Consider the following 60,948-nt stretch of genomic DNA (forward strand, 5'->3'; position numbering starts at 1 on the left):
TACTTTATTTACAGTTTTTACTTATTTTGCTTACTGGCTGTAAAGAATGTGATCTTGTAATTCTTTGTTTAAATCTAGTTAAAAATAATACGATAAAATGCAAATTAAAAAAGTAAGAACAAAAAATTAAAAAGATAAAACAAGAGCCCTAGCTGGGTTGCTCCTTGGTTGGAGTGTTGGCCTGTGGCCTGAGGGATATTGGGTTTGATTGTGGTCAAAGGAGCATACCTTAGTTGCAGGCTCCATTTCCTGCCCTAGTAGGGGCATGTGGAGGAGGCAACAGCTCGTGTGTCCCTCCCATATTGATGTTTCTGTCTCTTTCCCTTCCTTCCATTCTCTCTAAAAATCAATGGGAAAAAATATCCTTGGTTTTGAATTAACAGAAAAAAACAAATAGAAAAAAATATATTTAAAAACAATAATGTGAGTACATTAAGGGAAAGAGAACTAAGTTATTACCTTTCTCACCCCAATCCCCAAAGGGTCTAACATGATTCAAACATATTAGGATCTCAGAACCTGTTCACGAATTTAATACATGTATTCAAAATAATGTTAAAATCAGAATGACTATTTCTGAAGAACCTCCAAAATTTAATCTTCTCACAGAACCTTGGTAACTCCAGGAAATCCAATGACTCTCTCAAGGATCTGAAGATTACCTAGGAAGAATTGTCATCAGAGCCACAAAATAGGTAGTCATTGCCCTATGATGCTTCCTTGCCCAGAATTGTTCCTGACGAAATGCAAGCTTATCCACTCCTTGTGACTAAAGGTATTAAAAGCATTGAATATGGACAGAGTAAGCCATGATTAATGGCTTAGTGTGATGATACTAATTCAAAATGTACACGAATCCTAGTATTTAATGCTCATAATAAGTTAAAAAAAAACATCTCTGTTGTTTCAACATACCTTCAAACCATTGATTCAAATATATTCTTTTATATATTTTTTACCTTCATAAAAATGTCATGAGCTCTCAACTTATTAATAACAATTATTCTGAAAAATGAAACAATCTAAATTGACCAGGTATAAACTTTCCCAGGTTGTCATATTTATCTGGCATGACCAGTTTTGCTGAGCTAATTATATTACTATTTAGTTAGAACTTCTTATAATTTAAGTTATTTAAAATATTTCCTGGCTTCTCTTCAGCAAGCAGGAGAACATGTTTCCATATAGAAGTCAAAACATTCAAGAACATTGAACTGAGGAGTGTCAGTACCAAGCAAAGATGTAGCAATAATTTCTGACAAAACTGAAAGGTGATTCGATGATAGAACTGGTAGGATTTATACAGAATTGGTCATTTGGATCAGCAAAGTAAGACAGAAGACATTTCAGTCCACTGGTATCATTCAGGATAGGTCAGGATATATTGCAGTAATAAAGTGATCCTGAAATCTCACCCACTTAATATATCAGAGTTTATGTTGGTGGTAATTTGGTAGCTCTCTCTCTCTCTCTACAGCAATGCCCTTCACATGATATCACAGTTATTCAGGCTATTTCTACCTTCAAATTCTTGGTTTTCAGTGTGACTGTGCCTGGGAAGAAAAGATCTGGGATTGTCTGTACTTTTCACTATAGTGACTCAAAAGGGGCATGTGTACTAACTAAAGCACAAATCTTAGAACACATAAGATTATGTGGATAGACAACTGTCTGTCCAGTTAGAAAGAGTGATACATTTTACATATGACAGCTCATTCTCCTAAGAACAGATTTTTATCTTAATCCTAATCAGCTTTTGTTTTGTTTTGTTTTACTTTCCTTCAGGATCTATAAAAACCCAGCTAATATTTTAATTTATGGCCAACAGATATTTTCATAATAGATCTGAGTGGCTATTTCCTCACAGTAAAGAATAGAAAACTTTCATGCACTCAGCTATTTTATTAAAATAGGTCTTCCCAGTTGTCTATTTTTAAAATATATTTTTTATTGATTTCAGAGAGGAAGGGAGAGGGATAGAGAGATAGAAGCATCAATGATGAGAGAATCCTTGATTGGCTGCCTCCTGCACACCCCACACTGGAGATTAAGTCTTCAACCTGGGCATGTGCCCTGACCCAGAATTGAACTATGACCTGATCCATAAGTCAGCATTCAACCACTGAGCCACGCCAGCTGGGCCCAGTTGTCTATTCTGACATTTCAAAAATAAATCCAAGTATATTTTTAATTGAGCATGACATGGATTACAGAATTATTGACTCAAAATTTCACTCACTATGTAAAAGACACTGTTAGCATTTTTTTTCTTTTTGTTGAATTTATTTGTGCTACATTGATTAACAGAAGTCTACAGGTTACACTTTTTTTTTTTCCTGCAACACGTCTGTACACTGTATTGTGTGTTCACCACCCCAAGTCAAGTCTCTGTTCATCATCATTTATTTCCCCTTTATCCTCTTCCACCTTCCCCACTCCCCTTTCCCACTGGTAATCATCATACTCTTGTCCATGTCCCTAAGTTCTAATGTGTTGGCCTCAGATGAGCTTTCAAATATCCCAAGTATAAAGGGCTTGATACACTCTAAAATTTGGAAACAATCCATGTCAGACTTTCCTAGCAGAAGCAAGGCCATAAAACTATTTTATAACCCTTCAGATTTTAAATATAAATTATAGTTTGAAATTACTTAATGAGAGACAGACATCCTTGCTTCTGGGAGGGCCAAACCTTATGACTGGGAAATGTGCAGTCAGAGAAACCATGAAGTGTTTTTATAATGCTGCTTTGATTTTTAAATCTCTTGGTTTCAGTCAAGACCTATGAAGTCAGGTTTATGAGTAAGAAAGCCACTTTTTCCCTCTCATGCAATGAATCAGAGGCAATGGCAGTTAGCTAGCGCTAAGCATGGGATACCAGAGAGAATTAGGAAACTCTCAAGTACTCTTCTTTAAAGCTACTAACAGGAAACAAATGTCCAAGTGCTACTTTAAGGGTATAGAACTACTACAGACCAAGGGATTTTTAGCACCCAAAACAATATAAAAGAGAAATCTTAAAGCTCTCTCATAGAAAAATATGGAAAATCAGTCATCTTCAAAGTGAGTGATAATAATAAAATATTTCTCCCCTTATTTATATTTCCTTAATAATTGCTTTTAAACACACAAGTCTTTTAAACATGTTATCCTTTGTGATGACACAGATAAAAAAAGACATGAGTATTCAGAACCTCTTACATTTCTCACATACCAGGAAGATTTTTGTCCCCATAATTTGGGGCTTGGTTGAACAGCCTGAAATAATGAAGGAGAAAGGAAACACTAAGAACAGAAAGCTGAAACCCATCTGATTAACTTTCATTGCTCAGGTCCAGGAATTATAAGGAGAAACGTTTGAAAGGAGAGGAACAGGACAGGCAAGGGATTGGACTTGGTTAAAGGAAGAGATTTAAGAAAATGTTAGAAGCTGATGGAGAAAACTGGGTCTAAGATGCTATACTGTGATGTGAGAGTCTTTGGGGCAAGGGAAGGTGAAGAGAATTTTTGATCTTGGGTTATGTGCTCTGAATGGAAACCTTCTTTCAGAGAGGATTCAATAAAGATTAAAGAATCTCTCTGTGTGTCTTTCTCTCGTTTCCTTTCTCAATGTGAAATGATTTTCCTAAAAGTAATAAAATACTAAAATGGGCCAGCCAGTGACCAGCTTCATAGGTTGTTCTGACTTTTCACAAGATATTTTAATTTTCTAGAAAAAAATATAGTTAACCAGACATCATTTTGCTATACTAAACCAACAGGGGGAAAAAAAAGAAAAAGAAAAGATCAACATGGTCAATCACTTCATGAAAGTTCTCAGAAAAGCAGGCTGAGATTAGGATGTTTATTTAAGCAAGAAATGCTTCTACTTGGGAGTAACAGAAAATATGTCTAACAGGAGCTTATCAAGAGAGAGATGCTTTTCTTACCTAATGAGAAATCTGAAAATGGGTTTCTGTTGACATGTGGCCAGCAGATCAATGATACCTACCATGCCTTTCATCTCTCACTTTCTTTACCTGTCTCTCATGATTGGAAAGTGTCAGCCATTTGTTTCCAGTGACAAGGCCTTGAGATGAGAGAAAAATTAGTTGGGCCCTTATACCTCATGACAAAGAAAGTGGAGAGGCCAGGGGAAGGAGGCATAGGAAGATAGAGGAAAGGTTTGTCATCCAGTATTACCTATGTCACATTTGATTTCTAGGGGTTTCCCACAGAGAGCAATATTCTTGATTTTTTATGACCTTTCTGTGAAGATCCTTACTATTCAAATATTGTCAACCAGACTGGTTAATGTCAGGTTGAAAACAGAGTCATAAAATAAGCATGTATCTATGCCCGAGGCATGACTTATCCCTTGCATCCACTCTCTTCTCAAAATAAAAAAAAACCTTTTCACAGTTTTGATACAAGCAATTTGGCACATATTTGTACCACTGAAAAAAAATAAGGTTCTTTATTCTCAGAATGAACTGCCTCTTGAATAGGAACAGAGGAGATGGCAATATGAAGTATTTTATAATTCTAAAATGTCTAACAACATTTTTTAAAAGGAAGTTCTGTTGGCACTGATTGAGCTTAGTTTGGGTCCTGAGCCAGACCTTTATATTTCCATCTAGATGACAAAGATCTGAAGACTTGAGAGGTTTCTAGCAAATGGCATAAAGTCAACATAACCTATGCGCCATCTACTAACTAAATGTGCTTCAGGCCCTTTTGAAATGATGCAATAGGTTATTGCTTTCAACAGCCTTCTCTTTGTTCAGTGGCACTTTTCTCTATGTGCTGTTGTGGTAGAGTTGCTCTAGCCTGCTCCTGTCCAATGGCTATGAGACCTTTCCTATGGGACATTAAAATCCTGGGCCATACCGAGGAAGTGTTCATTAGAGGGGCATTTTCTCTTCCTTACTGTGTGGGGTTTATTGCCACATCTGTCATTTAGGGTTGGTTTGAGGTTAGACGTTGATCACTCCCAAATACACTCCCATGAATGTTCTTCACCTGTGTTTACTAGTTTCTTGGCTTTGAAGGGCTGGGAGTGCCTGGATGGGTAGACTTGGCATTAACAGAAGGCGGAGATTTTTTTCAGGTGGCTCATCGGATGGGAGAAATGTCTCCGCGTGAAAAAATGTATCTGATTACACAACATGCAAAAAGTTGTATTTACTTGTGTAGAACAAGTTTGATAAAACACACCCAAACCAAGATATATAACATACAATTACCCTATTCTTCTAATTCTATCTAGCACCCTAAAGAATGTGTTTTAGTTTCCTTATCATTACAGAAGGTATTGAAAAAACAGTTCTGGTATTCTATTGATAAAATCAAAATGTGGCAAGAATTTAAATAGTCTAAAGGTGGTAATAGGAATAAATCATATCCAAAGAGGTATTCTACTGATATAATAAGCCAATAAAATACAATCCTATATAGTAAAAGGGCAATATGCAAATAGACCGAAAGGCAGAACTGAAAAACCAATCAAAGCATAACATGCTAATGATATGCTAAGGCTGCTCAACTGCTCACTGTGACATACACTGACCACCAGGGGGCATATTCTCTGATCAGTAGGTTACCTTGCTACTGGAGTTTGGCAGATTGGGATTGAGGGAGATGGGCCAGACATACCCTGGATCCCTCCTGTGGTTCCTCTCTGGCCCCAATCATGCATCAGTGAGGTCCCTCAGCCTGGCATGTGCTCTCTTGCAATCTGGGACCTCTCAGGGGATGTTGGAGAGCCAGTTTCAGCGGATTCTGCAGGCCACTCCCTGTGGGAGGGCACCAGATGCAGGACTCATGGCTGGTGATTGCTGCTGCGGCAATGTGAGCCTCTCCTGATTGGGACTGATTTGGTGTGAGCCCACAGCAGGCACAGAGGAGCTGGCATGAGCAGGAGTGGCAGGTAGAAGCTGCAGATGCTGTTGGACTGAGGGTTTCGGCTCGGTCCCTGCAGGCCACCCAGAGAGGACCCCACCCATGCATGAATTCATGCGTGAATTTGTGCACTGGGCCTCTAGTATAATTTATTAAAAAATACATATATTCTTTTACCTGTTATTGATAATGATGATGGTAATAATAATTTCTACTTTTTATTAAATAGCTTAGTAAATATCAGGTAAATATACATTTTAGTTCTTCATTTAAAATATATATATATATATATATAAAAATATATATATATTATTGATTTTACACAGAGAGGAATTGAGAGGGACAGAGAGTTAGAAACGTAGATGAGAGAGAAACATCAACCAACTGCCTCCTGTACACCCCCCACCGGGGACGCGCCCGCAACCAAGGCACATGCCCTCGACCAGAATCAAACCCGGGACCTTTCATTCCACAGGCCAATGCTCCATCCACTGAGCCAAACCAGTCCCAGCTAGTTCTTCATTTTTTAAATCACTTTATTGCAGTATAATTAGCATACAAAAAACTGTGCATATTTAATGAGTACAATTTGATGAATTTGGGGATAAGTATATACTTGTGCAAGCATATGCTATGCCATAAACGTAACTATCACCATCAATAGCTTCTTATGTATTTTTTAATTTTACTTTAGCCCATTTCATCCCCACATTAGCCCTAGGCAGTAGGTGTTGCTTTCATCAATTTACAAAAGGAGAAAATGAGCCCAGAAAGGAGCAATCATTTGCCTAAACTCAAACTGATTGAATGTTGTAGACTAGGAATGGAACTCAGGTTTATAATACTTCAAAGCCTACTTACTTAACTAGTAGTATTTTCCTTCTCAACCTTTAGAATGTATCCAAAGAAAATAGTGAAGCCCTGGCTGGGTATCTCAGTTGGTTGGAGCATCATCCCATACTCCAAAAATGTGATTCTTGGTCAGGGCACATACGTAGGTTGCGGGTCAATCGTTGGTCAGGGCAAGTACAGGAGGCAACTGATTGATGTTTCATTCTCACATTGATGTTTTTCTGTTTCTATTTTCCCCTTCCTCTTTCTCTCTAAAATCAGTAAAAATAAATCCTTGGGTAAGGATTAAATACTAGGCTAAGAATATGTCATTAAGCATTTACTAGCACTGTACTTAACAAAAATGTATGAAGTGAGCATTGGGTTCATAGATGTAACCAATTTAAGCAACTAGACACATCAGTTACTAAGATTAAAAAGCCAAAATCCTGCCAAAACCGGTTTGGCTCAGTGGATAGAGCGTCAGCCTGCGGGCTGAAAGGTCCCAGGTTTGATTCCGGTCAAGGGTATGTACCTTGGTTGCGGGCACATCCCCAGTAGCGGGGTGTGCAAGAGGCGCTGATGGATGATTCTTTCTCATCGATGTTTCTCACTCTCTATCCCTCTCTCTTCCTCTCTGTAAAAAATAAATAAAAATATATATTAAAAAAAGCCAAAATCCTGAACTAGCAAAATTTGTTTAATGAATTGGAATACTGTAGAAGTGACTCGTATACTATTGTCATGAGTAAAAATTCAAGGCATAAATCTTGTCTGTTTTATTCCTGGATATAGCCTTCAAATCTAGTTTAGCACCTGGAATGTCACTGAGACTAAAAGCATAAATTTTAGTTACTATCTGAGCTGTTCAGAATTTTACAAAGTTGTAAATATTTGAGTCAAACTAGATCATAACAGCACATACAAGTAAAGCTCTTATTTTGTCAGGCCAAGTAATAGGTGCCTTATTTATGCTAACTGTTTTAACTTGTCAACCTTATGAAGTAGGTGTTTTTAGTCCCATTTTATTGGGGAAGAAAGAGAAGGTTTAAGCAACCTGACCAAGTTAACAGAGCTAATAAGTATTGGAGCTGGCATTTAAACTCAAGTCAACCATCTCTGAGCTCTGTGCTCTTTAACCGTGTTCTACACAGCCTCTGTGGAAACCTAGGAATTATCTAATCTCAATTCAAACCTCATCTGATATTTCAGAACATCAGTGACAGAATTTGTTAGATTAGATCCTCCTTCTTCCAATTCCCAGGCTCACATCCCTGCCCACTCTGTGTTATACCCGGTCAAAGGAGAGGCTAGCAATTCAATCCTGCAGGAATGTGGTGTGATGCTTGGCAGTTTTAAATAAAAATAAAATTAGTATAATACTATTTAACTATCCTTAAGGAATTGGTCATTCTCCCTGTTGGGCACGATGTAGGTCTGGTCAAGCAAGAATCGTTAACCAAAACAAAATGATGTTATTTTGGAGATTACATGTTAAAAGTAGGACAAGAATCCACCTACAATAAACAACATCAAAGTACAAGAGTTGCCAATATAGATAGTAGAATCTTTAAGATCAGTTTGTTATGAAATGGTGAGTCCTTGGCCAACAATAACATAAATATACAAAAACAAAACAAAACATAAAAAAACACCTTACAAACAATGAGTTCATTTAAACAACTTATGCTTCTGTTTCATGCTTCTTATTAAAATGTATTTTGTGTGTAACATCCAAGAATTAAATGAAGTTATTCAATAACAAAATGAAGTTATTCATTTTGATAAGAGTACTAATAAGTAAGACCAGACTTAGCTTTTAAATAACATATATTGCTGATAAACTTGATTAATGAAAGTTTTAGTTATAAAACATTTTTCTTCATACCCCCAAATGGGCACTTAGTGTTAAATATTATAGTAAATGCAGAATCAATAACATTAACAAAACCACAGTGGAGATACATGGGTAGATTTTGTTTATTGTTCCCTAGTCATCTTCTTGATGAATAAATTCTTAGCCTAGAACAGTTTCCCAGTTTTCCAGAAAGGCTACAAACCACTGGCAACCTCAGGTTCCTAGAACATTCTGCTATAGGCCAGGTCAGATCAGATCAGAGCAGAGCACAGGGTCTCCTTAGACATCTTAACATAAAAACAACAGATTCTTGAAAGATTTTTATCTCAAGTACAGGCCTTAAGAGAGGAAAAGAAGATGTATTTCTAAAGAGAGAGTGATCCCATATACCAGAGATTAGGTGAACAGCTGATCAGAGGAGTAACTTATGAGAAGAAATAATTACATTATAATTACAGTCAACAGATTAGGGTTCAATTGTCAATTTAATGACTTATTAGTAGTATAAGCCTTAAGAAGTGTCCAACCTTCTCTGAGTAATAATTCCCTTACCTGTAAAATTTTATTAGTAAGGCCAGTTGTGAAGATGATTATTGAGACTGAAATAAGATAATGTCAATAAATGTTTAATATAGAACCTTTACATAGTAGAAGATAAAAATGTTTAGATGAATGCTGAAAACATTGTTACATTTTTAAAAGTTAAAAGTTGGTTTGTATGTCATATGGGCTTTTCTTTTCCTACATTTTAATTTTTCTCTGAAATGTTTCAGATGGCAAAAGCATGCACCAAATGCAACACAAACAAACAAATAACCAAGTAAATGGAGTTTATGATAAAAGGAGAGAATGTGAAGAATGATAAACATTGTTTACCATAGCAATGCTATGCTACACAAGTGTTAATGATTTTCCACTGATCCAATTTATTATCTATCATTATAGCTTTCTTTTTAAAAATATAACATACACTATGATGTGTCTTGTGTTACTCCTTACTAGGTCTTAATTTTCCTGGCTTATTGACATATTTACCAATCAAAGTCTATAGTTTTTATTCCAGTACAACATGTCACTGAGGTACTACATACAATACAGGTCCTCACAGAAAATTATTCTGCACATGCCTGCAATGGCAGGCGACAGCTCCCCCTACTGACCAACAGTATAGAGGAAAGTACGTGTAGCTGATCCTACCCCTAAAAGCATTAAAAAATTTGCTTCCTTCATTTATGTCTAATATTTTTGCCAATGCCTCACTGAATTAATTGCTGTAACTATACTAAATCTTGAAATCAGAAACTTATTTAGTGGGTCTATAAGTGGGACAATATCTAGATAAATACATACACAACCATGCACGCACACATACAAACACACACAAATGCTATTTATCCACATTTTAACTCCTGACTCACACATATAAGCTTGGCAAATGCTGAGCATATGGATGGCAAGAAAGGCACACTTTGCCCAGTTGGCATGGTTGAGTGTTGACCTATAAACAAGGAGACTATAATTCGATTCATTGTCCTGCGCTTTTCCCTTTATCTTCTTCCAATGTATTTAGGCTCTGATAACAAAAATAATGAACTTATGGGGGGAAAGCAAAATCTCCTTCACCGAGAGAAAGAGAGGGAAGGAGGGAGGGAGGGAGGAAGAGAGAGAGAGAGAGAGAGAGAGAGAGAGAGAGAGAGAGAGAGAGAGAGAGAAAGAGAGAGAGAGAGAGAGAGAGAGAGAGAGAGAGAGAGAGAGAGAGAGAGAGAGAGAGAGAGAGAGAGAGAGAGAGAGAGAGAGAGAGAGAGAGAGAAAAGAAAATCTATACTTTTCATATTTTAGACCTGGTAGAGTTCCTGATAGGGCTTTTGTTACATCCTTGCTATGTCATGACTCAAAAGTTCCATTTGCAGTTTTTGTGAATAATAGCACTTATTTTTTTTCAGCCACAATTTATGAAACAAAGAGCTAGATTCTAGTATTAAGAAGAGGAAGGAGACAGGTGTTCCCTGAAATAAAGGAAGTGTGTTCAGAGAGATCTTTATGGTTTACTAGGGAAGCATGGCGAAAGGGTATCTAATATCCTGGAGAAGAAACATAAATATTGGGGAATAACTTCATAGTAGATTGATGCCTGAGCTGAGCACTAAAGCAGAAGAAAGCATGAGTCTGGCTGTGGGATAGAACTGGAGCAGATGTGCCAGCCACAAGGAAAACCATGAACCAAGGAACAGAGATGTGAGGGAGCCCTGGTGTACTAGTAACTTCAACCTTCCCATCTCAACATGGTCTATTTCTTTTTATTCTTCATCATTTCAAATACCATCTCCTCTGAGCAATTTTCCCTAACCAGCCTTATCCAATCAGGCCTGCTCACTAATTCATCACTATGGCACCCCTGTAGACTTCTTTACTGGCATTTACTATAAGCTTCAATCACGTTAGGTATGTGTTCAGTTATTTGCTTCTCTTCTCCCTCACAATCAGACACGTTATCATTACATGTTTTGGCTCTAACCTAAGCATTCTTCCTGTAGAAAATATTCTATAAATATCAAAGGAATGATCTAAACAATGAGTAAGCAAATGGATAAGATATATTTTTTATTAATGCTGTGTTTGTACTAAATTTTTTTATTAATGTTCATTGATTTTTAATTATAATTTCTTGTAATGTTCTTCCCTATTCTTTTGCTTATTCCAGTTGCCCATAAACTGCAAGAATTCACAGTGAATCTGGTCAAATCCAAATGATTAGTTAGAAACATGCATGTGGCCATCCAAAAGCCACAGTGTCCCCAGGGAGGATGATATTCTGGGATTTGGATGTGGAAGCATGACAAGAATATAAACAAGCTTGGAAATGTAATCCTTTCTCATGGCTTTGGAATAACTAAAGTAATTTTAACAGCATTAATATGGTCAAATATACTTCTCATATTTGAATTTGTAATATAAGACAGTGTATTAAAAGGCTGAAACCATCATTTTGCATGATATACATAGGGAATATATTTGAAGGTCTTTATCTTGTGGATATACAAATGTATATATATGTCATTTTCTTTCACAGGCTTTTTTTTTTCTCCTCACAAAGAGCTTTGAAAACTCATTTCACAATGTCATGTGGAGATACAGGTTCTGGCTGTTAGGTAGAGCACACTCTCTATATTTATTATTATACCACAGCTTGAGCATCTTCAAAACTATGTCTTTGAAAGCAGAGCTCTATTCTCTCTCTGAGTTTTGGAGGAAATAGCCAGACATGTATCTTCCAATTTTGAATTCTACCAAATCACTGGTTATAAGACAAAGGTTATCTTGGATGATGATTCAGATGTGATCTTAGGGTAAAACAGCAGAGGAATAGTACATTAAAATAAACAAGATCATAATTATTTTCATAAAGGCCTTGAGTTACAAATTAATGAATTAGTAGTAAGCTCGATTCAAAGCTCAAGTAACCCATAAATATGTTCTAAGTAACATCATTTAACTTTGACTTTGTAAACCTTGGGAGATAATTAATCTTATGACAAAAATTAAATTAAACAATTATAAATATGAACTTTTGTGCATTTACCTCCCCCAACCCATACTCTCATTCTACACTTCTTTAAAAACACGAATGAATTATAGCATCATAGCAAGTTAAATATAAGAACAGTTGGTTAAAACCATTTGAATTTAGCATAAGAAAAATATCAACTGTAAATGTAAATTGTAACTTAGGGTATATGTAAAAATATGATTACTACTAGTTATAATATTAATTGCTAAAAATCTTGCTGCTGTAGATTTTAAAGGTATATATTTTTAATCATAATAAAAAATTAAGTCTATACAGCTAAAATTTATAGTGATATAGTGATATTCTTGTAGCAATTAGACCATTAGTTAAAAATAATGTGTGTTTTTTCATGGAAGGATAATTATATATAAAGAAAAAATGGATAACTCAATGGTAGATGTGGTGTATTTTGTGCTTTTATGATACTTGTGGACAGACAAGATCCAGGGAAAGAATACAGTGGAAGAGTGTCTTAGAATTATGACTGATAGCAAAGTATTTAAAGCCATTTTTAAGATTTAACACACAACACGTGATTATGTATCCATTTATTGCACATTTACTTATTGAGTTAATGTTGGTTGTTTAGTTAATAAAATGTTCTTTTTATACTCACCCTATTTGCTTGTTGCCCACTTAGAGTATACATAGAAACTTTCTGTGAACATATTTCCAAATATCCTTTAAAAAGTCTGTCTATTATGTTTTATAAAGCAATCTTTAAAGCTGTTTTTCTCCTCTTAAATACACACTCAATTACTCAAAAAGACTACAACAGCAACAAATGCCTCAATTTAGTTTTAAGCCATTTCCAATAAAATTTCTAGAACATTAAACACACACACACACACACACACACACACACACAGACACTTTAAAATACACATCAGAGTTTAAAGTATTTGGTATTTCATACATGATTCTTTTTTCTGAGTACATTTTATTGCTGCTTCTTAGTAAATGATGACAGAATAATGTTGCCTCTACTTCAAAGATCAAAAAACATTGTTATCTAGACATTAAAACGAACCTAATTCCCCCCCCCCCCCCAGGTGATTAGCATAGTGAAGGAGGGGAGACTATACTGCTACATAGAACAGCACATAGCAAGGCCTTAGTCACATCAGAAAAAATGAAACCATCCTTCTCCCAAATGAGAAAGTGATTAAAGAGATTTTGCAAAGGGAAGGTGAACTGGTTATAGTATTCCAGCGCAGAAAGAATAGGAAAGTTACAGGATAAGAAAAGCTAAAACAAAGCCAAACAGCGTGGGCAGTGTGCAGCCAGCTTGTAACTAACAAACCATTATGTTCCGCAGCCAAGGACACTTGTGAGCAAATGGTTACAAGCCTCCCTAATGAGAGAATGGAGAAAGGGAAGGGGAGAGAGGAAAGGAAAAAAGGACAATTTCACTCCCTAGGCAGAGACGCCAGCAGTCTCAAGGCTTGGCAAGACGAAGTTGCCAGGAGTGTCTCATGAATTCTGGGAAGGCCAAGCAAAGTAAAAAAAAAAAAAAAAAAAAAAAAAAAAAAAAAAAAAAAATCTTGAGAATTAATCTGCACCAAAATGCTCAGCAAAGGAATTTTAAAACCTATAGGCAGGAAGGTATATAACACCTCAGACCCCCCCCCCCCAACTTGCTCTTCAGATTAGCTGAGAGCCCACCTGTGCTTCATAAGCTAGATGTATGGGTGTGCTTGCTTTGCTTTTTCAGCAAAGGTGCATGCTTTAGGTGCTGTAATAAATGGGCTTTTCACTGTGCAGTCAAGGTCTCTTGTATAAATTCATTGATATGAGAAGACAAAGGATTGAGGCTGGCAACAGCCCCCTTCTACTGACTCAGGGGGCTGTCCTGTCCAGTAACACCTCTCTGGTGTTGGTGAGAGGTGCCTACAATAAACCTCGGAGAGTGAATGGCCCTGGGGGAAAACAATCCATCTACTGTTAGAAATTTTAGTAAACAAGGTAAATATCAATTAAGTTCTCCAAACAAAACTTTGGTGGGTAAAATAGTAAAGGCCGGAATTTTTATCCACTCGTTGTTTTTATTGCCGGGTCTAGTGGGCTGGGGCAAATGGCTCACTAAATCAGAATAAAGCAGAACAAAGAACGTGTGAGCTAGAAAGTGCCAGGGTTACAGAGCTCAAGGCGTTGGCTCCCTGGGGTGCTCTCCTCAAGAAAGAGACACAACTGTCACAAGGCAGTTTTATCTACTTGCAGCAGTGATCCTGGAAGAGAGGTTTAACCAATGCTTATAGACAAGCTTGTCTATACCATTTGGTCAATTACAGGTTGATTTTTTTTCCTCTGCAGTTGGCTACACTTACCCCTCCCACTTCTAACTGAGTTCCTGTCAAGCTCATCCTGTTTACAGCTGCATCTGTAAAACACTATGCAGCGTTTTAACATTTAGCAAGAATAATGTTTAGTAATAACATTTAGAACTGCCCAGACCTTGAAACCCTTGTCCTTAGTAGCTAATATCAGTGCTAATTCTGACCAATCGTTTTTAAAACTTTTAGAAACCAGAGAGGTCCTTCTTCAAGGAAAATCTTATTCCTAAAATCCAAAATACAAAACATATTGAAACAAAAGTAATAACAAGAAACAGAGATGCTTTGTTGATGCTGGGATACAATAATTGAAAATCGAGGGACAAATACTTGAAAACCCCAGGGAAACCTAACACTTCCAGGGCCCCGTTTACAAAGCGCTCACGTGGTCCAATCCTCTCATTCCATGCTGGGAGTGCCAGTGAGTTTTTCTGACATTGTCCATAGCTGCACAGCTAGTGACTGGTGAGATAGCATTCCTGTACTTCCCACGGTTTTCCAGTGTTCCTCTTACTCCATACTATCCCTTCAAATAAACATTTTAACAGATGTGCAGACAGCCTTTAGTACAGTTATTTGCCTTTCCAAATCCAAATTCAAGAAAACAAATCAAGTAGACATGTCTTTCTTTCTTTCTTTCTTTCTTTCTTTCTTTCTTTCTTTCTTTCTTTCTTTCTTTCTTTCTTTCTTTTTTTTGTAGGAAGAAAACATAGCCCATGTAAGGTATTTATTGAGAGGATGCATAGTAACACAATGAAAGTAACATGGTGATATTTTAATATAGACTTTTTCTTGTGCCCTTTACCATCATTAACCTTAAGTTTATGTCTATAGTGCATTTGATTAAAACATTGGGATAATCACAGGTTTGCTTTCTGTGTGGCTTGAATAGTATAAGTCCCTCATTGGTCTCTAATTAAAGCAGCTAATTATCTTTCAAATGCTAAAGACAAGAAAGTGTTGGTAAATTGGTACCCCAAATCTTAAAAGCCTACTAAAAACAGATGCTGAAGTTAGGGTGGCCACTATCATCTATATATATATAAAAGCCTAAGCAACCATTCGACCATTCTACCCTTTGATCAGTAGCTATGATGCATACTGACCACCAGGGGGCAGACGCTCAACACACAGGCATGGAAACATGAAACAGACTGATGAATCTCAGAGGGAAGAGGGGTGGGGGGAGGGAGGGAAAAGAGTAACCAAAGATCATACTAGTGTATGCATACTAGAGGCCCGGTGCATGGATCAGAGTACTGGTGGAACGCCTCAGCCTGGCCTGCAGGGATCAGGCTGAATCTGTATACCGGACCGCTGACATCCCCTGAGGGGTCCCGGCCTCTAGTCTTTATATATAAAGTATTTATATAAATACTTTATCTAAGTATCTAATACTTTATTATTTTGCTAATATATTTTAATAAACATTTAATTTTAATGTCATGATTCTGTTTCAAACTTAATGCCTGTGTTTTGTTTTTGTATCTTCCTTCCTTCCTTCCTTCCTTCCTTCCTTCCTTCCTTCCTTCCTTCCTTCCTTCCTTCCTTCCTTCCTTCCTTTCCCTCTCTCTCTCAATAGTTAAAGTTGGGCATAGTTAATGCCAGATTAGTGGTCCTGCTTGTTCTCAGAATTACTACTTATAACTCTTAATTACCGAAATATAAGACTGCTCAGGTCTAGAACCTGAATAATTTAAATGGTTGAAGCTTAGGAAACATCCATGGGCAAATGTTATTTAATGAAAAATCTTAACAATAGGTCTATCTATCTATCTATCTATATCATCTATATCTATATATCTGTATATCTATATATCTATCTATATATCTATCTATATATCTATATCTATATCTATATCTATATCTATATCTATATCTATATCTATATCTATATCTCTGGAGTTCGACCAACCAGGAGTTTGATTGCTTCCTATGACATGCACTGACCACCAGGGGGCAGCGCAGAACAAATATGTCTGACTCAGGGAGAGTCCAGCCCCTCTTTTAAAGGGCTCACTTGATTAGGGCAGGCCTACCCATTCTCTCACAAAGGCTCTTTCTGCACTTTATAAATTTGGCCCAAGTTGAGGCAAAGAAAAAAAAACAAGTCTTTTTAAATTTATTTTTATACTTTCTGACTATGAAAACAAACTAAGATATCAGTGATAAAGTAAAACAAAACAAAGGAAGAATTCTATATAATAAAAGGGTAAAATGCAAGTTTGACCCTAACAGTGGAACAACCAGGAATAACCAGTTTCTATGACTGCACTGACCACCAGGGGGCAGACACTCAACACAAGAGCTACCCCCTGGTGGTCAGTGCACTCCCACAAGTACAGCTCCGCTCAGCCACAAGTTGGGTGCTGTGAGCATAGCGGGAGCCTCTCCTGCCTCCGAGGCAGCACCAAGGATGTCTGACTGTGGCTTAGACTCACTCCCCAACAGTCGGACATCACCCGAGGGCTCCTGGGCTGCCAGAGGGATGTCTGACTGCTGGCTTAGGCCCAATACCCCGGGGAGTGGGCCTAAGCCAGCAGGTGGACATCCCCTGGGGAGTCCCAGACTGTGAAAGGGTGGAAGCCCAGCTGAGGGAACCCCCCCACTCTCCACACCCCCCTGCCAGTGCATGAATTTTTGTGCATCGGGCCTCAAGTACAACAATAATACCTAAAAGCAGAGCAGAGTTATCCTAACTGAACAAGTCAGGCCTTAGAGGACTTTTCAAAAGAATGCCTATGGATGATTAAATTTGATTTCAATTGTCATATACTTAGAAATTAAGCCTTAAAAATAAAACACACACTGCATCTAAAATGTGCTTTTGAAAACCTGTTCACCCACTTACTAATGTGACTTTGAATGAGTTAATTAACACTTCTGTTGCAATCTTCTTATATTAAAATGAGTATAAAAGAACACCTACATCAGAGCTGCTTCAAGATGATCCATAAAGTGTCCTTAGGGTTGAAAGTGTATGTTATATTTTAGCTATAACCATTATTGTTTTAAATATAAGCTTGTAACCATAGTAAAAACTTTCTTAGAATTGTCAAAAGTTGGCTTTAATACATTTTCAGAGATTAGCAATACTGTGTTTCTGTGTTCATGACCTATTATTGCCTTTCTTAATAAACATATGTAATTAAAAATTTGTCAAAAATTCAGGCATTACTTTATACTTATATTTTTGCAAGGTGAAGACATACAATCTGTCATGGATCTCTTTTTTTCTTATCTTTAATCTGTCTTCATATCATAAAGAGCTTGTTTTAGATAAATGTTTATGAGAATTATATTGTGAAAATCAGAGTATTTTTTCTTTTCTTTTTTTCTTTTTTGCTGCAAAAAGCTTTATTGTTTCATTTGGTCCAATGCTTGGGAGAGGGCTCCAGGGTGGCTCAAAGAATGGCTGGTAGTTTCCGGGAGAGGCACAGGTAAAAGCCAGACACAGGGGGATGCAGAGGGGCCCTCAAAGGCCTCCGGGCTCCACTGGCTCCTGGTCCGCTTGAGGGGGAGCCTTTCGAAGAGATACCCGCCCAGCCCAGCCTGCGGGCCGCCACCTGCGGGGGTGAGCCAGGTGTGGCCCATCTTCTTGATGACTTTCCCCTCCCCATCCCGGAAGTGATTCTCCAGGAGCCACAGAGCTGAGGGTCAGGGCAGGTAGAACCAGGGCCTGCGGCTCCATGGTGTCCAGAGTTCTGCCCATTTTTCCTGGGGCGGGGGGAGAGCGGGGGGAGGAAGGACGACTTCAGCGCGTCCTGGAGAGAATGCAGGCACCGCGCTGGGTTTGCAACTTTAAGAGATGCTCAGGGCCAGTGTCCTCGCACTTCTCCACCACCTCGCCCCCCAGAGCGACGTCTTCCTGGCGGACACAGCAGCCCAGAGAGGTAGGTGCTGGGGCCGCAGATGCAGGTGGCCAGGCAGTTGACCGCAGCCTCCACCGGGTGGACCAATTCTGACGGATTTAGGAGCTCATGGCTGTTCAGGTAGAAAAACAAACAGAATCGGTGTGTTGGTCGGTTTCAGAGGTGGTTTAGAAGGTGGTCACTGGGTAAGATGTGAAGGCTGGAAGGAGGGGCGACCCCGGTTCTCCCCTTCTTTCAGGTTCTGTTCAGTCTAAACACTGTTGAAGCACGAGAAAGATCTGGGACCCCTGAGGGCACTCAACTCAGAGTATTTCTAATAGGTAAAAGGAAAGAAAGAAAAATGAATAGAGGAACAACAGGAAATAAAATAATGCAAGAAAGAGAAAAAGCAAAAAATAAATGAAAGTTCTGGGAAAAGAATCAGATTGGTGTTTTAATTTCTTGTAATTTGGGACACTATAACCCTATTTCCAGTAGATGGTGCTGGAGTATATGTATTTTTAATCCAAAAAAAAAAAAAGGCTGACTGGGTCCCTTTTCTCCACATACAAAAAAACAAAACCAAACAAAAATAACTCACAACCAATTGAATACTGTGAGTTGAGCATTAAATTAAATGATAATTCCAGCAATATCATATATATATATATATATATATATATATATATATATATATATATATATATATATATAAAAGAGCCTGTTCAGAATGCGGTGCTGTTGTGAGGAAATGCTGGAATGCCAACATGCATTACGATCCTCTCAGTACTTTCCCTCGGAGGAGGTTTACGACCCTATTTGTTAAGTCCCTATTTGTAAGCAATGCTTTCCGTGGCCACTCCATCTGTGCAAAGAGAGTCCCAGTTCCCCATAATGAACGCAGCATCCAAGGAGCTGTATGAGGCTCTCTTCCCCAACCTATTCCTCAGACTGACATGCAAAAATGGGAACAATCACATGTCGATGTAATATGTTTTTAGTGAAACATGCAGGCCCTGGCCCATGATGTTCAGTTGGTGGAGCATTAGCCTGTGCAGGGAGAGGTTTTAGGTTCCATTCCAGGTCAGGGCACATGCCTGGGTTACCGACTCGATCCCCAGTAGGGGGCGACATTTCTCTTCTCAATTACCTTTCTTTCCCACTCCCTCTAAAATCAAAAACATATTAAAAAACGAAAACAGGAACAGTTACAAAACAAACTGACTTTTACACGTCTCAACTAATTAGCACAATTATACTCCCCCAAGAAACTGAAGTCCTGCCAGAGTTAACAGCCATTCCATTTCTGCACAGTTTAGTCTCCAAAAAGCACTGATTCATTGAAGTGTCATCTCTGTGTAATCCATGATGCTACAAAATAGACTTTCTAGAATGTTGAGAAATAATTGTAATTGTCAGTACAATAACTTTAATTGTAAATGAATGTTTGACTGGCATTTATACAAAGTAAAGATAATTCTCCATTGGTTTCTTAACAAAAGCAGCATTCATCTCCCTATATTGTTCCTGGCAAGGTCTTTCCCTCTCAGTCTCATCTGCCTCTGGAAGTCAAGAGGTGATTTCATTTCTTGAATGTCCTGAAGGCTACAGCTAGGTAGAGGTTTTAAAAAGATTAGCAGGGAACATAAGCTCGCCATGTGTAACATAGCATACCTTTTAAATAAATGTGTGGGGACATTTGTAATTCGAACTTCCTTTCTTCTTCCGGTTTCAGATTTCAGAAATGAAACATTGTGATTGTACACTAATAAGATTATGAAGGTTAGGCCACTGATGGAGGATTAGGGCATGCCTCAGTCACCCACAAATTGGCTGGTATGTTAGTGCTGGGCCTTTTCCTTCTTCATCAGGTATTTCTGGTTATGAGGGAAGGGTACTCCTGTAACAGCTGTGAGGCAGCATAATGGACTGAGATATTAATTTGTCTTTTGTCTTCAATGCACTTTTCCCCACTTAAGTGTTTGTTACACTCTTACCTCCTAGGAGGCTTTTGCTATAGAATAGGAAAGATCATTGTTTTTGTTTTGTTTTGTTTTTTGTATTACTGGAAGGAATTATGCCTGGAAGGAGAAAAAGAGATAAGCACTTTGTGGAAAAGAGGAGGAGGGTGAGAAGGCAGTGGTCGGCAAACTGCAGCTCTTTGGCCCCTTGAGTGTGGCTCTTCCACAAAATACCACGTGTAGCCAAGCACGTACAGTGCAATTGAAACTTCGTGGCCCATGCGCAGAAATTGATTTTCGGCTCTCAAAAGAAATTTCAATCACTGTACTGTTGATATTTGGCTCTGTTGATTAATGAGTTTACCGACAACAGCTCTAGGAAATTGGGAATGGGAAGGAAGATCTGGAAATTTGCCAGCAGAAACTCAGATTTCATAACCCTTAGAAGCCAAGACAGGGCATCTCAGAGGTAACCAACCGAATGAGGGAAAGATCAACGGCCTTCCCAGAATGCCTCGTTTTTCATAAGACAGATGTGAGTGAGAGAGCACCCAAATAGATTCTGAATGAATTATCATGTGATGTTTATTTTTAAAGTAAATATTCTTTCCGAGATTATGGAGTAAGATTTATATTTTAGTTCAAGTTTGGGTTCCCATTTTGAGATTATTATTAATGTAACTCAAAAAAGGAAATATCCCTCTCAAAAAAGGAAAATAATGTTTCAAAGAAAATAAAAAAATGTGAGGAGAGGAAATAAAAACAGCTCTTTTTCTTTTTTTAATGTTCTTGCCTGAGGAAACATACTGACTAGAGCAGTGGTTCTCAATCTTTCTAATGTCATGCCCCACAGGTTGAGAACCGCTGCTGTAGAGCCTAAGACCATCAGAAAACACAGATATTTACATTATGATTCATAACAGTAGCAAAATTACAGTTATGAAGTGGCAATGAAAATAATTTTATGGTTGGGGGGTTCACCACAACATGAGGAACTATATTAAAGGGTCTCAGCATTAGAAAGGTTGAGAACCACTGGACTAGAGAATCAAACGAGAAAATAAAAATTCGAGTGAGTATCATTGTGTAACAACCCGATTCTTGTGAGGTAGGAATGGGAGAGGAGTAGAATCTGTGGGTTTTCTTCTTCTCGTTACCTGCAGGTGTGCACTGCAACAACAAGCCAGGTTTGGGCTCTTGTAATGTGAATTAAGAAACACCCTCACAGCTGATCCGATCCCATGACATAGAGAAGTTAACATTGACAATTTCCTGTGTCAGGGTCACAAGGAGGTGATGAATAAGAATGGAGATAAGAACCTATTCCTTTAGTTCATTAAATACTCCCCAAACCTGCCTTATTTCAGTTCCTTAGACAAAGGAGGTGGGTGTAGCTTGTGGTTGAAATTCTCCATGGTTAACTTTTTCTTCTTTCGTTCTGCCTCAACTCGAGCTAAGGCCAAACAGGCAAATACTTTCACCGTTTCCTTTCTGCAGGAAAGGCAGGTTTTCTCCCTTGAGGTTTGCCCTTTGAAGGACCCCAGCATTATTCTGCTGGGAGGTCTTCCCTCCTGCCCTGTTCTGGTCTCAGACTTTGTTTCATGCCCCCAGAGTGGCTGCAGTACTCATCTCTCCGGATTGCAGGCCTCTCCTCGCTTCTCATGCTTGAAAAAGATGATGGTCAAATTGTATTGACATTTTTTCATGTGCTTCACAAAAAAAAATATTTTTCTGAATGCCAAACCAGCTATCTTGATCCTGCTTTCCATTAAGCACACTTGAGTCAGCCTTTTGCCCACACCCCTACACCAAAACTACCATTAAAAGATAATTTTCAGGAAAAAAAGTAAAATCTTGACTCTTATATAATATGAAATGAATACATGATAAAGAATGCATTTTATTCATATGAGATGGTAGATAACAAACTTCAGCCGAGGTAATTTAAAGATCTAATTTACTGTCCTAAGGGACTCATGAATCAGGCAGCTCCAATCCAGCAGCCAGAGGGTGTTCCCCAGGTGTTAGTCCCAAGGGCCATCTTTAAGCTTCCTGCCACATGAGAACAAAAGACCAGAAAAACTTGCGAGACACCAGGAAAACCTCAGACCATATAAAGAATGAAAACTTTCCTGAAGATACCTGATCGCACACCTGCATTCCGTCCCCATCCATCCTCACTCCATCCTCACTCCATCCACATTCCGAGCCTATGGACTCAGCCCTCAGACCCGCTGGGGACAAGAGCTTCCCGTTAGTGACTGCAAATAAGGATGAAATCCCAGCTCCTGGGTGCTGCCATCATCCACCCAATGCCCCCTTGCCTGGATTCTGTGCAAAGGATATCCCACCCCCATCACTGTTCCTTAAATAAATGTAATGTTTAGTCTGAGATGGCTATCAGCCTGCTCATGTGCCACCATGTTAACCTTTCACAAGAGTTGTCCAAAATGTAAAGTTTTTATAGGAAGGAGCATGGGACAAGATAAAATACTATTATTTTCAGACCAAGACATATTTTGAGGCGAAGGGAATGTCAAGACCTTTTATTGTGCAGATTGCCTCTTCTTTCTATGGTGAGGTGCCAGAATGGTTGATTAAAATTATATTTTGGGGATAGAAATAGCAATTAGCCTCAGATATTAAATGGAGCTTTAGTATCATGGGCTTTAGCACCAGTGACTCCATTTGGGCCTGTGATTTTCTCTTAAACAGAGAGAACCAAGAATTTACTATATTAATATATTATAACCAGTTCAAAGAAAAGCCAAAACACACTTTTCTGTGGAATAGAGGAATGTTGCGAGAGAATTTAATATCATAATTTTGTGACCACACATATATGGCCTTCTTCAGTCTGGTCTCTGACCCTGCTCTAGAGATTAAACCATTTTTCAGTTTAAATGTTTAACCTGTCTACCAGAAGAACTACATTCTTTGCATTGTCCATTTCACTACAAAACCTGCTTTACTAGTTTATTTTGCAGACTTCCAGGGAAACTGAGGTATTGGCCCCTGCCTGCAATCCCCCTCCCCTCCTGACCATGTCTTATCCCTTCAACTGTTGGCTACATCCAGTAGATGCCAAAATGTCTGTTCGGGTCTGAGTTCCAACATCTCAAAATCAAAAAATGAATTTGCGGACAAATATGGTAGGCGGAAGTAAAGTTTAGTGAGAGAAGCCAGTCCTGGTAAAAGTGCAGCTGGGGTTCCAGGAGCAGGCCGGTGTCCAGAGCTCCCATTCCCTATTGCAGTTGGATGGAGTTCAGCAGCCATGCTAATTAAAGCTCATGAGTCCATGTGTGCAGTCCCACAGGCCATCAGCCACATGGGCGCAGGGGGCACATCCCCCACCACAGCAACCAGAAACCCAGTGCACCAGAGAGAGGAAGAGAGAAAACAGCGTGCTTTTTGGTCTGCAAACTCATTCATTAGTCAACAGAGCCAAATATCAACAGTACAACGATTGAAATTTCTTTTGAGAGCCAAATTTTTTAAACTTAAACTATATAGGTAGGTACATTGTTTTTCTGTTTTTGTTTTTGTTTTTTGTTTTTTAATATATTTTATTGATTTTTTACAGAGAGGAAGGGAGAGAGATAGAGAGCTAGAAACGTCGATGAGAGAGAAACATTGACCAGCTGCCTCTTGCACACCCCCTACCAGGGATGTGCCCGCAACCAACGTACATGCCCTTGACCGGAATCGAACCTGGGACCTTTCAGTCCGCAGACCGACACTCTACCACTGAGCCAAACCAATTTCGGCGGTAGGTACATTGTTATTCACTAAATTAGGGTACTCTTAAGCTGGCTTTTGCTAAAAACTCAAGAGGCCAAAGAGCCACATGTGGCTCAAGAGCCAGAGTTTACTGACCACTGGTCTAGGGGTAGATACATGCTTTGATAGCTCCTGATTGATCCCTTTCAAATAATTCTGCTTTAGTAACATTCTTGAGATTGGTTGTATATCTCACTGCCTTGTGATTAGTTCTCTGCAAGCTGCTTGTCTTAGAAACATTCATACATTTTATTATTATTTTTTTAATCTTTATTGTTGAAAGTATTACATATCCCCTCTTTTTACCCCCATTGACCCCACCACAGCCTATCTCTGCCCCAGGCTTTCATTTTAAAAATTCAGGCTCCAGCATGTGCCTTTCTTCCCCACCCCCTGCCCCCTCAGCTGGATCTAGTTCTAGGTCATTTTGTTAGTCTCTGTGTTTTTTCTCAGAACAGGGTGTGGTCAGCAAGTGGTGTTCTGCCTGCATCTGCAACGCTCCACTTCCCAGCCCCCATAATCCTATCCCTCTCTACCTAAACCTCTTCTATATTCTCACAGTGACTCTATCTGCTGACCAGGCGTCAAACAAAACTACCCATTGTTCTCATCTCACAACCCCAATTCCTGACCAGTGAGTCAGCAGAACCCTCAAAATCCAGTTACTCTCACCAATGAATAATGAATAATGCAAGTTTATGGTCTTGTTTTCCCAGCAACTCCACCTCACAACTCTTACCTTTAAACTCTTTCCATATCCTTCCTATCCAACAGTGAGTCTTCGGTTCAAAAAGGCTACTCATTCTCCAATTTGCAAATCATATTATAATAAATCTCTCTTTCATTTCTCAGAAAAGTCCTGTTGGACTTTCATTTTCAAAATGAATTGCAATGGAGTCAAAACTGTTTTTTTCCATAACCCATTAAGTCACTAACAAACTAGACATAAAACATCAATTAAATGCCACAAGGCAAGTCAGAATTTACTTATTAGTTACCTACATTTACGAAGAGTTGCAACATAGCTCAATGACAATGAACTAACTGTACGAACATCTGATAACCCAGAAGGTCAGAAAATGCAGTTGTTTATTGAAACACATTTTTTCTACACTAATCTCTTCAAGGTTATTTAATGATTTCTTCACTGAAAAATTTAGTATCATTTCTCAGTAATTATCTTGCTACAATTATTAAAAGGTTTGATGACTCCTTTTAAAAAACTTTTTTTGTTGTCTCCTTTGCTGATTCATTTTTGTTATTTTAATAAACTCTTCTCTATCTATACTCATTGCCTAGGTAATTTCACCTACTTCCAAGGGTTTAAATAGCAACTACCTACTTAAAATTCCTAATATTACAACTTCAGTTCATTTTCTCCTGTGTACCTTTGACATACATTTTAAAAATTCACATCTACTGTCAATTTGCTGTTTTATAACTGTGTTACCCAAAACTGAACTTTGATTACTTTCAATCTATCCCTTTTTACACACACACACACACACACACACACACACACACACACACATATCTTGCAGTTCTATTTACTCCACCCAAGTCTGTAGAGCAGTGATTTTCAACCTTTTCATCTCATGGCACACACAAACTAATTACTAAAATTCTGCAGGACACCAAAGAATACATCCTATATTTTTTGCTGATCTGACAAAAAATGGAGGTATAATTTGGTACATTCACACTGGATGGCTATTGTTATGTTGGCTGTTGTCACTTTTTAATTTGACAATCTACAGGAAAAGAGGTCAGTGCCCCTGACTAAATAGGCAGGCATTGTACGTTTCACAAATTCTTGATGCACACTGGTTAAAAATTGCTGCTATAGAGTCATCCTGCATCTCTCCCAGTGTCCTCTAAGCCCAGTCCTCACCCTTCTATACCATGATTCATGACAATGAATGCTAACCTGTAGTAAATAAGTCAAGGTTCTCTATGTCCTTTGTCTTACTATTGGTCCCAGTTAATAGGGAACCTTTGTTGAAGATTGGAGGGAGGAAGGAGAGGGAAGTCAAAGTATTGATCCCCTTGTCTATGTCCTTATGGGATAGCTTTGGGCTGAGTGTTTTCCTTCAGGCTGGTCTTAATTCCACTGAACACAAGTTTTTGTTTTTATATAACTGAATTTTCAACTTCCAAATTTGAATGCCTTTTCTCTTCATTCTTAGGGTCATGGTACTATTCCGCAAAGTTCCTTATACCTTGCCCATGTTTTTCTAAATAATTATTTTATTAAATAGACCTCAAATTATCTTAATTTAATGTGCCATATCTTTTCTGCTGGGACACTGACTGATACAAGCCATCTATTTGACACCCAGCAAATTCTTTTCTTCTATTTTCAAAATATATATGGAGTTTAAGCACTTCTCACTGGAAGTTCCCTGGTCCACCACCATTATCTCTCTTCTAGTTTTGTCCTAAGATTTGAAAAACCAGAAAAGTGTGCTAGAGGAAATGTGTAATTATCTGTTGAAATGCAATAGTTATTTTTTTCCTACACTAATTTTGTCAAAGACAGAAATGACCTCTGCACTGAAAAATTCAATGTTATTGTACAAGTGCGTAATAGCCCTCTACACTTGCCCTTCTACAGTCTGTTCTCATACACAAGCACAGTATCTTTTAAAGCAAACATCATACCCCTGTGATCAAGTTCCTTAACACATTTCTTCTTTCTATTCTGGATCCTCATTCTACTTCAGCCCTCCTGGCCTTCTTGCTGCTCCTTTAATACACTTAGCGTATTCTTGCCTTAAGGTCTCTTTACTTGTCTGGAATCTGCTTCCCTTAGATATCTGTTTAGTGCCTTCTTCACTACAACTCTCTGCATGATAGTCACCTTTTCAAGGAGTATTATATAATGTAATATTATACAAAAGAGTATCTTCAGCACTCTCCACTGTTAGTTGCCACCCTCCTTACTCTACTTACTGGATTTTACTCTAATTCTTACCACCACCACTTGACATATATCTAAGTTCCATGAGGGCAAGATTTTGGCTATTTTTTTTTCTGACATTGTGTCTGTTGTGTCTGGAAAGTGTCTGGATCATAGTCACAAGTAAACATGTATGAAGTAAAATGAAAGAACAAATAAAGGAATTATCAAATGATACAGAAATTATATTTTGAAACCCTGAGTGATAAAGTCCTAATCCCATTTGAGTCTCAACCATTTTCCAACAGAAAGCAAAGGCAACCCCTAAATATAATCTCAAATATAGTCATTTATTTGAAAGCTGTGGATCGGTATCAGTGCCATTTTAAAAGTGAAACACAAACAAAATATGAGTTGTGCAATGATTTACCAGGAAACCAATAATGAAAAAATAAGTCAGCTGAGTAAGCAAGATGTATAGAAGAGAACCCTGAGAACACCATAGTGGATTCAGGAAATGTTTTCTTTAAGTGAAAGAGCATAAATTATGGTATTGATATTATAATTAGTATTGGTTTTTAAGTAATAACATTTTCTTGAATAAAATTGTGATTATCAAGTGAATTTCTAAATTCTGTACTAGAAGGGAAATATTAATATATCATATCTATATTATACAGGCAATAAAAGATAGGTATGCTTCATCATCATTTCACAAAACTGGATTATTTTATATTTACAATTTTGCATTTAGAGTCCCCTATTTTTTATTGTATTAGTATCTCTTAAAACTCAACTTTTAAATGAAGCAATCTCAGCTTCAGCCTACATATCTTTGATAACATTTAAGCACACTTTTAGGTTCAATTTTACATTAATTATTTTTCTCATGATACCCTGTTTCCCTGAAAATAAGACAGTGTCTTATATTAATTTTTTCTCCCAAAGTTGTGGTAGGTCTTATTTTCAGGGGATGTCTTATCTTTCCATGCGCTAGGTCTTATTTTTGGAGGATATCTTATTTTCGGGGAAACATGGTAGTAGCAGAGTATAACCTGGAATTTTTCTGGAGATTCCCAGTGTCAGTATCAGCTGAGAGAGTCAAATTCAAATGTCCATATCCATCTTATTTAATTAAAAAAAAAATAAGATCTACCTATATCAAATGGAAATAGGAGAAATGGTGAGTATTCCTTCTCAGTAGCTCCTGAAAAATCCTTAGATTAACTCTGACTAAATACCTTCTGAAAATCAATAGCTTTTCCTCTACCCTAATAATAATACATTTGAAACTAAAGTGGAAATGACATATCTGTCTATAAAAAAGAGAAAACAATTCAATTCTGAGAACAGAATATAGCAAGAGTAGTATAAGATATAAAAGTTAAGTTATGAAACCCAAATTAAGTGTATAAAGTGACTCTGAATTTATATGAAATCTCTAAGAATAGTCAAAAGTTTATGAACATTGAGTAAGAACAATTAGGAAGGCTAAGTAGGAGACTTCTAAATAGTAAGATAATAATAAAGTCACTATAGTCAAAAGTGTATGATATTGGCACAGAACTAGATAACTAAGTAGTCACATATGGTTGAGCACCCAGAGAAAGATCATTATGTGGAGGAGGGTAATCTAACTTAGTGAAAAAAAGTGGTTGGTTTAATAAAGAATTGATCTGATTGATTATCCATCCAGAAGCAAATGGAATTGGATCTCTATCTTTTTTTTATTATAAGAAAAACTAGAGGCCCAGTGCATGATTTGTGCATAGGTGGGGTCCAGCTGGCCGGTCCTGATCAGGCTGAGTGGGCCAGGCCAGTTAGGGGGAGGGGCTGCAGATTGTTGGCCTGCCAGCCAACCTCCTGTGGCCCCTCCCCCTGGTCAAACTCCAAATCAAACCCTTAGTAGAAGGGACGATTTGCATATTAGCCTTTTATTATATAGGATATTGGAAGAAAATGTAAGAGGCTATTTATAGAAATCCAGGGTGGGACTTTCCTACGTATGACAGGAATCTCAAAAACCATAAAGGAAAAAAAAACTACAATAGATATATTTGGCAACTTAAAAATTACATATATTTGCATGGCAAAACATACTATAAACCAAATGAAGTTACAAATTCAAATGTGTTTATAAATTAAGTGCAGAAAATGTTCCTTTTTTTTTTTAGAGTCTAGTTATTAAAGGATCATTGTATATAAAATTCACTTTTGGAGTTCATAACAGCTGAAAGAGGAATTTCAAACTTTCTCAATCAAAAATTGGAAGAATTTTACTGTTAAAACTTAAGATTTTTTATTGTCAGGAATACATTGTGAATATAAATGACTAATATATTGTATTAGTTGAAAAATACATAGAGTGAAATAGAGCAAATGAAACACAAAAGCAATGGAAAATAATAAGATTTCAAAGTGTTTTCCCCAAGATTTTCTTTTCTCCTCAGAAAAACAAAAGTTTTGAAGGGTCAAGAGACTTACACTTTTGACCAAAAAGGAATTCTAGAAATGTGATAATAGAGAAAACATCCTGTTTTTTTAATCTCAGCTGTTGTAATGAAAAGCTGTTGAATTATGAAAAAATAAAAAATAAAAGACATACACCATAAGACAAACAAATATAAATAACCACTTCTGGATCACTCCTAAGTTAAGAACAAAAATATAGACATTGTAATAATGGGGATATATTTTGAAGGCAAAAATTGTTTTTATTAATGGGGGAAATTCTATAGTTTTATCTTCCCAAGGAAATTAGAAAAAGATTGTCTTGACAAAAACTGCTTTCTCAGGAGGCCATGGTAACTAACTGTGAGGTAAGATCATTTGTAGTATTTGAGGGGAAGGAGTAGAGAGTTGGGGGATCATCCACTTTTGAAGGAGTTTGGTGGACGAATGCACTCAGTCTGTCCTAGATTCATTTCATTAAGAGAGAATGAGCTAAGTAACATTGCCAAAACCAAGTTCACTTGAGGTAATAGGCCAGGATGTTTCTGACCATCTGTCTCTTTAATGAGGGCATGTTTGCCATCACAGAGGCTAAAACAAAAATACAGAAAATAACACAGAAAATACCAGCTGTTGAAAAGGATGTGAAAAACACAAGGGAACTCTTTTACCTTGCTTGTGAAACTTACCAATTGGTACAGCCATGCTGAAAAACCAGCTGGAAGTTCTAAAGTTAAACATGTTAATGTTTCATGACTCAGCATTCCCAGTCTGACACTTATATGGCTAACAGAAAGATGGACATACATTCACCAAAAGAAATGGGCAATGGAATGTTCATAGCAGTGCAATGAGAATGAATGAAATATAATAATGCACAATGTGGATCGATCTTGCAAATAGAATGTGGATAAATCTTACAAGTGCAATGTGTTACAAAAGAAGTCAATCACAAAAGAGTACATAGTGTTTTATTCCCTTATTTACAATTCAAAACAGACCAAACTATGGCATGAGAGGTCAGGAAAACAGTCATCCTTGGGACACAGAGATTGGAGACTGAAAGTGGTCATGAAAAGATGGGGGGTAGGTGGGTTACGGAATATTGATGGTGTTCAGTTGGTAAAAATTCATCGTTTTAAACATCTGTATATATGTATTTGTGCACTTTTCTGTATGTATATTTTAATAAAAAGTTGCACCACAAACTTTTGTCTGTAGGATAGAACAGAAAGCAGTGGGAAGGAGCAGAGAGCAAGTTAACTTTCTTTAAATGGAGGGAAGATTTATACAAATTTTTAACTAAAAAGCAAACAGCAGCTTTTCATATCTAAAATAATTGGGTTCATATCTATCTTGACCAATAGCCTGGGAAAAACACCATCTTTGATTCTTATTTCAAAACCAAAGGTCATTATTGCTCTTGTTCCAAAGAACAGTTTTCATATACTTGATTCTCTTTCCCAATTTGCTGCAAATAAGTAGAGTAAAAACATTGACTAAAAAGAGATCATCTTGTAAAACCACTTCACTGCCTAAAGCAACTAAAACTTTGGAAAAGCCATTATATACAATACTGTTCTGCTGCCCACAGAAGCCTGATGAAGTGGATTGCCAATAAATATTTTCAGTAGGAATGAGTCATCTGAGTACATGTTGAATGACTTGACATTCCAGACACTACAGAAGCTAAGCAAGCACTGCTGAGACCTTCCATCCTTTGCAGTGGTCGGCAAACTCATTAGTCAACAGAGCCAAATATCAACAGTACAATGATTGAAATTTCTTTTGAGAGCCGAAAACCGATTTCTGCGCATGGGCCACGAAGTTTCAATCGCACTGAAGGTTCACGCCCACACGTGGTATTTTGTGGAAGAGCCACACTCAAGGGGCCAAAGAGCAACATGTGGCTCACAAGCTGCAGTTTGCCTAACACTGCTCTAGGGCATTGTTTCCCAAACTTTTGACATATGTGTACCCCTTCTATAATTTTTGTAATGCTGAGTACCCCTTGTACTTATGAGAACATAGAATTAGGTGCAGCTAAGCACAGTGCAGTGCATATCCCCACCAAATGCTTCCCGTACCCCTGGGGGTACATGTACCACACTTTGGGAAACACTGAACTAGGATATCTCTCTTCCCAAGGCACTGAATTTCTGAACTGCTTGGCTCTTGCCTCCTCTGAGATGGCAAAACCCGTTGGGAATTCCAGACCACTGAAAGTCAAAGGTCAGGTAGAACAGTAAGTGACCTGGAACCCAGTGAAGACCACTGAGTACGGAATGCTAGAAAATAGTACAAAACAGGCCAAGCTGGCTCCGAAGAGTCAAAGGATACACACTCCTTAGAAGAGGGACCAGCTGTGCAAAGAAGTACACTGGCAGAACTACACAGATACATACTTGCTCCAAAAAAAGCATTCACCCTGTTAAAGACGTTTCAAAAACGGGAGAAAACTGCATTTTACACACACACACACACACACACACACACACACACATTATTTGCCTCGACCTTTAAAGAGCTTCTAAAGATAGAAGTCATATTTTAGTCATTTTTATGTTTGTCATCTAAAGTCCTGGCTTAGAGTAGGCACCTGAAAATATTCATTAAAAATGAAATAAAGTTTTATGAAAGTGTGTAGAGCTTCTTAATCAAGGAATAATCCCAGACTTTTAACATTTTATACATTTTTTTCTCTTTCCTTGTTCTCAGTTGTCAGCTTTGTTTTAAATAATGTAGAACTTCCATACCTCATGTTTTCACTCAGTTTGTCTAGTTGAAGAGTTTGAAGATTCACTCTCTCTCTAGACCAAACCCCTGAATTTTATGATTCTTGCCATCCTTAAACTTTTCTTCATCCTTCATATGAGTTCACAGAAGTAGAAGGAATTTATAAGCTCAAATGAATACAATACTATAGTTAGAGTATACACCTAAACTGAAATTTTTAAAAAATAATTTTTGGTCAGCATTCCATTTACATGTGATATATTATACTTTTCATTTATATAGAATACACACACACACATAAACAATAAACATTTATACATACATATATATATATATATATATATATATATTATTGTTTAAAGTATTACATATAGTATTACATATATCTCTTTTTGTCCTCTCTCTGGCCACCCCCACTCCCCAGCACATGCCCTCACCCCCTAGTGTCTGTGTCCACTGGTTATGCTTATATGCATGTGTACAAGTCCTTTGGTTGATCTCTTAGCCTCCCCTGCCCCCAGCCCCTGCCTTCCTTCTGACATTTGACAGTCTGTTCCATACTTCCTTATCTCTGGATCTGTTTTGTTCATCAGTTTATGTTGTTCATTATATTCCACAAATGATGAGATCATGTGATATTTATCTTTCTCTGACTGGCTTATTTCATTTAGCATAATGCTCTCCAGTTCCAGTCATGCTATTGCAAATGGTAAGAGTTCCTTCTTTTTACATCAGCATTCTATTACACTGAGTAGATGTACCACAGTTTTTTAATCTATTCATCTGCTGATGGGCATTTAGGCTGTTTCCAAATCTTAGCTATGGTGAATTGTGCTGCTATGAACATAGGGGTGCATATATCCTTTCTGATTGGTGTTTCTGAGTTTTTGGAATATATTGCTAGAAGTGAGATTACCAGGTTAAATGGGAGTTCCATTTTTAATTTTTTGAGGAAACTCCATACAGTTCTCCACAGTAGCTACACCAATCTGAAGTCCCACCAACAATTCACAAGGGTTCCTTTTTCTCCACATCCTCACCGGCCCTTGTTTGTTGATTTGTTGATGATAGCCATTCTGACTGGTGTGAGAAGGTACCTCATTGTCATTTTGATTTGCATTTCTCGGATGATTAGTGACTTTGCATATTTTCATAAGTCTCTTGACCTTCTGTATGTCTACTTTTGAAAAGTATCTATTTTAACAAAATAAAAGCATACTAATACATGCATGATTCACAGAATACCAAATTTTGTGTTTGTTATCTCTATGTATGTATTTATATATGCATGTATCCACAGTAGTACTTTTCATTTATTAAAATATTTATATAAATAATAACTTCAGCATGTGCACTCTTGCGAGGTACTCTTTTTTTTGCTGAACATGATTTGGAGTTTTACCAAAGTAAATTCATGTAACACTAGTATATTTGTTTACACTGGTGTAGCACATTCCATTATATGACTGCAACATAATTATATTTATCTAGTGTGCTATTTATGAACATTCAGTTGTCTCCAATTTTTTAGTATTTCAAAAATAACACCACAAAAGCTATAGTGGAAAATGTTTGCTTTCTTATGAATGTGCACCTCAAGTTTAATAAGAATTTCCAAATGATTTTATTTAAAATTTCAAAATTTTGCCGAAACCGGTTTGGCTCAGTGGATAGAGCGTCTGCCTGCGGACTGAAGGGTCCCAGGTTCGATTCTGGTCAAGGGCATGTACCTTGGTTGCGGGCATATCCCCATTGGGGAGTGTGCAAGAAGCAGCTGATCAATGACTCTCTCTCATCGATGTTTCTAGCTCTCTATCTCTCTCCCTTCCTCTCTGTACAAAATCAATAAAAATATTAAAATTTCAAAATTTTATATTGGCTGTACCACTTACACTGCAAACAAGAGTGAGTGCATATTCTCATTTCTCCAAATACTCACCAGCATCTGTATGGTCAGACTTTTAAAATGTTACCAGTCTCCTATGTGTGAATGGTATTTTAGTTTGATTTAATACTTACTTTATTACTAAGGTAGATAACATTTTATGTTTGTTGGCTCTTCGTGTTTCCGCCTCTTCATAAACTTTGCCTGTTTTGTAGAGGGGGGCTGCTGATTATTTTTTTAATGTTGATTTGAATAAATTCTTTTTAATTCTGATACTACTTTGTATTCTGTTACAGGTTTTGCCAGTATTCTTTCCTACTCCATGGCTTGTTTTTACTTTTGTTTATTGAGCCTTTTATTGAGCAGAAATTTTAAATTCCAATGCAGTAAAATGGGTTGACTTTTCTTGTGAATTGTTATGTTCTGTATTTTGCTTAAACGTCTTTTCTTACTGTTCTAAACATTTCCTTCTAAACATTTCAATGTTTAGTTTTTCTCAGTTAGGTATTTAATTTATCTGAAATTGATTTCCTGAATGGGACATATTTCAATTACTTCTTATAAAGGTCGCTGATTTCATAGATCCATCCTGCTGAAGGATATATATTGCCTTTAGATTTCTGGTGCTGGCGGAGCAGATAAAGAGGCAGACTTCTAAACTCTTCATCCTTACTTAAACTAAGAGAACAATTTTACATGTTCAGATGCCACACAAATTTTCTTTGAGTTAAGGGATATACTCTGAAGACACCACCATTGTGGAAACTATACAAGGTCTGCATTGAGTTTGATAGAGATTTTCACCCTAGATTAAATTCTTTTCAGCAGAGTGATCTTGGCTATATTATTTCTCTTTCTGAGCCTCCTTTTTCTGTAGAACGATATTCATCCCTTGTTCATGGTTTGTGTCAAAATTAATCATTTGAAAATGCCTACTACATTGCCTGACACACAGAAGATATTCAAAGACTTTATGGCTTTTGTCTTCGGCAGTGAAACAGCAGTACCTAAGAGAACTACAGCAAATCAAGATGAATGATTGTTTCTCTAATTTTCGCATAAGACAGGGAAGATAAAGAAGAATAAATAGCCCAGGTTTTGGAAAAACAATAATGAATATCTCTTATAAGATTAGGCTTTTCCCCAATTAGATCCTAAGATTCTCCTTGAATAAAGTACAAGTTCTCACTTTTGTCATCCTTGGTAAAGGTGAATGCTACTAGGAAGTGAAGATCTAGGAGTTATACCTGGGGAAAGGGTCAGAAGTTGAATCCAATCTCTCTAGGACTGCGAGAAGGTTAGTTTGTTTCTTTGTTTTACTAGCCTCAGAGTTTGCAAAAGCTGGAGTGAACAGTTCTAATAGTGACTGGAACAGTGCTGTGGGTACAGGTTGGAGGAACCACACCTTTTTACAGGGAGTGGATGAGGTCCCTGGAACTGGGCCAGGCAGGAAATGACAGGACATGATTTTGGGGTGTGTGTATGTGTGCGTGTGCGTGTGTGTGTGTGTGTGTGTGTGTGTAGTTTTTTTTTTTCCAATATGCCTAATCCTTCATGCAAGCCTTCTTCAAAATTACTACTCTCAGTTACACAATTGAAAAACAGGCAAATCCCTGAAACCCATCTTTGGGTGTAAACATTACAGGGTGAAAGCAGGGATCCCTCCTCTTTATCAGAGTGGCCAGAAGTGACAGCTGCCATTGGACAGCAAATGTTCCTGGTGAAGTCAGTGACAAGGTCAGCTGCTATGTGTGTTGGCAAGATGAAGAGGTCAAATTGGGAGAAGCAGTGACTTTTTGGGACACAATTGGGATGTTGCCCTTGGAAAGTTACTAAGTGCCTAGGGCACACTTGGGCAGTGGTCCTGGGGAGAGAGTTAGGGAGCTAATTTCCAGCTGGAATCTGGCGCCATAAAAATGTTATTTAAGGAAAACAAAAACACAAAAACAAAAAAGAATGAAGGGCTGATTTGAGACCTGGAAGTTACAATTTAAAGAAGTATGAGAAGATGGGATAGATTTTCAGCCTGAGAGGTAGATAAGGCAAAAGTCAAAATACAAGCAGAGATTCCACACATACTATCCATACTAGAAAATCTCAGACACTTGCTTTTGCAAAGATTTCCTGCCCTTCCACTAGATCCGTTCGTTTAATCATTAATCCATTTTCACATTACTGAGCAACCATTGATGGATTTTCTGCTATGAGCCTGAAACAGTACTGGACACTGGAGATACATAGAAAGCTGAACAAGGTGGCCCTGAATTTGTGGAGCTCACAGGGAGTAGGGACAGTCACATTCACCTTATGAGTGAAACCAGGCACTGGGGCAGGGAAGGAGGGTCAATAGTCCATCAATGAGTACAGCCCGGGTAGTAAATTTGGAAACAAACGCCACTATAAAGCCTGAGAAAGATAAAATTATGTTTAGTAAAGGCATTTGGAAACATCAGCCACTCAGAAATACTTTTATTAATATCCATTCCATTAGTATGAGCATGTTGGAACTCAATCGTCTCACTTAGTTGGGAAATTCATTCATGTAACGTGTTTCTGTCCATAAGGGTAGCAGATAAAGGTGACAGTGTTGTGTACATGTGTGGAGTTTACTGTTGGTGAGGCCTGATAGTCATACTTAGTTCAAGTCAATGGTAAACAGTTGTTTGTAAACAACGTGATGAAGGGTGAAAGATGACCTATCAGCTTCTATGATTTTTATTTATTTAGGTTTTCTCAGTGTTAAAAATGTCTCATAGAGAATCAGTTGCCTGTGTCCTACATTTCGTTCATCTATAAAGAGAAAGCCAATGGTGCATTCCTCACAGGGTATTGGATTCTATAACTTGTTAAGCCCTAAAACAGCTTTTTAACTATTTCTAATTCAAAGTATACACAGATTTTTTGTTTGTTTAAACTATGAATATTAGATTTTGTGGGGAAGTGCTGTATGAAAGTAAAAAATCATAATGTGTGCCCATCCCTCTGGAGGCTTGGAATATCTGTAGATTTTATAGTCTGATTAATAATTATGTAGATAGTAAAATCCCCAAAGACCTCTTCTGCCTCTCAAAAATGCTTATGATTTCTTATTCTCAATAGAGGCCCGTTGCACGAAAATTTGTGCAATAGGCCTTCCTTCCTTTGGCTGCCAGCTCCAGTTTTCTTCTGGCACCTGGGACCCAGGCCTTTGCTCTGGCTGCAGCAGAAGAGCCAAGCCTTGAGGCTAGGCTTCTCTGCTCTGGCCACAGCAAGGCTTGGCTTCTCCTCTTGGCGGCAGCAGAGAAGCCAAGCCTCTTCAGTGTTCAGTGTTCAGTCGTCTTCACTCTTCAGTCTTCTTCAGTCTTCACTCCATGCCTATATATGCAAATTAACCTGCCATCTTTACTGGGTTAATTTGCATATTCACTCCTGATTGGCTGGTGTGTGTCATGGAGATATGGTAAATTTGCATATTTTCCTTTTATTAGTGTAGATGTGGATTGATATCCCACTGGAATTGTAGGTTTAGCAGGAAAGAAGTTAGAACAATGAAATGTGGGAATATATAAATGCCTTTATAAATTTCGATGCAACTTTTCTTAAAAGAGCATCTCATTTGCATCATTCATACAGTAATGTCTCTAGGCTGGTCTTGTCTGTATGGTGTTACCAAGAGCCCCAGGAACTGTAGCTACAAGGAGGACACTGAGTTATAAGTAGCCATATACATTTATGTGTAACAAGCTAATTCCTATAACTCTGTTTAGTTTTTGTACTTCATATACAATGATATTAAGGACTTAATTCTTGTTGGTTTATCACTGTTGCAATATCCACATAGTATCAACAGCTCTATAGTCACAATGCATTTTTTCTGTCATTTTCAGCTGATAATTTAAAGTGTTTATATTAATATAAATTATTTTGATACACTATTTTGGTACACTGCGTTGCTCCTAATTATATGTCATAAAATAAATTACCACTTCAGGATAAGCAAATGCATAGAATTAAAAATAATGACAAAAAAGTCATTCATACTTTGATTTTACACTTTTCCTATTTTATTCTTGCCCATGTTTCTAAAAAGACATACAACACATACTTATGGATTGTACAAAAAGCCCATTAGTACACCATTTAATTTTGCCTCAGCAGCATAGTAAAAGTGAAAATTAACATTTTACTATACAGTGTGTTAAAATAAAAGTACTCGATTATATATGTTTGCTGTTCAAAAAAAAAGAGGTTAAAAAAAAATCCAATTCTTTAAAGAAAATAACCAGATAAACAGAGAATTCTTGTAGGGTTCTAGCCATCCCATTATTATTGAATAAACAGAAGATTTGACAGTTTCTTACTGAAAAAAAAGACAAAAAAATAATTTCTGTTTGACACATTCTCATGAGGATAATATAAACAAGTTCAAAAGCTTTCACATACACACACACACAAAAAAACACAATTTGTTTATTTCCAAAAATAATGTGTTTATTTATATTTGAAATAAAAGAAAGACTGAGTCCTGACTGTAATTCTCAACGTCTCTGAATTGTTTAACTTTGCTTCTATTGCAGCAATCGGGTCTGCATGGTCATTATCTAGAACGAATCCCTCTGTACAGGCCTCCCATTTAAATTAGACCCCAGACATGCTTTATTTCCACCAGCTGATTTCTAAGTCCTTTAGCATGCAAATCCTCTTACAGCTTTACTCTGGTTTTCACTGTTTCTGCTCCTTAGATGTCTTAGCTTGTTGACATTTTCAGTTAAAGAAGCACACACATAAGCTGGGACTACACTGAAAGATAAGTGTAAACAATTGCTATCTTTTCTTTCATCTTATTGTGGGCTGCACTGTGCCCCAGTCCGCGCCCAGAATTCATTTGTTGAAATACCAACCTTCAGTACCTGAAATTGTATTTGAATGTAAGGTCTCTAAAGTGATAAGTTCAAATGAGGCTATAGGAGGAGGCTCTAATATAATATGACTGGTGTCCTTATAAGATAAAGGACAGACACAAGGAGGGTTTGCACACAGAGAAAGGCCATGTGAGGACATGATGAGAAGGTGGCCATCTGCAAAAGAAGAAGGCCTTGAGAGAAACCAAGTCTGCTGACACCCCTAGGACTGTGAGAAAACAAGTTTCTGTTGTTGAAGCCATTCACACTGTGGTATTTTGTTATAGCAGCCCTAGCACACTAATGCACACATATATTTAGTATGTAGCAAAAAACAAACTGATAGCATTATAAAAACATCAGTTTGCTCTGATGTTAAATCCTTAATACAGAAAATATAAGAGCTGATATAAAAATGGAATTTGAAGAAATTGCTTCTTATGTCCTTTTCTCTACCTCTCTAAAACTAACTCAGCTCTCCCAGCCAGCATGGCTCAGTGGTTGAGTGTCAACCTATGAACCAGGAGGTCATGGTTCCTGGTCAGGGCACATGCCTGGGTTGTAGGCTGGATCCAAGTGTGGGGCTTGCAGGAGGCAGGTGATCAATGATTCTCTCTCATCATTGATCTCTCTCTCTCTCTCTCTCTCTCTCTCTCTCTCTCTCTCTCTCTTTTCTCTCTCTTTCTCCCTCCCCCTCCCTCCCTCCCTTTCAGAAATCAATAAAAATATACTTTTTAAAAAATAAAATAAGCTCAGCTCATCTATCTCCACCACAAAATGTTCTTTGCTCTTCTAGGCCACTCAGTTCCCTTTTCTGGAACTCTTGAGCACCTATTCCCTAGTCCCATGGTCGGCAAACTGTTGCTTGCGAGCCACATGCGGCTCTTTGGCCCATCGAGTGTGGTTCTTACACAAAATACCACGGCCTGGGGGAGTCTGTTTTGAAGAAATGGCATTTAGAATAAGTTTAAGTTAAAAAAAAAATTGGCTCTCAAAGGAAATTAAAAATCATTGTGCTGTTAATATTTGGCTCTGTTGACTGATGAGTTTGCCGAACTCTGCTCTAGACCACTGGGAAAATACATATTAAACATCAGGACCTTGTTCTTATTGTGGGCCTTATATTTGAAACTAGTAAGAACATACCCATCTGTTTGAAGCTGGTGTATAGGAAGGAAGACAGATCCTCCTAACCTCCTTGTCCAATCCACCACTCGTTTTTTCCTTCCTTCCTTGTTCACGGTGGCACCTGGGTCACCATCACAGGAAACATAGGTTTAAAATTCTTGAGTGGCATCACACTTTATTATTATTACCTTAAAATATCCTTAGGAGACTTGATCTCTTATCTGAGAACTGAGGCTACACCACACCCTGAAAAAAGACTTCCCATATTAGGATGATAGACAAAGAATTGAACTAATATTATAACGTAGGGTGCCACCTTTAAAGTGCTTATTAAATGAATTTGAATCACATAGTATTTCCGACTTACACCAGAAAGCCTCAGCCAGTCTGAGAATCTAGGAGGCACCGCAGGTGGAGCGGGGCTCCGCTTGGAGCTGGTAGGGTTTGGGCTTCATGGCCAAGCCGTACGTGGGCGTCAGGTCCAGCTCGGCCCGGGGGCACTTGTTCAGCGTCAGCTGCTGCAGAACCATGGTGAGGAAGAGGAATACCTCGTTCCGTGCAACGTCTTCCCCCAGGCACTTCCGGATTCCCATTCCAAATATCAGGACCTTGTCCACCAGATTTCTATTCAGTTCCCCGTTTTCGTTTAGAAATCTCTCAGGACTAAATAAACCAGGATTATCCCAGATAGTTCTGTATAAAATAGACAAAAGTTACATTTTATAAAGGAATCATTTTATCATTTTGCCATTCTCGCCAACTTCCCCACAATAATTTTGTTTTGATATTGAAATATCCTTTAAAGATTTTATTCAAAATGTATGTGTAAATATTTATACATATGTACATATAGGTACATACATACAATTATAGAGGTATATCATTATTATGAATTTATGTATATACACTTTTTAAACTTATCGACAAGTTTAGGTACCGTAAAGAATTAGTACGATTTTTTTTAGTTTTCATTAAAATGACTTCTACTTCATTAAATGGTGAATAAATGATTTATTTCAATTTTTTAAATGAAGAATTCTACAACATTCTCATATGAATATTCCAAAATTTAGGTATAAATAAGGACTAAACATTCAGTCTCCTTTGCTTTAGGCGGTACCTCTCACTCTGGTACCCATAAGTTTAGGAAAAGGCCTTCACTCATCATCACAGAGCACCCAGGTCACCTGACAGCAGCTCTGACTGAGGGTTGCCCACAGTCCCCAATTGCTGTGCATCTGATGCTCCTTCTCCCCCACCTCTTGTTTCAGGCACCATAACTGCCTTGCCTATGACAACTCCTCCTAGTATGCTTACTAGTACACCCTAAGCCATATATTAGGGACCCACTTGACTTGACCAAGAAATGTGCCTTTTTGTGCATTGATATCATTCTCTTTCTGGCAGAAAATTTGCTATCTTTCTGCACCAAAGGTCATAGACCTGAAGACCTATAAGTTGTACATACTCAGTCCTCCAATAAATTTTGTTTGCTCTCATAATCTTTCAAAAATAATTCATTGCTATGGACATTTAAGCATCAGAAGACTCCACATGAAAATTCCCATTTCCAAGTTCTGTCTTATTGAAGGAGCTGACAATGCTGGGGCAATGTCCTGCTTGTCTTCAGTTTACTGAGCTGAATGAGGTATAGCAGGGGACCTCTCCTCACTGCTCCAACAAGGGCAATTCTGTCTTTGTTGGTGTTTTCCACTGCTCAGTAGGTGCCTATGTTTGTGAGCTTTGTGTAAGCTAAATAGGAGTAAGTTTCCCATGCTATCAGTCTTAAATTGCACACTCATTTGTTTTCAATAAGTGCCTCTATACAAACAGTATTTCTTTATAAGCACCTGCGTCAACACAGCTTGTTTGAACATTACTCAATATCCAATATAATCACAGGTTCTTAGGATATGAGAACACTTCAGGCACTTGGGATAGGGCTAACTGAGAACAAGTACCACTAAATTTACATTGACTATATTTTTCTTATAGTGGGTTTTTTAATGCTTTCTTTTATTTAGCATGAACACTGGATGTGAAGAGTGAAGGTGTCACCTTTCTGACAAATTTTGCAGTGGGATGGCCACTGCAGTGAATGTGCTATTAGGTACACAGGCTAGTCACGTCTCTCCCAAATAGCCTGGATCATGAGCCATCAGTCAGAGGAAATCTTGGGTGAAAACAATGAAGTTGTACAGAGTGCTCTGTATACAGCCCACTGAATGCATAAGAATGCAGTCTCTACCAGTTTACTGGAGACATTAAGTCCCAAATCACATGGGGCATCCAATTCCCATTAATCAGGATATACACACTGCATGTGGGCCCTGCTTCTGCTACTTGCTGCACATGTGACTCAAGGCAGTTCATTTCACCTGATTGGGTTTCTTTAATTGTCAAAGTGGGATCATGGTAGCACCATGCAGAGGGTTATTGTTGAGGTTCAGAGGAGGTACTTAAAGATGTTGTGCCCAACACACAGTAGGGTCTATAGATATTAGCTGCCATCATCATCATTCCCATCACTGCTAACACCACTACCATCATCTTCTTTTAAAATTGTGTGAGGTATCTTCATCCCTGCTCTCCCCTTTAAAGGATATGAATAAGACTCTAGCTGTATTCAATTTGCAAATATTTATTGAGCAGATACTGTGCCAGGCATTGATCTAGGTGCTGAGGTAGAGAAAAACCAAACAAAAGAAAGGAAAATCCCTATTTGCTCTTTCTAGTTCTGTTGGGGGATTTTAGCATGCTACATTTCAAACATTAGCTGGCCATAACCTTGCAGAGGGTGAGCCCTTAAAGTCCTTGGCCCACACCTTCCCAGTAAGCCCACTTTTGAAATTGGATTTTCCCTGAATGAATTTGTATTAAGATATCATCCTTCCTGCCTGGCTGGTGTGGCTCAGTGGTTGAGTGTCAACCTATGAACCAGGAGGTTATGGTTCAATTTCTAGTCAGTGCACATGCATGGGATGCAGGCTCAATCCCCAATGGGTGGCGGGCAGGAGGCAGCTGATCAATGATTCTTTCTCATCATTTATCTATCTATCTATCTATCTCTCCTTCTCCCGTCCTCTCTGAAATCAATAAAAATCTATTTTAAAGAACACATATCACCCTTCCTATTATCAGTGAGAATAGAAAACTGAATTTCCTTTTAATTTATTTAAAGAGAAATAGAAGTAATGAACTTTGGCTGAGAATGTATATCTTTTCCTGATTAACAGCAAACAACCAGCCAACCAAATTTAACCCCCAAAATAATTTTGGTGACTTACTCATCATGGTTTACTTGATACATGTTAATAAAGGTGCACGTATTCCTGGGAATGAAATAGCCATTCAGAGTAGTGTCTGCTGTGGTACTGGGAAAGCAAATGCATCCTTATCATTACAGCACATCCTGTAATTCAAATTATCCCCCTCCCAAACTGCTACCCACAATTAACAGACTATATTTATTATCTTTTAAAAAACTATAATGATATGAAATCTTTATAAATCTTCATTCTTCATTAATTGATACATCTTCCACCTATTGTCAAATTAGTAATTTATTTTCTTGTATTTGTGAAACATATTGAGCATTTAACATATTTAAGGCATTGCTATGAGCTAAAATCTCAGTGGAAAATTATTTCAGTATTTCTCTGACAAAGTTGCTTGTATGTAGACACATCAAATTATATCAGGAACCCTGGTTAGTGTGGCTTAGTTGGTTGGGCTTTGTCCTGTGTACCAAAAGGTTGCTGGTGCGATTCTCAGTCAGGGCACATGCCTGTATTGTGGGCTCTATCCCCCAATAGGGGACCTTCTAGAGGCAGCTGGTCAATGATACACTCTTGCATGGATGTTTCTCTCTCTCTCTCCCTTCTTTTCTCTCTAAAAAATCAATTAAAATTATAGCAGGGAACTAAAAGGAAATTAAAAAGCACTTTCTGTGTATCCAATGTGATTTGGCTTTTGTCAGTAAATTAAAAAAACAAATCCAAGGAACAATGGGATTGGAATTAGGAAATCTGAACTCTAGACACTGCTTATAGGGAACTACTGGGAAAATACCATATCGACTCTATGATTTCATTTTCGAGCTGTGAAATGATATTATTTGTGTTGCATGATCTCTAAGTTGTCTTTAGACAAATAACCTATTTTCTAGTCCCATACTCAGTTATGCAAACTGTATACTTTTGTCCTTTATACCTCTGTAATTATGCATGGATCATGGTATGTTTCCATGTGGCATTAAATCATAGTATGTTTCCACATGGCACTCACTAACTACCTAGATGGCCCCAACACTCACTTCTGCCCCAGAGGAGCAACAGTGACATTTCAATTTGACGAGTTTGAGGGGAGATGCTAAACACATTTGGCTTAGCTACTTCAGGGGTCTCTCTTCTGATGAACCAATCTGTAGAGAACATACATTGCATTGTAACCACTAAGGGCCTGAGCTTGGAGAAGCAGACTTTGCATTTCCAGGGGAGACTGCCAGAGACTGAGGGACAAAGTATGTCTAATTCAGGTGAAAAGTATGAACAAGCCTATCTGGTCCAGCTCTAGGCACTACCTACTCCTGTGCCAAGAATCGTAACTACATCAGCTTCCTGGGGTGAGAGACATCCCCACTCCCTCACTATTTAAGGATGGGAAGAGAAAAAGCATTGAGAATTTCATTTTTCTTTTTAATTGTGTATAGAATGGAAATAGTTCAAACTACCAGAACTCTGGTTGTCCACATTACTATTTAATAAAGCTTACCTACTTAATCTATACTGGCATGCATTTGTGCACTAGAGAATGTGGTATGAGGTTCAGTGAACTTCCAAATATCAATAAACAGAAATTCTGTTTAATCTATCTGTGGCAACATGGGCTTCCTGAGTCAATTGGCCAGAAAAATTCTAAGCTACTAAAAATGAAGCTACATCAGCAGGTGGCTAAGATGGCTCAGAGAAGAAGTTAAGTGAGTTTGTATAACACTTCATGTCCAAACATATATTACGTTTGTATTATTCATTGTTTGGAACTTCCATAGCCTTCTTGCCCCTTAAATAATACATAGAAGATGAAAAATAGTGATATCATAGTGTAGTTATGAAAACATTCCCAACATATGCTGCTTTTCCTTGTAAAAATTTCATCAGAAAATTTAAAAATAAAAAGAATTAAGATTTAAAAGAATAGTAGAATAATACCAACATAATATGTATTTTAAAGGACCTAACATATTCTAATGCCTTAGATTCCTCATTCCCCTCAATCTATCATTGGTTGCTGTTTCCAAGGAGAAGCTTTTGCTTACCAGTGTGGAATAGTAAAAGGAATAAAGGAGGCATGTCTGAATACTTCATTTATGAAAGCTTCTGTGTAGGGTAGCATTTTCCTGTCCTCAAATCTGGGTGGCTTTAGACCAATGTTTCCATCTAAAAAGATATTTTTTTAAAAAAAACAAACTTAATAATAAAAGTTATAATTGTGAAAATTATATTTTTTATCTGAAAATATGTTACCAATTTCTTCTTGAATTTTGGCTTGAATTTCTGGATAGTGTATCAAATAAAGAAAGCTCCAGTACAGACATGTTGATACAGTTTCAAATCCTGAAAAAGGAATGAGACAAAATGCCATGAAGAAAATTATTAGCAAAATTTGTATCTACAATTTGCTTCATATTTGAATATTATGAATCTAGAGAAAAGAATCTAGGTACAACTGAAAATCAATAAACTCACAATAAAGTAATTATTATACATTGAAGTTTTTTTTTTCAGAATATAGACTTAACCTCTCATTTAATAGTATAGTCACTATCAGAACAGAAATCAATAAGTACTGGTGAGAATGTAGAAAATTGGAATTCTTATGCATTGCTAGTTGGAAGGTGAAATGATATAGTAACTATGGAAAATAGTATGGTGGTTACTCAAAAAAATTAAAAGGAATTATATGATCCAGGGACCCGACTTCTTGGTATAAAGAGTGAGATTAATATACAAAATGGCTTACATCAAAAGAAGGAAATACTCTAAACTGTAAACAGTAGAACACACACAAAAATTGCAATTAGACCTTATTCACCTTACATATTGACAAATATTCTCACATACCAGCTCCAAAGAGGTCATTCACGGTGCTTATTATTTCATCATCATTTAAGGTGGCTGTTTTGGTAGTGGCATATTTTTTATGGCATGTGTTAATCAGAGCATCAGTAATGTCTCGCATATGGTCCTGAGGAGACAATTCTTAGTATGATTATTGATCCCTACCTACATTTCATATCACATATGAATCTCATGTAATATGTAACATTAAATGAACTCAATTCACTTAGGAATATAAAGACTACAGTAGACCATTTCAGAACTTGAAATTTTGCTTGTCAATAGCAATGCTCAATTTTAGAAGTATGTAGAATTTTAAAAAGTTATCAAACTCAATTTTCTTCTTAAACTTTCTTTCAATAAGTACAAAAGTACTTATTCTGGAAGCACAGTTACAAAAATTAAAGATTAACTTACTATAGGGAAATTATTGGGCAATGAATACAATAAGAGGTTTCCAAGCCCATTCTAAGATGTAATTGCCATGCAGGAAGAGATGAGGCTGAAGTAGGTTAGAGGATAGGAATAAAATTTATGACTTTATAAATTCTTTTACTTACTATATTTTTTCTAAAATTCTGATGGGTACCTTGAAACAGATTGTTTACTGCCTTTTCTTTTTTCATTGGAAGGGTCTTAACTCTTTATACCTCTTCATTTGCTCAATTATCCACCTTTTCTTTTTAATTTGTTTTCATGATGCCATCATCTTGGCAAATTGGCCTCCAAGAGCTAGGATTCTTTCTAGTTCACACCTATTTCATAAGAGAAATTTACTCTTCTGTGGACCATCAAATTTAGCCAAAAAGATTGAGTGACCTCACAAAAGGTCCATTTCTGTCATCTCAAGAAATTTTCTATCTACATGTGTTTGATCTCAAAGTTCATTTCCATATAGTAAAAGGACTCAAATAGAAAAATAGGATAAATTGGAAGCTTCCTATACAATATTCTTTGTGATCATTAAAAACACTATCTGAAAAAAAAATGCTGATACTTTTAAGATACTCATAATTTCAAATGTAAAATGAAAGAGACAAAATCATTAGTTTGTTTCTTCAAGGAACTCACCTACATGCTCATCATTCATCAGTCAACTATAGATTCATAATTCAAGTATGTACTTTTTTCACACACTAAGGAAATTTCTAAGGTCTCAAAGAATTAAAAACTCTTCTTAAGGTCTCTACATGAGAACTAAATAATGCTGCCCTATAATCTCACTGACTGGAACTCACATTTCCTAATAGTTTTGGTAAGAGTAGGTGTGACAAAATTATAGTAAAAGAGTCAAGGAAGAAAACATATAACTTTCTGGCTACTCAACACGTCTCATCATTATCTTTTGCTTCTCAACAAATCCCTCGTTCTAGCATGAATTTAAATTCTTACCTTATCATACGTAGAAAGATGATCTTGTACATGTAGTGCAATAAATTTATTCAGCGCCTGATAAAACTCTCGAGGAGCATTTATAATTCGCAGTGGAAGGTAGCGAAAACATGGTATGAAATCAGCAGGATTAGCTGCACTTGAGGCCTTGAGTAGATCATCATTAGTTTTAACTATTCTAAGAAACTCCTCATCATTATGGTCATATCTCTTGCCAAAGCAAAGGGCACAGACAACATTGGCCACTGCACATGTGATGGCATTTCTGGGCTCAAAGCTACCCTTCTTCAAAGTCAACTCTGCAAAGATCTTTACCAGCTCAGAAACTTCCTCAGTGACATGTTCCTCAAGCAAGCAGGAGCAGGTGGAGGATTTTGCTTCTGCTTTAGAAAAAGTTCGTAAAGCATTGGACGCTATTTTCTTATGAAGCTTCCAACTCTCTCCATAATTGACTGAAAATGAAAAACTCTTTCCTTCTGCCAGAAAAGAAAATGTATGCATGTTAGGTCTGCCTGCAAAATGCTCTCCATCCTTGAGAAGTACTTGCTTTACCATTTCCATTCCATTCACCACCACAACAGGCACCATGCCAAGTTTGATGAGAAAGACGTCTCCATATTTCTTCCTCATCTCTGTGAATGTAAGGTAAGGATGGTCTCCAAGCTGAAGAAGATTTCCTATGATGGGGAAGGACCATGGGCCAGGAAGAGATACCTGCTTTCTCCCCTTACTCGTGAGTGCTCTCACAAAAACAAAAACTATCACCAATATTATGAGAGAAGTAGTTACCTCTTCAGGGGTGATTGCCTTGTCCAACATCATTTTCAAAAATAAATACCCTAAAATAGAAAAATATAAATCTTATTTTTGCCATGTTTAAGCATAGACTAAGAGTCTTTCTCCCTTTGCACATTTAAATGAAAAAAAAAAAAACAGACTTTTTGTAGTTATCTGGAAACTATTCTTAAACAATGTACTAAGAGGGCAAAATCAAATTCTTATAAAATGCATTGTACCTTTATTCCAATTTTATTATTTTTACAATTCTAAACACCAGACCAAATCTTTTCATGTCAGTCATTGACATGATAAATAAGAGAAGAGGACAATTTTATAATGTACCCTGGTAGTTGGGAAATGGATTGATGCTATAGAAGTTCATCTCATGCTCATTATTAGCTGATGATCTTCATCCTGTCACTTAATCTAAGTTTGTCCCAGGCTTCTTATCAAAGTATCCTACCCATGCATTCTTTCAAAATACATTTATTGACCCTACCACGCTCTCCCCCTACCCCCCCAATGTCAGGCACTAAATATACAAAATTTCACAGACTAATGAGGAAACTAAGTAAACAAAGATAAAATTAAAAAGTATAAAATGCTATAAAGTTGAGTACAGAGTTGTCTGTCATTGAGGATCAAATTAAATAATTATTAAAAATAAGTACTTAGTGAGTTACAGCCATTTAGTAGGTACCTATTTGTTGTCTGTCTAGCCTGTCCTTGGACTTCCTAGCCCACTCATAAACATGGCCTGTTAAAGCTATCCTTCTGCTCCATGTAGCCACTGGTGGTAGATCCAAGAATGGGCAACTGGCCCAAAATGAACCTTTTTAAAAAATATGGAATTGGATCTGTGAAAGGTCATCCTCTCTTTGACAGCTAAATCTACAAAATCTAAGTCTGAAGATATGATCTAGGAACATTTAACCCACTAGGAGGATATGAGAAACTCTGAAAGCAGATCTTAAAAATAAATGGAGTAGAAAGGAAAAGAAATTTTAGACTGAGGGAGGTCTCATGACCTTGCATTCATGACTTTTAGTACCTTCATGAGATCTTGTTCTTGGACTGAATTCTTTCCTGTTTAAACTAGCTACAATTTGTTTCTATTATTTCATCTAAGAGGGTCCTAACAAAAGAAAAAGTTTCATACACATGAGAACATATTTGTTAACCATTGCATTTTATAGTAACTATAGAAAGAATAAAAAAATTTCCTTAAAAGCATCCATAACTAAACTGTTCACATTTCTCAAATTATTTATGGGACAAATAGGTTATATACTCAGACAATATAAAAGCCTGGTTCTCAATTGATTTTCTAGACAATATAAATGAACATGCAAGCAAACTGTTTTTACCTGTCTTATCTAATTGCTTCACTTCTCCAAGTTCACAGATAAAATGTGGTTTATTTTTTAATAATCAGTGCCAATCAACTATACCACCTTGATTGATACCGGTTACTAAAAAATGAACTTTGGCCGAAACCGGTTTGGCTCAATGGATAGAGCATCGGCTTGAGGACTGAAAGGTCCCAGGTTTAATTCCAGTCAAGGGCATGTATCTTGGTTGTGGGCATATTCCCAGTAGGGGGTGTGCAAGAGGCAGCTGATCGATGACTCTCTCTCATCGATGTTTCTAACTCTCTATCTCTCTCCCTTCCTCTCTGTACAAAATCAGTAAAATATATTTTAATAAAGAAAGAAAGAAAGAAAGAACTTTGGAGTTAAAAGTGAGAGATCAACTTCCTTTATGGAAAAAAGAACCTGAATACACATTTAAACTAAAAATAAAAAGGCAACAAAAACAAACCTGAATCTATAATCAATGCAACACCCACAGTTTGAAAAATTTCATTTTCTCTCTGTTCAGAAAGGGAAGGGTGGGGCTTCGTTGTGTTTCTGCTTTGTAATGTGCTGGTTTTGCAAAACCTCTTCCATTAAAAATATCTATGACCATGTATCACACAATTACCATGTGCCAGACCCAGAGCTCAGCATTAAATCTACACTGCCTTTCAAAACTCACACTTCTGATAGAATATGAAGAAAAGTTTAGAGAGAGAAAGCCATTTTCCCCATTTATTTCCCTTGTTTTTTTGAGCAGAATAATGAATCATCAATTACCTCTAGCACTTGCTTTTTTACAAAATTTAATTTCTCTTGGGCATTCATCAAACTGCCAGATTGCACATTGAGAAATACCAATAGCATTTCCAAAGCAGACTGGTAAATAGGTGAGAAGTGGGTGGGTCTGGAAGAATTCTGGATCCTCGTAAAGATGACGAGGTTTCCTGCTTTATTCCTCCCCTGTTTAGCCGTGGGACTTCTGTTAAATTACATCTCCCTTTTCCTCATTTTCCTCATCTATAAAATGGCTACTCTGGCCTGGAGGACTTGGAAGGCCAACTGTAGGGAACATGGGCAGAAGCACTAGTGTGAGTACAGGGTTAATTGCGCAGCAATATTATGTTGCCAGAGTTTCCAGGCAGTTTACCATTCATCAGCAAATGTAAACAACTGTGATCACCCTGAATTCCTTTTCAGCCTGGGCTCTTCCAGCTTCTTTCACTAAAATCTCTTTGGCAGCTGACCAGGCCCAGACGCATTGCCAACTTTGCCAGCAATTTTCTTGGAAAGCTCTGAAGGCACATTTTGTTCCTGTTGTTTTGGGAGTGAAATAGGATTGGGAACAGAAAGTAAAGGGTTCTCTGAGGGTGGGCTGCTACAGCATCAAAGATTCAAGGGGAACTCCAGAAATGACCCAGGTAAGAAAAGCATACATAGGTTGGGGGAGTCCATACTGATTCTCAAACTTAGACACACACATTAGACTTCCTCCTTTCCCTTCCCTCTCCCCAACCCGAAGCCAAAGGCTATTAAACCATTGCTGTGTCCATATCCAATCAATTAAATTCAATCTCTAGAGGTAGATGCATTTTTAAAAAGGTCCTTAATATGACTAAGGGGCATTCTGAGCAAAAGGACTTTTTTTTTTTTTTTTTTTTTTTTTGAGGAAAAACAACCTGCTATGACATCAACAAATCCATTTAGCCAAGTGGCAGTGACGCATGGAAGGCTCACCTGTGCCCAGAGATCTTGCAGGTCAGTGTGAGGAATCTAGTGGAAGGATCTAACGATGGAGAAAGCTTTGGGAAAAGCTGATGGTATTCTGAGAAACGGAAGTCTGGTTGCAGCAGCAGCAGCAGCAGGCCTCGAGAAAGGCTGGGAGAGAACATTCAGGGAAGAAAACAGAAGAGGACTTTGGACTCATGTGGGGAGGAGTTTGGACTGAATTAGGCATTGAGAGCTGGAGGGAGGAATGGAAAGGCCTCTTTGCCAGAACTGGATCCAGGACGCTGTAAGATTCCAGTCTGAGTGGCAGAGGGACACAATGGAGCAAGTGGTTCTGAGGAAGAGGAAGAGATAGAAATTGATCTTGGGAAAAAAGCAGGACGGCAAAGGGTGAATGGAAAAGCTGTCCTTTTTATTTTTTATTTTTTTAATATACTCTCTTGAGCTTTTACAGAGAGGAAGAGAGAGGGATAGAAAGCTAGAAACATCGATGAGAGAGAAACATCTATCAGCTGCCTCTTACTGATGTGCCCACAACCAAGGTACATGCCCTTGACCGGAATCGAAACTGGGACCTTTTAGTCTGCAGGCCGATGCTGTATTCCCTGAGCCAAACAGATTTCAGCAAAGCTGCCCTTTTTAAATTGCTGGTGAGAAGTAAAGGTAAGGGCAAAAGATAGGTAGTGAGGAAGCAATGAGCAGGAAGGAAAAAGACAATGATTCAGAGGCAATGCTTTACTGTGAGTTTCAGGAAACCAAGAAAATGCACTGCACTCTAGGCAAGGAATGGGAAGAGGAATTAGCTGAACTTAAAAATCTAGGAAACTTAGGTTCCCTTTCTCAGGTGGATTTGGTAGATCCCTCAGGAGTCTTCACCATCCGGATTTGCATTTATACGACTAGAACAGTCAACTTCTGAGTTTGATATTCATAGCTTTGATTTAAGAATATAGTCTTGCCTATCTCATAGCACTTTTTTCATCTAAAGGCTAGTTTTCTACCTGTTACGAGGAAAATGATGCGTGTCCTGTCAAGATGTCTGCAACTGATTATATAAGGACCTTTTTGTTTTTTGTTTTTGTTTTGTTTTAGCTTTGGAATCATTGGCACTTACATATTTGAGGTTTCAAGGTCATCTTTTAATGGGACTACCCAAGAATGATCATCGTTAGAATGTTCTCACATAGGGAAGAAAGCAAGCCCCAAAGTGCATGCTAAACCTAATGTATTTCCTCAAGGATAACCCTTCAGGCTCTGAGCTGCAGTGTCATATTCACAAAATATCTTGATTTCTAAATATTTAAACTCTAAAAATTCAATGAGATTGCTCTAAAGAGTTTCGAATCAATCATTGTATACCACAAAAACAGAATGAAGAGATCAAAACCACAAGATTATCTCAACTGACCTAAGAAACATTTGACAAAATTCAACACTTTCTTATGATAAAAACACTCAAAAAACTAGGAGTAAATAAGAACTACTTCAACATAATGAAATTCATATGTGAAAAACCCATAACTAATGTCACCGTCAGTGATGGAAGACAAAGCTTTTCCTCCAAGATCAAAAACAGGACAATGATGCCCATTTGTATTCAACATAGCACTTTGAGTTCTAGCCAGAGCAATTAGACAAGAAAAAGAAATAAAAGGCACCCAAATTAGAAAGAAAGAAAGTCATAGACAATATAATCTTATATTTAGAAAACTTAAACAATTCTATCAAAAATAGATCTAATCAATATGTTCAGCAAAGGAATAGAATACAAAATCAGCACACAAAAATTAGTTGGTTTCTAAACATTAAAAATGAAACAATCTGTAAAAGAAATTAAAAAAACAATTTAATCAAAACAGCATCATCAAAAAAAGTAAAGTATTTAGAAATAAACTTAACCAAGAAAATAAAAGGCTTATACACTGAAAACTAGAAAACATTGCTGAAAGAAATCAAATAAGACACAAGTAAATGGAAAGACATGCATATTTTGATCCATGTTTATGAAACAAAATTCCAATGGCTTTTTTTTTTTTTTTTTTTGCAGAAAAAGAAAAAATCATCTAAAAATTTATATGGAATTTCAAGGGGATCTGAATAATCAAAACAATCTTGAAGAAAAACAAAGCTGTGGGTCTCATGCTTTCTGATTTCAAAACTTATTATAAAACTGTAGGAATCAAAAGTAAGACACATAGACCAATAGAATAAAATAGTCATATGATCAAACGCTATTGGCAATAAAAAATCATTTGACCATATATGTGACCATCAAAATTAAAATATTTTATACAACTAAGGCCACTGTCAACAGATAGTGATAAGGCAACCACAAAATGGGAGAAAATATTTGCACATCATGTATCTGACAAGGGATTAATGTCCAGGAGTGATTAAAAAAAATTCCTATAACTGACCAGCAATAACATAAGAAAAAAACACAGGCAAAGAACTTGAATAGATATTTTCAAAACTATACAAGTAGCCAAAAAACACACACATGAAAAATGCTTAATAACACTAATATGTACATGCAATGAAATATTATTTAACTTTAATAAGAAAAGAAGTTATGACATATACTGCAACATAACTAAATTTTGAGGACATTATGCTAAGTGAAATAAGCCAGTCACAAAAGAAAAATATTGTATAATTCCATTTATATTAATATCAAAAGTAGTCAAATTTATAGAGAGAAAAAAGTAGGATAGTAGTTTTTAGGGGTTGGGGAGGGAAAGAATGGAAAGTTACTGTTTAGTATTTAATATCACTGAATTGTATACTAAAATGTGTACAGTTAATATACTGTAATATAATATATATATGTATATATATCACTATAAAAAAAGGTACAACTAAAATTCTTAGGTGAAAAACTATAATTCTCAACATATTAGGCTTCTTTTTTCCGTTAGTAGTATCCAACTTACTTAGCATGCATTTCTCATTCTCATGCCATGGTATATACATTTTCAAAATAAACATGTGGCCAGAATTCTCTTTCAAGCATTGCCTTGTGTTGCTTTTAAAAAAAAATGCTATTTAGTTTCTTTATTCATGTATCACTTCTAACCAATTCAGAGATAAGTGAGCTAGGATTATTTTTTTTACCCTTTATTTTAATATTGCAGTGTTTGAATGCTTGAACTTTTCTGAAATAAATACAAAAGCCACTCTTTCTTTATAAAAATAATTTCAAAGAGTACTTGACCCCCAGGAGTAATAGCTATGACTGTATTACTAGGTCTAGATTTGACTTGAGATTACTGTGAATTCATTTAGAGGTCTGAAAACAAACTCAAGAATGTATCTAGTTCATCTGTTCTACGAAGGACCCATCCCTTCCAGGAAGATGGCCCTTTGTTATTTTACTCACTTTTCTAAGAGTCTCAGTGGAGCCTATTCTATTTCTCAGTCATACTATTCCTGGTTCAAATTGCCCATGCTTAACAACATGCTCTTTATAAAATCCACTCCCTTTTATTTTTCCTTCTTAGGAAATAATACAGTCTGTCCGTATAATGCATGCTTCTGTAAAAGAAATGTACTCATATCTGTTAGGCGGGATTTGTGTTATTTTAAAGAGGAAGTCGGGTTATTCAGTCTGTGATTTCCCCTAGTGTATGAATGTTTTGAAGTCAGCGGGAGCAAACTTTTTCTCAAAGAGCATCATTATCAATAGATGAAGAGCTAAGGCAGGGAGGGGGCGGGGCGGGGAGTTGGGGGGAGGGCGGCTTAAATTCTGAGATATCCTTTTTCGATGGCTGGTTTAATGGCTATGCTTCCATACATTTAACTCTCTGGTGAAACTGAAGATGTCGGTGGAAAATATCCAAAAAATATTGACTGTTGTGGTTTAAAAACTAAAAAGTGGTTGGTTAAGAATTCTATCTCCCATATCATTTTTTTAACGACTCTGGTCTTTTTAAAATATAAAGACCCTCCTTAAAGATTACCCTGAGAAAAAAATCCTGAGCTGAGAGTAAAAGGCTGCAAAGTGTGGATTGCCAATGGCGATGTAAGGTGTTGAGATTTTATTAGGGTCTTATGGATTTTTATTAGTGCTCTGGTTGAAAATAAAAATGCCTTTGAGTGGTCTGCTGCTAACCCCTTTTTTCCAATAAGCCCTGTTGCTGTCCTTTTGGCAGAAATCTAGGTATTTCTGGAAAAGATATATTGTGCTGTTGCAGAAGCATCTATCGATAGTTCCTAATATTTTTTTAGGATTATATTTGCAGCTTCATACAAATGATCTCATTTAATCCTGAATACAAGTTTTTCATGTTTTTTTTTTCTTCTCACTTCAGTATATTTATGCCCATTTTTTAAGAATATTTCACTGTGGTTCAATGGTGTTTTTTGCAAAAATAAAATGGTGACATCACCTTGGCTTTATCATTCTCTCTCAGTTTTTACAAGTAAATTGCAGACATGATTGATGCCCCTTTACCTCTGGATATTTTGGAATATATTTCTTAAAAACAAAGACAGATTCTTACCTAACTACAGGACAATTAAAGTCAGGAAATAAACAGTGATACAATAATATTATCTTATTCAAATTACCCAATAATGTTGTTTATAGTGGAAGAAAAACACATTTCATGTAGTTATCATGTTTTTATAAGCTCCCTCAGTCTAGAATTGCTACACAGTTTTCCTTTGTCTTTTGTACTTTTAACACATTAGAAGAATACAGGCTTAAAGCAAAAAATAAAAATAAAAAATAAAAAAATAGTAGTACAGGCTGATTCTTTGTTCAGATGTCATTATAAACATAAATTCATCTGAGTTTTCCCCTATGATTATGTTCAGATTATGCATTTTTCCAGGAAGTTTTGATGATAGTTTGTTTCTCTAACATTGAGGCCAGCATTTAAACCTGAGCGAAGACCCAACACCTATGTCCTCAATCTCCATTCATGAATAATTATGGAATTTCTCATGTAATAGCCTTAACAAAGGTCCACATAACAGATGTAAGAGCAGGGAAATTAAATGGTATCCAAAGATAGGCCTATTTATAGGAAGCACATGTTCATTTTCTATTACATGGGAAATTCGATCCAAACATCTGGATTAATAGAAAACTTTATCACAGTCTATTTTGTGTGTCTTGGACTATCAGTTTTATGCTTCTTTACCTTACTTACTTAGTTTTTCATACCTGTCTTGTTTTCTTGCCCTAAAAGTTTGTTACACAATATGAAAGTATCAGTTTGAGTCTACAGTATTTCAATTTATTGGAATATTTTTAAATAACATAATTTAAAAACTATACTCCAACTCCATTGCATCCAAGAAATTCAATTCCTAAAAGTTTAGCACAGAGGTGGTGATTCTATGTGATATCCTACTTTTCTAATTATTTCAAAATTCAACGAATTATCATAATAGATTAAAAAAAACAGGTGCATGAATCAACATTAATAAATAAGCCTCTATATTTTCAAGACACTACACATCTTGGGTTAATTTTTCTAATGTTACTATTATACTAGTAATGTAAATTAAAACTTAAATTAATGATTAAATAATACTGTTCTTTATTACTGATTTTTTTAAATTTATTTTTTGGTCATTAGTATCTAAAATAAGTTTTAGAAATTGAAATCTAAATTTATCATGGATATACTTTATTTAAGAATTTCAGTTTTCATATTCTTTTGAAATCACACTGGTAAAACTAAAAAAGTCCCTGAAATGAGAATAGCTTCTCAGTAAAAGAATAAATACTTAGTAAAATAATTTAAATCTACTAACTTAATAGTATAGAATTGTACCATATCTCAGATATCACCATTTACTCACCACAATGAAGTCCTAGAAAGTCTATGGTCCATTGAGAAAAATTAAGGACTACTTGATTTAGTGTTTTCGAAGATGTGGGTTTAGCTCATTAGTAGGTCATACTCAGTGAAACTTGTGTTTAAGTGTGTGTGAGAAGACATCTAAGTGTGTGTCTCTTTTGTGGACTGTGTAGAAAGGGAAAATAGTTTATTTAACTATGGCATAGTAAAAAAAAAAAAAAAGCTTAAAAACCACTGCTTTAATCAGTTTTTAATTTCAATTTATTCTTCTATTATCTACTATTGTGATGTATTTTGTTCTTCATTAATTTTCTTTTCTGCTGCCCATGCTAGATGTTTCTAGGGCCTTTTAGACAATTTCTATCAGTAAACTCTTTACCTAGGAATAGTACCTTCCCTGTTCCCTCAGTTTTCTCATCAAATTAAAGCATTTACAGCAATATGCCAGGATGCCCTTTATTTAAGCTATTAGCATTTTTCTTCCATTGGTAACTATTTTAAGTCCTTTCCCATCTGATGAAATTTGCTTAACAGATGTGTCAATTTGTCTAATGTGTTCATCATTATATACTGAGTGCCTAATTCATAGTATAACTCTGTAAGTATTTGTTAAGTAAGTAAACAAATATTACAAACCTACTAAGAAAAGTGACCCTGTCTGTCACTGGAGGCCCAGTGCACAGGGAGGGTTTGGTCCCTAGTGGCTGCCAGCTGTGGCCTCCCTTAGCACCCGCCTTGGCCTGGTGCCGCCCGCTCACCTGCTCCACCATCCCACTGTGGTCCTGCTTCCATCAGGGTCCATGGGTCAGGCAGCGCCTCCATGGCTTGCTGCCCGCTGCATTGCCGATTCCTCTCATGTTCCGAGCTGTCCCCTGGTGGTCCGTGCATGTCTAACTCCCAGTCTCTGGAACCCCTCCAGTAGGGACAATTTGCATATTAGCATTTTATTATATAGGATTATGAAATGGTCTTCCTGTAACATCTCTCTCAAGCAAATTATTTAAACTTATTCTCAAATGATTAAAAGCATCCTCCCCTGAGACTGTACAGCAAGCATGTCAAACTCAAAGGCTAACAAAGGCCAAATAAACAAGGTTTAAGTTTATGTGGGCTGTAAAAAAACAAAAACTTCAATTTTCATAAAAATGTAGTTTTGTTTCTATAGAAACATGCTGAATACAAAGGGCTGAAATAAATGACTAATTGCTAACATAAAATAATACATTTTAATAAAAATTAATATTTTTTCTTGAACATTAACTGACCAGACACTGAATAACTGCACAAATTAGTAAGCATAATGCAAATAAACCTATTTTTTCTTGTTCTCTGAAAGCGAAATATTTCCTGTTGTGCACACCAAACAAGTCAGCCCAGGACTAATGATGTGGCAATTGGCTGCTAATTATTAGTGGAGAGAAATGGTGTGCATAAGGTGTGTAAGGGAAATGGATGTAACATGATTATAGTAATCAGTCATTAGCAAATGTTGTAGTTTGTTATTAATAATTATGTATAACAGGGTATTGTAAAAATAAGTTAGAAATTTTATTTAAAAATTTCTTACATATCGTTATGCTGGCTGGGCTGCAAAAAATATTTACTGTGGGCCACATGTGGCCCGCAGGCCACAAGTTTGATGTGCTTGCTGTACAATTAAGGGAGTTAGGAATTTCTTCTTGAATGAGATTGCAATAGGGCTGGATACAAATTAAATCCAGCCAGCAAAAATGTTTTGGTTGGCTTCACATATTTTAATCAATGTCCTACAATTTTTGGCCTTAGAAATTCTCACATCAAACCTCACTTGTCTTGAAAGATCAATAGATTTAACAACACCAGACCAGAACTATAGTTGATGGGAGCTGGGATGGCTGATTCACTGGATGTGTAAACCTTTTCTTTTTGTTTGTCTCCATTATCAGATTGTGAGTTCCCCAGAATCCTCATATCATAATGTTTTTGTTTGTTTGTTGGTCAGGACTCAATAGATATATGTGAGAAGAGTGTATAAATTACAAATAAGCTAATCTCTCAAGGTTATTTGTGATGATGGCTTAAATAACTGTACAGGCCAGTCCTTTGTTCTCTTCCTCACTGTAGCTGGAGTTTGCTCCACAGCAATCTTATCTAAGCTCCAATGTCTGCTATCATCTCCACAATAAAGCTAAACTTGCAAGCTTGGCCCATCTCCTGGATTCTAATCAGAAATCTCTAACTGTCCCTCAACAACTCAGTCTGTGTCAAGAGCTTGCTCTGTTATCTAGCCAAAACATACTTTTCAACTGACTACCCCGTATTTTTAATGTTACCATTATCCTTCCATGCATATAACCTTGAAGCCTCAGCAATTTTAGACTCCTCTTTCTCCCTCACCAGCCACATCCAGTGAGTTATTAAGAATAGTTTATTCATTCTTCAAAATATTAAATGTCTCCATTTTCTCTTCTCCTGCTTCTATTCAAGGTCAAGTTTTATCATCGGTAGAAACACTTTAATTGCTGTCCTTACCTCAAGCCTTTCAATATGTTTATTTATATCATCAACAAATACCTATCAAATGCTCACCAGTCTTAGAAGTTAGGGGGTACAGCAGTGAACAGACGTGACAAAGTCCTGACTTGCATGAAATTTGCATCCAGTGAAGGAGACAGCAAATAAACACATACACACACAGTCCTATACTGTCAGATTGTAATAAATTATATACAAAAGAATAAAAAGAATATGAAATGATGAATTAGACAGGTGAATATTTTAATTTTTAGTATTTATTATATATTTACATACTATTGAAGAGAACTCATTGCCTATAATTTCCCAGATTAAACTTCCTGAAACGTTTTACATTATGGCATTTTTCTATTCAAACACATTACATAATTATTCATCTACAATACAAGTGGAATAGAGTCCAAAGTCATTAGTCCAGAGCTGCTTAATCTGACCCTAAGTATTCTTTCTTGCCTTTAGTTTATACACACAAAACTCCAGAACTATGGTTAACTTTCTGGCCTCATGCTTTTCTACTTTATTGGCCTGTTAGGTTCTACATCTCTCTGAAGCACCAACCCTTCAGATCCCAGCACAAAAACCCTTCTCCGTTCTCCCTGTTCTAGGTCACCCAGTAGGACACAGAATCTAACACCTTATAATTGTCTCCTTGTGGTCATATTTTATCTTCCCAGGTGGATGGCACACTTCTGAAAGACAACTGTCCTATATTACTTTGCACTCTTTTTAGTACCGTACCAAGTGGTTGGCATAGAAACATACTTGTGAAATAAGTGTTGACCAACCAATTTCCTGGGTTGATTACAGTCAGCCTCTGGGGCTTTATCTGGGCACATGCCCACATCTTTGGCTCTGTTATCTTGGCAACATTAAGCCTATACCTGAGACAGAATCATTACCTGAATTGTCCATTTGAACATGTCCTTCATTTCCCCCTTGAAAGCAGTATGCCATTGTCACCCAAATAGATCTCCATGTCATTTTCAGTCTAGGGTGAAAGCTTTGTTTTATCAGATTAGGTCTCCACACTTGACACAAGGGGGAGCAGCAGCTCTTTTCGAGGAACCAGAATGACCACATGTTCACTCTCTTACAGTTGCCACCCCAATATTCTGCTCTCCCCCATATTTGTTCCCATAAAGTTTTATTTTTTGTTTTGTTCTTTTGCATGGATTTTTACAACTGAAGGAAAATTCCTTCTTCTCC

The 60,948-nt window shown here is 37.0% G+C and overlaps 1 protein-coding gene and 1 long non-coding RNA gene across 4 annotated transcripts; one reads left to right on the forward strand and one right to left on the reverse strand.

The window, feature by feature from the left end:
* Positions 1-23,742: 23,742 nt before the first annotated feature.
* LOC123652139 lies at positions 23,743-27,264 on the forward strand. Its single transcript, XR_006741289.1, has 3 exons — positions 23,743-23,799; positions 24,056-24,163; positions 27,233-27,264. It is a non-coding gene; the product is annotated as an uncharacterized LOC123652139 (long non-coding RNA).
* A 10,303-nt stretch (positions 27,265-37,567) lies between these two features.
* Positions 37,568-51,590, reverse strand: LOC118716485 (cytochrome P450 1A1-like). 3 transcript variants are annotated; one of them, XM_045580117.1, is made up of 8 exons: positions 51,425-51,590; positions 47,553-48,391; positions 46,164-46,287; positions 45,567-45,656; positions 45,359-45,479; positions 43,329-43,415; positions 40,409-40,734; positions 37,568-37,703 (listed from the first exon to the last, which is right to left on the reverse strand). In XM_045580117.1, exons 2-7 carry the CDS (start codon positions 48,372-48,374, stop codon positions 40,437-40,439), a joined length of 1,542 nt encoding a protein of 513 aa, XP_045436073.1. In that variant the 5' UTR covers positions 48,375-48,391; positions 51,425-51,590; the 3' UTR covers positions 37,568-37,703; positions 40,409-40,436. The 3 variants fall into 3 exon arrangements, with proteins under 3 accessions (XP_045436073.1, XP_036289687.1, XP_045436072.1); XM_036433794.2 differs by lacking the exon at positions 37,568-37,703 and adding an exon at positions 38,054-38,372; XM_045580116.1 differs by lacking the exons at positions 37,568-37,703; positions 51,425-51,590 and adding an exon at positions 49,384-49,418 and having other exon boundaries at positions 40,190-40,734.
* Between the last annotated feature and the right edge of the window lie 9,358 nt (positions 51,591-60,948).

The sequence above is a fragment of the Pipistrellus kuhlii genome, unplaced genomic scaffold (genome assembly GCF_014108245.1).
Source record: "Pipistrellus kuhlii isolate mPipKuh1 unplaced genomic scaffold, mPipKuh1.p scaffold_m20_p_12, whole genome shotgun sequence".
NCBI classification, from domain to species: Eukaryota; Metazoa; Chordata; class Mammalia; order Chiroptera; family Vespertilionidae; genus Pipistrellus; species Pipistrellus kuhlii.

Bases quoted from the DNA above. Each gene is read 5' to 3' on its own strand.
- LOC118716485 (XM_045580117.1), bottom strand. From the start codon at position 48,374: ATGATGTTGGACAAGGCAATCACCCCTGAAGAGGTAACTACTTCTCTC. The intron at 45,657-46,163 runs GTATGTGAGAAT...TTCCTTTTTCAG, and splicing joins GAATGACCTCTTTGGAGCTG to GATTTGAAACTGTATCAACA. The intron at 40,735-43,328 runs GTAAGTCACCAA...TATTTTATACAG, and splicing joins TATCAAGTAAACCATGATGA to AACTATCTGGGATAATCCTG.